The sequence below is a fragment of the Myotis nattereri genome (genome assembly GCF_964212035.1).
Source record: "Myotis nattereri genome assembly, chromosome: 8".
Classification (NCBI taxonomy): Eukaryota; Metazoa; Chordata; class Mammalia; order Chiroptera; family Vespertilionidae; genus Myotis; species Myotis nattereri.
Genome location: NC_138083.1, coordinates 43,092,577 through 43,164,665, shown reverse-complemented (window position 1 = coordinate 43,164,665; position 72,089 = coordinate 43,092,577). Strand labels below are relative to the sequence as shown.

At 44.4% G+C, this 72,089-nt stretch overlaps 1 protein-coding gene across 1 annotated transcript; it reads left to right on the top strand.

Moving 5' to 3' along the window:
• Positions 1 to 16,505: 16,505 nt before the first annotated feature.
• CCBE1 (collagen and calcium binding EGF domains 1) lies at positions 16,506 to 48,257 on the top strand (the record flags this gene model as incomplete). The annotated part of the gene is made up of 13 exons (XM_081096547.1): positions 16,506 to 16,512; positions 18,874 to 18,939; positions 22,625 to 22,677; positions 23,227 to 23,330; positions 25,519 to 25,652; positions 27,284 to 27,418; positions 29,883 to 30,035; positions 38,789 to 38,892; positions 39,782 to 39,902; positions 40,706 to 40,845; positions 40,945 to 40,980; positions 41,860 to 41,895; positions 45,704 to 48,257. The coding sequence occupies 13 exons, from the start codon at positions 16,506 to 16,508 to the stop codon at positions 45,941 to 45,943; spliced, it is 1,329 nt and encodes a 442-aa protein (XP_080952673.1). The 3' UTR covers positions 45,944 to 48,257.
• Between the last annotated feature and the right edge of the window lie 23,832 nt (positions 48,258 to 72,089).

The following is a 72,089-nucleotide window of genomic DNA, read 5'->3' as shown; positions in this document are numbered from 1 at the left end:
CTGGCATACAGTAGGCACTTTATAAGTAGTTGCTGTTTGAATTACTAAAATCTATTATATTGACTCCCGAGCAACTGATCTTTAACTAAAATATAGCTGCTGTTTACATAACTCCAGTGTCAGCTTAAAAACGTTAGAAGTGCGTGGTCCCCGTGGTCAGGGGTAGGTAGGTTGTGATGGCCATGCGTTTTCCCCTTTGAACCTCATTCTAGGCCTGCTTTCCCTCCCACCCGTCTTTCCTTTGCACCCCTGCTTTCCCCCCTTGTTCTCTTGATTTTCATGTGTCACTTTACACGACTGTCTATCTTCTTCGGAGAAAGCTATGACATGCACGCGTTTTCAAAGTCAAATAAATATCAGAACTTCCTGCTTCCCAGCTTTGCAAACTTGAAAGTAAAACCAGACGTATTTGAACCTGGACCCCTGGTTACTGCAATTCCAGGCGTCATCCATAAGTACAACTGAGGGTCAGGAGGGTCAGGAATTGGAGTTATAGTATAAAGATTTATCAGCAACCCCAGAGAAAGCTGAGGGACTGTGGCCAAAATGACTTCAAATATATCTGCTAAAACGGATGACTTTTCCCTCCTGTTTTAATGATTAAACCTAAAGGCATTCTGTGCCATGGCACGGGTGCTCGGGGTCAAGGAGTAAGTGTGTGTTCTTCAAAGTCAGCAGATGCCACTTAGATTAGGGTTGCAGGCTTATGGCTTTATTTTATTTTTTAAGAAAAGAAAAAAAGAAGAAAACATGCCTGAATCCCCCAAGGGAAGTCTGTATTCCATAGCAAACAAGGCCCCAGCCAGAAGTTACCCTTCCACGCACAGGGCTCTGAGCCAGCTGACCACGTCGCCCTCGCCTTTCCAATGCAGTCTAGCTGGTCAGGTCGCTGGTCTTGGCTGCCCCGAAGGCTGAGCTTGGGGAAAACAAAGTGACAGATCAAAGAGCCAGATGGCTCTCAAGTTCACTCACTTGGGAGGGCCACGTGCCGACTGAGGAGCCAAGTGAGGGGCCTCCCAGACATGGTAATCAGCACTTATTAAGTGCCACTGTGTACTGTACCACCTAGCAGCGTCCGCCATATGCTGCAGAAGACGCAGGAGTGGTCCATCCCTTGAAGAGCTTATTTAGGACAAGTGGTGTCCTGGGTGGGGAAAGCTCTTTGAAAATGATAATAAAGCGATGGCCCCTTGCCAGATGGTGGTGGTCATACTGCTGTTTTCGTGATGGTTACTCTTGTCCCCAACCTCCAAGCTGCAGCTGTCCAAGGGTCAGCAAGGTCATTCAAGTCCCTTGTGCCCACAGCAGCCATGGTGGCCTGAGCATGGGGTGCAGGCTGCCCCAAAGCAGGAGACATTGTGGACAACAGAAGGAGCAGGGGCCTGGGGCCATTCAGACATGCATCTGTATTCCTGCTGTGAGCCTCAGTTTCCTTATCTCCAATTCAGGGCTCATTGCTCAGTTTGAGATCAGGCTGTCTCACATAAGTGTTGCCCAGCCTCTCTTCCTGGTTTCTCTCAAAGTGTAGCCTTTGCCAATTTGCAGGGTAACCAGGGCTATCTTCTATGCCACCTCCTTCAATCTCTTGTCTCTCAGTTGAAACTCCTGAGCAAGCTTGATTGGCTCAGCCAGTTTATTGGGGGGACAGACCTTCAAGGCTGGTGTCCGCTGATGGTGGGACGGAGGGAGTTTAAGCAGAAGAGTAACTGACATTTTTAAAAGATCACCCACTCTATTTACTAGGAGAACAATGTCATATCGGTAGTAAGGAAAGAAGGCAGAGAGACCAGAGGTGGATAAGGGTTTGGGACTGACGACGTGGAAGGTTAGAGCAGAAATAAAGAAAATATAATGAAAGCCTAATAAAAATATTAGCATATGTTCTCCCTCAAAATTCACACAGCAAAATATGGCCAGTGGTCCCAGCATTCTCCACCATTCACCAGCAGCAAGAATGGATGGTCACGCAGGAGAACAGATGTTGTGACTTTGCCAAAACAGGAGGCATCGATCCCCAGGTATCTCTGCCTTTCATGGCCAAAGGGGAGGATGTGTCCTGGGCTGGACTTCCAGGGTGGGAAGCCTTCGGGCTCCATGGTGACGGTGGCTCACATATCACAACATGAACTCTCAGCATTGCTGTGGCCGGGCGTTCGGGTTCACGGATTTTTCCGCTGGCTTACCGCCTCTGGCAGCCCAGCATCCTTGTATAACATGATTTGCACAGTTACTCCCTTCCCCAGCCTGGCCCTCAAATATCACCATTCCATCGCTTGGAAAGCATGCTGGGTCACTTAAACAATTATTTCTTTTCTCACCCAGCTCATGAATAACGACATTCAATAAATCCGTCCTATCTACAAATACTTTCAGAGCAAAGGAGCCATCTGGCTTTCAGGGAGGTCATTAGACGCGCATACGAAATAACTGTTTCCTAATGCCCGCCGGTATGAAGCTGGCTGTTTTCCACTGGGCACCGAAGGCCCTCTTTTGTGTGGTGTGCTTCTGAAAACATCAGAAATGTGCTAGGTCCTCCATATGTCCAAAATCTCATCGTTTCAGTATGTGACTGTGAGGGGTTCTGGTTAAGGACCAAATTCTTTGTTTTTCCTTTTTTTGTTTTTCCTTGTTTTTCCTTGTGTTAATTATACTCAAAATAAAAATGTTACAATTTTCTTAGTATTTATCATATATCTGTAAATGCACAACAGTAAGAATAAAAATGGAATTTTCCTTTATGTATTAAGCCATTGCAAATAATTTATAGATATCATTAACATTTTTAAAAAATATATTTTATTGATTTTAGAGAGGAAGGGAGAGGGAGAGAGAGATAGAAACATCAATGATGAGAGAGAATCATTGATTGGCTGCCTCCTGTGTGCCCCCTACTGGGGATCAAGCCCACAACCCAGGCATGTGCTCTTGGCTGGAATCGAACCTGGGACCCTTCAGTCCACAGGCCGATGCTCTATCCATTGAGCCAAACCAGTTAGGGCTCATTAAAATTTTTAATCAGACTAGATTACTATCCAGTACAGCTACTACAATATATGCAGTAATTTTTCATTCATGTTTACATAGAGAACCTTTCATTTAGCCTTTGATTTTGACTGTTAATTAATGCCCTAGAGCAGTGGTCGGCAAACTCATTAGTCAACATCCCTTGAAGAGATGGGGTGGTGTGTCAGTGTCCCAGGGCTGCCACAGCAAATCACCACAAACTGAATGGCTTCCAACAGCAGACACTTATTCTCTTACAGTTTAGGAGGTCAGAAGCCTGAAATCAAGATGTTGTCAGGGTTTCTTCCTCTGGAGGTTCTTAGGATGATACTATCCCATGGTTCTCTCTTCTGGTGGTTGCCAACAGTCCTTGATGTTCCTTGGTTTGTAAACACCTCACTGCAATCTTTGCTTCCATCTTTAAGTGGTTGCCTTCTCTGTGTGTCTGTCTCTATGTGTCCTCTTCTGTCTCTTACAAGGATTGTCATTAGATTGAGGACCCATTAATCCAGTATAATCTCATCTTGATCCTTACCTTATATCTGTAAGACCCTGTTTCCAAATAAGGTCATGTTCTGAGGTTCCTGGGATGGACATGAATGGGGCTGGGGGGATGGGAGCACTATTCAACCTATTATAGGCGGTAACAGCTCCTCTGTGGTCAGCTCTATGTCCCTGCACGTGACCTTATGGTTCCCCTACACCAGTGATGGCGAACATTTTGAACTCAGCGTGTCAGCATTTTCAAAAACCCTAACTTAACTCTGGTGCTGTGTCACATATAGAAATTTTTTGATATTTGCATCCATAGTAAAACAAATATTTATATTTTTGATATTTATTTTATATATTTAAATGCCATTTAACAAAGAAAAATCAACCAAAAAAATGAGTTCACGTGTCACCTCTGACACGTGTGTCATAGGTTCGCCATCACTGCCCTACACCTTGCCCATGTATTTGTACTTTAGTGCTTTCATAAATGACCACTCCTTGACTTATCCTAATTTTACCATGCCTTCTATTTCCCGTTGAAGAGCTGACTGATGAACATCCGTTTGGTAAATGCCTTACGTTTTGTACAAACCTATATTAAAATGAACTCATCAAAGCTCCCTTTTGGGGATCAGCTGTCCGTAAAATTAGCCCTAAACATAGTGCTTAACTATAGAAGCTCTCTTTAAAGTCCTGCTCTATCGCTGTTTTCCTTTCAAATGACACTGTTATTTTGTTCTCATTTTAACATGTCTTTATGAATTATTTTAAAAGATATGAAATTGTGTAATTTAGTAAGAAAAACGCTGTTTCTCCAAGTCTTCCTCTCTCTTGCCAAATTGCTTACAGTTTAAAGCTTATCCTCAGAGGAATCATATTCAAGCAGCTATTTTTCACATTCTGGGGGAAGTACATTTGACTAATCTAAAGAATTACATCTTGAATTCCACAGTTGATCATGACTAAAAGGAATGTTTAAGTAGTTGTTTTGGGGGTGTTTTGTTTTTGGGGTTTTTTGGTGTGTAATGCTGAGTTTGTGAATAATTGTGATAACCCAGCTTTTTCATGATGCATATTTCTCAGCATAGTTCATATAACCCACAGCATCAGGCCCAGTAACTCTTCCCCCGCTGGGCCATCTCTTGGTTGCATGCTTAGTTTGAGAATGCCAATGTCCTTTGGAAAATGAAGAGGAACATAACATCCAAATCCCTTCAACTCAATAGTTTGAATGTGACCCAAAAGTTCTATACTTTTGCACTTCATCATCCATCCACTAGGGAGTTTTCAAATAGTATCAAGATATCTGGCATTTTTCATAGAATTTTAGAGCTGGAAGAAAGCTGAGCGGCCAGCTATTTTGTAATGAATAGATGAAGGCCCAGAGAGGTGAATCCACACCCGGTGTCCATGATGCATTCGTGTTACAGCAGGGACAGCGTTCTCATGGCAGGGTCCATTCCCCTCTGAGGTGCTGCATGCTACCTTGACAAATCTGAATGGTACAGCGAGTGAGTGCTAAGAAGTTCAAGGGGAGAGGAAGTCACTTCCTGCTTGGCTCCAAGAACCATGGATGGAGTCAGAAAGGAAGAAGAAATCGAGCAAACCTTGAAGTGTGGGCAGAGGTTAGCTAAGTTCCAGTTCGCTGTACAGAAGACAGGAAGACATCAAAGACTCCAAAGACTCCAGTTTCTTATGTGTATTCCAAAAATAAGTAAAATCTCTAAAACTGTAGCATAGGAATTGTTAAGATTACATATATAGACAGTTGTTAAAAATACAATGATCTTTGCTAATTATCCCGCATGAGATTCTGTTTATTTGGTCAGTGAGTGAGTCAGCAATATAAAATATATGAGCATGTATTTTCTGCCAAACCCTATGGAAATGACCAAGGTGAACAAGGCAAGTCTCTTGACTCCTTAGCTCACATTTTGGGTGGAAAGACAAACATGTACACAGCTGAGACTGAAGGAGGAAACAGGATGTTTTACTGAAGGGATCTCCCGAGCTGGGCATTTGATGGGACAGGATCATGGTGGGGAATGACAGAGAAAAGACTGGGAGGGTGGTGGGGTTGCTTGTGCTTTGCTAAGTGTTGGACTTGAGTTACAGGCAGTGGGAGCCAAGAGACATTATACAGAGTAATTAAGTAGATGTGCTTTAAAATATCTGATGTGATGAGGGGAAGATTGGAAGCAAGAAGATGAATGGAGAGGCTTTAAAAATGGCAAGGGGTAAGAGATTCTAAGGTCTGAACTAAGGTAGGTGGCAACAGGGATGGAGAAGCGAGGTGGGTTCCAGTAGTGAGGTTGTAGAACAGTGTGATTGGGAAGCCTAGAGCCAGAAGGTTTGGGTACAGGTTCCAGCCCTGTCACTTAGCAGTTGTGTGACCTGGGCAAGTTGCTTAACTTCCCTGGACCTCAGTTTCCTGATCTGTAAAGTAAGGATAATGTCTCTCCATGGTACTATAGTGCAGGGCACTCAGATGAAAGGCACATAGTATGTACTCATTAAGCACTAGCTGTTGTTACCACTGCTCCAGGTACTCTTACACCCAAGTATCCTGACTTCCAGCTGGGTTATTGTTCCCAAATCACTCTTTCACAGCAGCTGAAACTTCATGGCAGATAAAGGGGATGGGGGGAGGGCACTTATTTCCACTGGGGTAGTTCTCATTGCTCACCCCACGGCCACCAACTGTACGCACAGCACAGCAGGCTGTGTCATATGCCCATCACAGGCTGGTCCGTAGAGAGAATCGGCACAGACCCACCCCACTAACAGTTTACAGCACTTGTCTTGCTGACAGTGAGCCAGGAGCCTGTCTTTGCATGTGAGAGATGGTCTTTCCTCCACTTCCATTTGTAGGTCCCCCTAGGTTGGTCCCTGTTCCTTTTTTAAGAGGATCTATTGTTCGTTGGTGATATAGGAAGTTAAGCATCCTTTGATGGGAGGGAGGGATACCTAGGACCGCCTCCCTGCCAGGGAGTCAGGGCTGTTTGATTTAGGCAGCCTAGCAACGGAACCGCGCCAGCCACACTGCGCAGCGTCCTCGCCGCTCCGCTCCAGCCGGCTTGCATGCTTTCATTTCTGAAATGGAATTTATGGCCTTCTATCTAGTGTGCCTTGTTTTTCCTTTTTTTTTTTTTTTTTTTTTTTTTTTTTTAAGGAAATTGGATCCACAAAGCCAAGTCCTATAAGCTTGAGAATTCCAAGGGCTCAAAGTGGGCTCAGGTTCACCAGGCGAGTATTTGGCGCTGCCCTCTGGCTCACCTTTATTTAGATAAATAATTGAGAGTGTGCCATTTACAAAGCTCGGAGCACAAAGGAATCTGGCTGCAGGCTCTTTAATTGAAAGCAGGAGATAACCAACAACATACCCTGTTCCTCCCTCGGGATGTTAGCATGGGGAAATTTATTTTCCTCGGAATTCATGTTCTCGGGTTGCCCAACCCAGGAGATGACACACATATAGCTTTTACCTTATAAACAAAGCAAAGCATGCTCCCTCTCCCCTTGGGACACTGTTTGATTTTCAGGCAAGGATGCAGTTACTCAGCAAATGTATGAGGAGCATTGACTATGGGCAAGGCCTGGGGTCGGTGCTAAGGGCAGCATGACACCAGGCTGGGGCCTTTCTCGGAGGAGCACCCAGCTGGGTGGGGAAAAGGACATAGTGAAATCCCAAGGCATCCCAGCCTTGGTTCTCAGTCCTGACGCTTTTCTTTTCTTTTGAGATTGTTATTTATTTTTAAAACTAGAGGCCTGGTGCATGAAATTTGTGCACTTAGGTTGGGGCGGAGGGTGGGGGTCCCTCAGCCCAGCCTGCACCCTCTTGCAGTCCAGGAGCCCTTGGGATGTCCGACTACCAGCTTAGAAGAGGGCCTAAGTTGGCAGTCGGACATCCTTAGCACTGCCATGGAGGTGGGAGAGGCTCCCATTGCCACCGCCGCTGCACTCACCACAGCTTCTGGCTGAGCAGTGTTCCCCCTGTGGGAGTGCACTGACTACCAGGGGGAAGCCCCTGCATTGAGCATCTGCCCCCTCGTGGTCAGTGCTCATCATAGTGACCGGTTGTTCTGCTGTTTGTTCAATTTGCATATTAGCCTTTTATTATATAGGATAATTCTTTATTGTGGAAAGTATTACATATGTCCCCTTCCCCTCGCCACCGCCCCTTTGATCCCCTCCAGCCCACCCACCCCACCTAGGCCTTCAGTACCCCTGGCACTTTTCTTAAAATACCAATTCTCTGGTTCCAGCCCCAGAGATTCTGATTTTAATTACTTTAAGGCTGGACCTGGGCATAAAGATTTTTTCATCTTTTATTTTTAAACAGTCCTCTGGTAGGTGTCTAGCATGCAGCCAGATTAAGAACCACTATTTTCTTTGGCTTGTTTGTTTTTCTAGATATCCTGAGATGGGTGCAGATTGTGAGAATGTGGATGTTCAGAGAAAGTGGAAACCTGTTCCTGGGGTGGAATTCTGAGGAGGCTTCTAGGAGGAGGAGCCTCTGAAGAGTACATGAGATGTGTTTGGTGTCAGGCAGGGAAAACTATGCTTTAATCCAACAAGTCAAGACTGGGGGCGGCAGGGGGGGGAGGGGCGCGTTCCACACCTCAGCAGGTTTTCTAGCAATTCTGAAACCCTCTCAATTCAACCTGGCACTCAGAATGCTAGCTGCCCATCATCCTCACCTGTGTCCTAGGAAGGATGAACTGGTTTTACCCATCTTTGTGTCCTAACCCAGTAACCATGTATCCAGAGCTCCCCACCTAGAGCCAGGGGATGGAAAGATGGGCGCTGTGCCCAGGAGGAGAGAGCAGCCCAGCACACGGTGCCATCAGACTGATGGTCCAGCTGAGTGGCTCTGGCACTCCTGGCCTCAGAAGTGGGCTCTGCTCATGGTGGTGTGAGGACTTCCACATCTGCATTTTTTTTCATTCAGATGTTAATCAGTGACTGTTCGGAGCGAGACATTGTGCTTCCCTCTTTGGGGACTGAAATCTCAGCTGTCCCCCTTCTTCATAGTGTGACTTTGGGCAAGATTCTTTAGTTGTCTGGCCCTCAGTTTCCTCACCTGTAAAATGGGGACAGCCACAGACTGTCTTGCTGTTCTTGATGATTCACTGAAGCCATAGAGGGGCCAGTTTCTTACCTTGTAACTCACTGTGAGACCCCTTGGGAAGAAGCCCGACAGCAGCAGGAACACAGTCTTTAGGGAAAGGTGGGAAAGACCTGGGTATGTGATTTCTCCTTGGCTTGTTGGCTTCTGCTGGAGTGTATGATGGCACCAGGCTGTGCATAGGAAGCAGTAAATGTTACCACTATTCTGCTGATTCTACCACTACTACCTTTCAACAAAAGGCCTGCCTTCCAGGTTTTATCAGACAGTGGATCTAGACCAGTGGTTCTCAACCTTGGCTGCACATTAGACTCACCTGGGAATCTTTTTAAAATCCTGATTTCTGGGCCTCATCCTCCGGAAATTCTGTCTCTTTGTTATGGGGTGAGGCCACAACATTAGTAACAAAGAAACAGAATTTCCGGAGGATGAGGCCCAGAAATCAGGATTTTAAAAAGAATCCCAAGTGATTCTAATGTGCAGCCAAGGTTGAGAACCACTGTCCTAGAAAGATGCTCAGGATACCATGGCCAGGTAGAACTATGGTCTCTATCAGCAGAAAAAAGCCAACAAGCTACAGGAAAGTCACATACCTGGGACCTGCTGGACCTCCTGAAGGTCCCACTGCTGTCAGAGCTGCCTTTTCTGTGACAGTGGAAATACAGAAAGGGTGGGAAAGGCGTTGCTATCATTGTCTCCCAGAGCAAGTCACAGGTGAGAAAATGGCACTGCGGGGGTCTCCCAGGACCTGTGGGAAAGCATTGTGCTTAGGCCCAGCTGGTCAGCATATAGCCCTACAATTGTGAAGTAGGGTCTGGCTCAGGCTGCTGCTGATGGGGTGGCCTGGAGCTGAGGGTTGTCTGGGTGGTTGTCAGGGTGTTCTTGTTCTGCTCTGGAGGTTATCTTTTGATTCAGGGAAGCCCCTGCTGGGGCTAAACCCTACCTTGTAGAATTCGCCCATCTAGTAGACTGTGATTTGATAGCATATACCCTGTGTTAGCCTTCTTCACAGCTGTCCAAGGCCCCCAGAGCTCCTGTCCTTGGGAAGATACTGGCCCCAAAGGGAGTCACCTACAGCGACTGTGGTTCTTTGGGAAAGGGCCATGTCATCTACACCTGTGCCCAACCACCGCCCCCCCCCCTCCCCATCTTGCTACCACACACAAGCACACTTCAGTCCCAGAAGTTCTGCATGAAAAACCAGCTGCTGGTGTTTTTTATTAGACTTCAGAAAGCAATCCCCACTCCATCTTACCATAGAGGCATCACTCCCACCACAATACCTGGATTCTATCCTTTATTATGGTGCCTGGAATTCCATCAAAGAGTTACTCCTCTGAGTTGAACACCATCCTTTATACAGCTGATGCCCTGAGATAGTGTTCGTTTTTTTTTTTAGGATGCCCCGTTCTCCTGGTGGACTTTTGTTTGACCCCTAGAATTAAATAAAAGGACTCCTCTGTCACTAGACTAGATCTTCTAGCAATGCTTCGGGATGTATGAGTAAATGATACTGAAGCCACTATGGCAGGTTTTCAGAGTTATGTATTACACTTAATCGTATGGCACTATTTTCTCTTTATCTTAAATGCCATACTCGGGATGGGGGAAAAAAACTATTCTCTCCAACTTCTGAGAGCCCCATGGTCTTAGGCTACATCAGGAGAACAGATAAGAAAGCATTTCAAAGATCTGGAGGAGCGGAGTCAGTTAATAATTCCACAACAAGGAGTGGTCAAGTGCATGATACAGTGCATCTGCTTATCAGTCTGAACCCTTCTCTCTAATGGAACCCACAGAAGGATTTATTTCGGCTGCGAGTAAAGACCCAGACCCCAGGGAAAGCCAAACAGAAGACAGAGAGCACCCAGGTACCGCCAGTGAATTATGCGTTCATGTTGCCAGAGACACTAGAACTTCCGTGTTATTTAAAGCAAGCTCAGGCTTGTAAAGCACATTTGATTTTCTTTTTTTATTGGGTTTATTGGGATGACATTGATTAATAACATTATCTAAGTTTCAAATGTACCACTCTATAATACATCTGTATATTGCATTGTGAGCTCACTACCCTGGAGTGGTGGCCGAGCTGCTAAGCAGCCCCTGGATTCTGGCTCTAGCTGCTCTCTCTGTCTACAGTCTTGTCCTTTCTACCTCTCCTCTGAGCCTATATGTGGCTCTCTGGCTTACAGATTAAATGAAGTTTGGGCTTGGGAGGCACATCCTAAAGGTTGTCTGAGGACACCCTGAGCCAAGGACAGGGACATTTTCCCCAGAGGGAAGCTGAGATAGCAAACCAGAGCAACTGAATTTGGGACCAAGCTGGAAAGGCAAGACTGGTAGGTTGTGAGGGCGGGTGCCCCTTTATATGGGGCCTGATATGTTTTTCTCGGCCAGGACCAATTCCAATGGGCCAAAATGTTTGCAGCCGCTGAAACTGAGTTAATACTCTTCCCTCTTTTCTGAAAGAACACATTATACTTGTGTTAGGATGCTTTTAATGCTCTCTTGGGTTATTCGTAGCAATATATATATTTCTTCTACAGTGTCTTCAAGGGCTAAATGCAAATCTTAATCATTTCCATTTCTCCTGTAACACCCAGTTCAGGGAAGAGGTGGCCTCGGGAGTCCTGCAGCCTGGGATTAATTTATCCAGCTCAGCTACCAATTTGAACAAGTTACTTAAGTGCTCTGTGCTTCAGTTTTCCCATATGTAAGAAAGGGTGGTTATAAGAATTAAATTAATCTATGGAAAATACTTGGCTTGGTATATAAGTAAGCTCTCAATTAAGTGTGTGTTGAATTAAGTCAGACTCAGTGCTTCCAGTTCTTAACTAATCTGAATTGAAATTTTTGCTTGACATTGTCTAAAGCAAATAGAAGATTCCTTCTCTTATCTGTAAATGATTTCTAGGTAGAAATTCTATTTTCGGTGTTGTTTGAATTTTTACCCTCCAGTGACCTAGACCTGAATCAATGTCAGTTGTATTTTGTTTTCCATGAGGGTTTTATGCATGTGAGGAATGGGCTGTGTCACATTGTGATTAATTAACCTAAGAGAGAAAAATCTCAGATTGGGTCCCTTCTGTCTTTCCACGTCATTACAAGTAACACTCTCTACTTTAAGACTGCCTCATTTAATTCCCAGGTGACTGACCTGTGGGCAAAAATTTGAATCAGCAAATTGTATTTATATGTTCCCTGTGCTGAGATCTCTCTGGAAATGCCTCATTGACATGGGGAAGTGTAGGAAAGGGGGCTGAGCACCAACAAAAGTCTGTCCACTGTGTGGAGAGAACTCCTGTCAAAGCAGAGAGCTCTATAGCTTTGGATAATTTACAGAGAAGGTTCCAGACATTTATGTTCCAAGGGTCAGTATTTCTTAGGGCTCAAGGGTTCCATGCACAGTTATTACTGGAGCAAAATGAAAGGCCACATCTTCTCCGGGCCCCTTTTGACTTATGAACCTTGCATTTCAGTAGACACTTCCCCAAGGATTTATTTCCATCAGTTATTTTAGCTTAGGCTCCTGCAGCTGAGACGAAAAATAATAGCTTAAACAAGATGGAAGCTTGTTTCTCTTAAACAAAACTATTAGGAGTCCTTAGCGCGCGTGGTGGTGGACAACATCGTGGACTCAGCTCTTTGTGTGTCCATCCACTCATTGTTAAGGTGTCAATCTCATTGTCCAAGATGGCTCCCCACCACTTCTTTCAAGTTCCCACTCATGGGAAGGTGAAAAATGGAGGGCATGTGCCCTTCTACTTAGGGCGGCACCTGAAAGTTGCACACGTCACAGTCACTCACGTCCCATTGGTCAGGCTGATTCATAAGGCCATGCCTGGTAGAATAAGAGCCTGGGAAATATTTCCTTTATTCTAGGTGGTTATGTACTCAGATATAATTTGGGATTTTATTATTGAACAAAAAAGAGAAGATAGATTTAGGAAAACAGCTAGGTATCTCTGACCCAGTAGTGACCTTTTGAAAAGGCAGCTGTTGTGAGGCTTCTACTAGGGAAAAAAAAATTAGAGGACAATATTTATAAAACAGGATTGTGGATTATTTGCCTTTACACTCTGAGCCCATCAAGGATGCTATTCTATTCCACCTTGGCAGTGAGAAATTATTTTTTTCTCTTAGTTTTAAAATAGCACATTTTACATATGTGTCCTTATCAGACACATATGTAATAACTTAATCAATAAAAAATAATAATAAAAATTTAAAAAATAAAATAGCACATTTTCTCATTACAAAAGTAATATCTGATAATTATAGAAAACTTAGCAAATTCAGGCAAGCAAAATGAAGGCCATTAAGATCCCCGGAAGTTTGCAGTTTAGGAGTCATGAGTAGAAAGGTGAGAGTTTAAATCCTGAGGCTAGATCCACCCTTTGAAAAAGAGAGAGGAGTGAGGTAACAATGGTTCATCTGTAGAGAAAGCCCCAAATGGAAGGAAAAGGTGGAGGAGCAGTCAGGAAACTTCCAGAAATGCTTTGGTAACCACAGTAGATAACTCGTATGGCTCAATTTATCATGAATAACTCATGCTTGAAGATAGGATTTTCTTGATGAATGCCATTGCAGCATATTATTAACAACCATTCAGGTGATTCTAGAATGCTTAGAAAGTTAAGGTTAGAATAAAAATAAGTCAATAGCGAGGGCTTTGGGTCCCACAGTGTCATTGTACTGTCCAGGGACAATGACCCACAGAGTGAGACATGGTTCACAGCCATCAGTGCTTCTGAAAATTAGCAACTGTGGAAATAAATGTGAGCAGAGATTCCTTGGTTTAAACATGTCTCACAAATAGAGAAAATTGTTCCATTAAAATTCTCTCTATGAGAAATCTCTATTAAACCAGTTATTTGAGGTGAAAAAATAATGAATATCCTGCCAAATGGTGCACTAAATCCCTGAGGCCATCTATAATGTAATAAAAGCCTAATATGCTAAGTGTCTGACCGTTCATTCGACAGTTTGACCAGTTGCTATGACGTGCACTCACCACCAGGGGGCAGACACTTCAACTGGTAGGTTAGCTTGCTTCTGGGTTCCAGTCAATCACAACTGTGCAAGATGGGCCAGATATGCCCTGGAGCCAATCTCCCGCGGTCCTTCTCAGGCCTCTAAAATATTTCTTCTAATTAATTTTCATTCAATGTGCACGAATCCATGCACCGGACCTCTAGTTTCTTTCTTTCTTTCTTTTTTAAATATATTTTATTGATTTTTACAGAGAGGAAGGGAGAAGGATAGAGAGTTAGAAACACTGATGAGAGAGAAACATTGATCAGCTGCCTCCTGCACACTCCCCACTGGGGATGTGCCTGCAACCAAGGTACATGCCCTTGACCAGAATCAAACCTGGGACCCTTTAGTCCTCAGGCTGACACTATCCCCTGAACCAAACCGGTTAGGGCTAGTTTCTTAATAAATACCATATATTGGTTCCAGGTGACTTGGTCAAAAGCAATTTGGTTGAAACCTAGGTGGTCAAGTTGCTACAAAATGTCACTGCTCAGTCTCTGGGTTGGTTAAATAACCCTGTAGGCAGTGATGCTCAAACACATGCTCATGAGCATTATACCCTAACCAACTTTCAAATCAGAGTTTCTGAAACTGTTGCCAAGCCTGGCATTCGAAATGTGCCAAACACCCAAAAGTTCCTAAAGATCTCTCTATTTTATTATTCCCTCTATTTTCTCTTAGTACAAAATCAACACCTGCTCATTACAGGAAAACCAGAGAACACACAGAAAAAAACGTGAGAAAAACACCTCATCCACATAAGTCAACCTAATGACTACCCAACATGATCTTTGTATTTTAATGTAAAATTATCTCACAACCTATACATATATAAGTATGTGCATAGATAAAATTTTATATTTTTACAAAGATAATACCAAGCTACTTTTTCCAATTTGTTATAATTTTTTTCTTATATTTCAGAAATTGGGAAAAGGCAGACAGCCAACAAGACAATTGGGGCTCACAAGATAGAAACGCATTTGGGGACAAAGAAGTGGGGGGATGTGCGAGAAGAGGGTTGAGCACCTGACATTGGCATAGGTGCGAAGAGGAGTTGAATCAATCCCAGGTTCTTGTTCTCTCTGGACTCCGGCGGCCCACTGAGGAGGTCCTTGACCCTGTGAGTCTGAGGACACTATGCCAGGGAGGTGGGGCGGTGCTGGCAGAAACACCCTGCAAAGGTGACCACGCGTGGGCTCAGCCCACAGCCTGGGCTGTTGTCTGAATTGCCCATGTGCTCCTGGGCCAGCTTTGAGTAAACAGTCAGAGATCCAAACATGTGCATTTCAATGAGAACAGATACCGTGCTGATCAGAGAGAGGGAGGTGGAATGCTTTAGCGCTTCACTTCTCCTGCAAGATGATACAATAAAATCATCTGCACGCAGGCGTTGGCGTGGAAACAAATATGGCCAAGATACGGGCCCTTGTATTGCTCTGCCTCTCACTTAAAACAGGCCCATAGGAAGTCAGACTATGGTGGGCTGCAGATTTCCTGGCCCTCCCTCCTCTGCAACACTCCAGGGTCCTTGAAGGTGGGGGTAGACCAGTGACACAACAGGAAAACCAGTACATTTCTTCCTATATTTTCTGTTGGAATGATGTAGGCCAGCAGTGAAGTACTAAAGTCTATGCACCCAAACTCATTGAACCCTCACACCAAGCTGGTGAGGTGGGTTCCATTACCCTCCCATTTTACAGATGAGGAAATTAAGGTAGAGGAACTTAAAGTCGCTTGTCTAAGGTCCCACAGCTGAAGAGTAGCAGAGCCTGGATTCAAACCCAGAAGATACATCCCCAAGGCCCAGGGCCCTCACTATCAGCTATTCTGCCTTTGGGGTAGATGCAATATGAATATTTGTTAAATGAAGACATTATTGTCACCCACAGTCTTGTAGGGGTAAATACCTTCTGGTTGTTACCTTAGTTCTGTTTAAGAATAACCACACACACTTTTCCCCTGTAATTCACACAGCTAAAACCTAGATGATACCATGACCAGGGTATTAATGGTTAGAGGAGTAAGCACTTGATCACTTTGTGTTTGTGTAGTAAAAGATACACAACATAAAATTTACCACTTTAACCATTTTTAGGTATTTAGTAGAGTGACATTAAGTTTTTCCACATTGTCATGCAATTATCATCACCATTCATCTCCAGAACTTTTTCATCTTCCCAAATTAACACTCTAACCATAACTTCCCGTGCCCCCTCCCCCAGACGCTGGCAACCGCCATTCTTTCTGTCTCTGTGGATTTGACTATTCTAAGTACCTCATATAATTGGAATGATCCAATATTTGTCCTTCTGTGTTATTTCATTTAGCATAATGTTTTTAAGGTTTCCCCATATCGTAGCCTGTGTCAGGATTTCCTTCCTTTTTATGTATGCATACTATTCTGTTGTGCATATATAGCACAGTTTGCTTATCCAGTCATCTGATCATGGACATTTGGGTTGTTGCCACCTTTTAGCTATTGTGAAAGGTGCTGCCAAGAACCAACATCCATTTTCAATTCTTTTGGCTGTCTACCCAAAAGTGGAATTGTTGGATCACGTGGTAACTCTGTTTAATTCTTTTATGAACTACCATACTTTTTCCATCATTTGATTCACCATCAGTAATTGCATACACTACAGCAAGTTATACGTAATAGATTCCTTACAATTCTCTCTGTATTATCATTGATGTGGCAGTAACAAGCTTATACATAGATGAATAAATGGGTATGTTTGTTTGGTTTTTAATTTACTGATTGCTGTAGTAAACATATCATTCCATTTTGGGGTGGTGGGGTGCACATTCTGGCTTAAAGGCTGGAACCAAGCATGCCGAGATGGGAGGTGAGTCATTTTACTGGGTTCTGTTCTCTGGACTTCTAGCATGAAAGGAATCCTAGTAATTCACAGGAAGTCACGCAAAGCTCAAAAGTTTTGGAAAGCAAGAAGGTTAAAAGGGAAAGAGGAAGGCTTCCTCACTCTTAGGAGCTTTACAAGGAAATTCAGGACCACTTTTAGATCCTCGGGCCCTTAATTATAGCCTCGAGGATTTCATGTTCTGTGTTCTTCCTGACTAAAGTTTCTTATGGACCCCCTCCACAGGCATTCCACAGCGTCATTGGAATGGTGAACATGAATTAGGCAAGTTGGGCTCTACAGATTTTCATGCGTCTTCATTTGGGACTGACTAGTTGATGGGAGGAAGCCACCATCAGTTTGCCTTTAGAAGCCATCACCAGGAGAGCTTCATTGTTTTGGAATGAAATATGAAATATGAAATTGAAGGGGTTCTTTAAAAACATCGGGAACTCTGCATGTCAGGGTTCCACTCAATCCCCTGGCTTGGTGTCCCAGTCTTGAGTTTTTCCCGTACAGTTCTCACAAATATATACCTTCTGCCTTTTGCATGAGTGGGAAAGGGTATCAGGCTAACTGCTTGGAATTGGAGCGGGGCCTGGAAATCCAACTTCTCGCCCAACTTTCAGCTCATCTTGCTCTCTTTGGGCCTCCACTTTCTTCAATGCCTGGTGTCTGCAATTCCTAAGCCTTGCTTCATGATGAGCTCCTCTGGAGGCACTTAGGTTTGAGTTGCTCCACTCTGAAAAATCACTCCCATCCTTCCATCCACTGGCCACGTTCTGAGTTAGAGAGGATCCATGGCATATGAGCTTGCATTTTCATTTTGTGTTCATTTCGTTATTTGGGATTAACCTGTGGAAGAAGAAGACAACAATATGACTTTTCCATCATCTTGAAACCAGAGGTTCCCCGCCCCTGCTTTTTGGGAGAAGACAGGGCATCTACCACTGAATAAGAAGTGGAAGAAAGAGATGAGTCTTAAGATGAAGGCATCTGGGTGGCATGACTCTTGTAGTTTTCTTGCCGTGTTCATAAAGCTGCAGCTAGTATTCCGTTGTGAAAGTACCACAGCTTTTTTTATTCACTCATTATTGCTAGGGGCGATGGGTGCACGATGCAGTGTGCAGACGATCATTTATTGAGTTATACACTTGAAACCTGTTCCCCTATAAGTTCAATTTAAAAAAAGAGAGAAAAGAATAGGTAAATTACATATCTCTTTTAAAAAAGAAGAAAAAGCCCTGGTTGGGTGGCTCAGTTGGTTGGAGCATCGTCCCTTACACCCAAAGGTTTCAAGTTCAATTCCCTGCCAGGGCTCATACACAGGTTGTGGGTTTGATCCCGGATCAGGGTTGGGGCATGTACAGGAGGCAACTGATTGATGTTTCTCTTTTTCTCTCTCCCTTCCTCTCCCTCTCAAATGAATAAAAACATATCCTCGGGTGAGAATAAAAAACAAAAAAGAAAAGAAAAGAAAGCTGCAGCTAGCACACTGTTCTGACCCTGAACCAGGCCCTGTGCTAGGTACCTTTGTTATCTGTAATCAGTGTGATAATCCTGTAAAGCAAATGTTATTGTTCATGTTTTATCCATGAGGAATCTAAAGCTCAGCGAGCTTCAGGTATAAGCCCAAGGCCACATCCTGAGCTCTTCCAGTGGCAGAGCCAGACTGCAAACCTGGTCTGCTTGACCCTAAAGCCATTGCTTCACCCATTGCACATAGCTTGGCACCAGGAACTCACAAAAGTTCAGTTCTCTCATTTAAAAAAAAAAAAAAAAAAAGTCTGATCTATCTGGTGCATGTCTAGGCAGTTCTGGAAAGGAAACCCTAAGTAAATCATAGGAAAATTTACTGTTGCCTTGGAGCATGTGTTGACATATTTCTTGCCTACTAATTCACTTGACCTTTCGAAGTCCCTTGTAGTCCTCTAATTCTTAGGCAGTTATTTTTTCAAATTCTTTTCTAGAGTCTGATAACTAACAGCCGACAGTCGGATGACCGTACCTCTATTATCTTCATTGCCTTGATTTAGTTTTCCCTTCCAAAAGCTCTCACACATATCGGTTGATGGGATATATTTCAGGCTGCACTGTTTTTATTTATGATTTTTTTCATGTGTGTTACTTACTCGGAGGCACCCAGGGGAAACCTCCACAGACTTTCCTGATTACCAGATGTCGCCCTTTCTGTGTAACAACTGTCTAATCACCACGGCCTCTTGCCAAGAAACGAGAAAAGCATTTGCATTTGGAAAACCAAGCTGCGCCACGTGAAGCATATTAAGAAGGACGGCCTCCCCGGAATCCACATGAGCTTTCCCCCGTCTGCGTTTGTTTTGCTTACAGATAAAAACCACACGGCCGTGTTTGCAGTTAGGACTAACAAGTGCTTGCGTAACCAGGAGATTTCACGTGGGCTGGCTTAACTTCATTATGCGCAAATTATGTCCTAAGTAATCTTTGAACCAGTAGAACATGTGTAGCCAGTGTTTGTTTTTGGAATATTTCAATTGTTTATTTTAAATGGTGATTTATGATGGATGTGTGTTTAACATGCAAAATAATGCTACATCCCCAGGAATTCTGGGGGAGACAGGAGGTTGTGGAGGCGTCTCAAACCTCCTTTTGTTGAGCAGGGACATGGCATTAGTTATGCAATTAAGAAAAAGCAGCGGAGGGGAAGGTAAGTCGTAGCTGAGCAGGTATTTAAATGAAGCGTGCCCATCCTGAAGCTCAGATCTGCTCCTGCCAGGGCTCTGTAGCCTTTTGAAAACATATCAAATCACTGCTTTCTCTCTTAATTTTGTAACAAGGCCAAGGACAGGTTACTTTGGATTCCACTGTGTGGACAAGCCCAAGCCCTTGAAATGCTCAATGAGGTCAGAGTGTCCAAGTTTAATGTCTCAGATGTGGAAAGAGAGATTGTAAGGATTGCATTCATTTGCATGAATTTTAAAATGCCATCGAACACCTCTGAGGCTGTACCTTGGATGCACCATTTAAGTAGAAAGAGCCACACAGAACCATATGTTAAAATGTGGTGCTATCCTTGAGACATGAGTATCAAAAACACATGTTTCCCCCTCCATTCAACTCTCTCATGAATCACTTAATTTCAGACCATGGAGTGCACCGCTTTTCCTCTTACAGATTTCTGTCGGACAGCGTCATGTAACACAGTAACTAATAACCATAAAATTGTAATGAATGCTCAATTAAGCCAGTTTTCTTCTTGGTTGTTAGGAACTTGGTCTTTCTTAAACCATGGAAAACTAGGCAGAGTTTAAGTTTCATGGAATATAAACGTGGATCCTCTACCTCTGTTAGAAATAGTAATTATCATAAATTTATACCCCATGGGATTCTTTTGTCATGTAAAATTATAATTCAGCCGGAGATGGTGGGAAATTATATCTAATGGGAAAACTCTGGATGCTGTCACCTGCCATTTATATCAGTACATTTTCTTTATATATGAAGAAATATGTGCATATACATTAAAATATATACATAAAATATATATACACTCCCTTTTGACATAAATATGCTGAAGAAAGATTCAAAATAGCCTATGTTGAGTGGACACGTACAGGTAGGCAAATGTGTCATTTGCAGCACAGGGGGCCCTTAGCTAGTTCACTCAAGTCAGTTTTGAGAGCATCCCAGATGCCACTGTGTTTTATAATGAAAGCCCAGTGTTACGCCTTTGAAGTAAGATTATCTCTCGCAGCTGGGCTGCACATGAGACATATTGCAGAGAGAAAGGAGGCAGTGTAGCAGCACCCGATGGGGCCTCAGAAACTTCTCCTGCCAGATGCAATGTTTACAAGCTGTATACATTTTTCATAAATTTTATGTAAAATTTGTAAGTGATGGATTGAATATAATTTTTCTAAATTTTAGAAGTCTTAGGAAGAGATTGCTGGAGTTTCTCTTTCATTTGGCAGATGAAATCTACCTAGCAGACCAGCCCACAAGAGTGGATTTGACCAATAGTATAGAGTATGCTATTTGCAAAAGTAGAAAACAATGCTGTTAAATTATTTTTTACTACAATGTGATGGAAAAAAGACATCTAAGTGTATCAAATTATTCTTCAACAGCAGGCCTTGTCTAACGTGGTTGAAGGGCACTTGCTTTAGTTCCCACCTTTGATTATCTACACTAATAAAAGAGAAACATGCAAATTGGTGTCACTCCACTATACCTACCAGCCAATCAGGGCAAGTATGCAAATTAACCCAACAAAGATGGTGGTGGCCACAGAGCTGGAGGCTTGGGTTGCCCCGGGCGATGGAGGAAGCCAAGTTTCCAGCCCACCCTGGCCGCTGCTCAAGGGAGAGAACAACACGCAGGCGCGGCCAGGAGCCTGAGAGATCAAAACAGAGGGGTGCCTGCTCCACGCCTCCGCGGCATGGCTGGGGGCAGGCCCCCAGTGGACACACACACACACAGGGTGCCTGCTCCGAGCCTCTGACACGGCTGAGGGCAGGCCCCCAGTGGGGATGGACACACACACACACACACAGCGCCTGCTCCGAGCCTCTGTGGCACGGCTAGGGGCAGCCACCAGTGGACACACACACACACACACACACACACACACACACACATGGGACAACTGCTCCAAGCCTATGTGGTGTGGCTGGGGGCAGGCCCCAGTGGGGACACACACACACACACACACACACACACACACGGGGCACCTGCTCCAAGCCTCTGCTGCCAGACTGTGGCTAAGCCATCAGTAGGACATCCACTGAGGGCTCCTGGACTGTGAGAGGGGGCAGGCTGAGCTAAGGGATCCCCACCCCCCAGTGCATGAATTTCGTACACTGGGCCTCTAGTCCTATATAATAAAAGACTAATATGCTAAGTGTCCAGGTGTCTGATTGTCTGGTTGTCCATTCAACCAATCAAAGCATAATATGCTAATGATGTGCTAAGGCCGCTCAACTGCTCGCTATGATGTGCACTGACCACCAGGGGACAGACACTTCGACGGATAGGTTAGCTTGCGGCTGGGGTCCAGCTGATCTGGACAAAGTGAGACAGGCCGGACATGCCTTGGAGCCCTCCTGCATTCCCTCCCCAGCTGGCCAACCTCTTATATCCCTCGCTGGCCCTGATTGTGCATCGGTGGGGTCCCTCTGCCTGGCCTGTGCCCTCTTACAATTTGGAACCCCTTGGGGGATGTCAGAGAGCTGGTTTCAGCCTGATCCTGCAGGCCAGGCCAAGGGACCCCACTGGTGCACAAATTCGTGCATCGGGCCTCTAGTTTCTAATAAAAATAATTACCTTGTGTTGGTCCCCTGTTCAAAATTTCAACTCTCCTCCTAAGTCTGCCAGTTGGATTGACTCTCCGGAACTCTCACATAGTTGACGGATGCTGTTTTGTCCGGAGGATGCAGCTGCTATCTGCAGAGGGGTAGGCCTGTTAGGAGCCCGCACTCCTACCAGAGGTGGAATCTTCTTAGTGGAGATTCCCTTTGGAATGGATGTCACCATTTCTCTACCACAGGCAGAGATGTAAAACTTGTATGTGGGTTAGTAATTGCCTGTTTGCTTTTTTCATCCTTAGCTAATTTAGGTCCCTTTCAGTGCCTTCCATGGTACTCCAGTGGGAGTTAGAATGCTTGGGTTCCAGTCCCCGTCTTCTACTATAACTAGAATCAGTATGTTATAATTATCCAGTGGTGATTATACTTAGCTAATTGTTATTATCACTGGCAAGTCCTGTGAATCCTTGGTGTGTAGGATGAGGGGCAAGGTCAGCCTCGAAGGTTCTTTTCATACCTATTCCTGCAGACCTGGAATTATCTAATTTAAGTATCTTGAAATCTCTGAGTGAATTCACTTCATGGGATTCAAAGGAACATGTGATGAGAAGGACATTCTGCTATTAGAAGATGTGGTCATGTGATATGGACAATATTATTTCCTTTTTATCTCAGATTTCCTTTAAAATAACTCACCCTGTGTTGCCTTAGTGTTTCCTGGGCACAAGGTATTTCATTCAAGACCAGTAACTGGAAAGAATGATATTTTTATCTAACATGTCCCATTTAAAATGTGTTTTTGTTTGTTTGCCTCTTAGGAAAAAGTGCTGCAAAGGGTATAAATTTGTTCTCGGACAATGCATCCCAGAAGGTATGTCATAGGGAAGATTCTGCCTTCTCACCTTGTTCTTGACTAATCACCAGATGTCTGTAATGTTCAGATGTGCCTGGAATGTATGTGTGTTATCTGTGTCTGGTTATCTGTGCATGTGTGTGTGTAATTTCTATGTGAGGGCATTATATCCTTCCAATGCCGATTTGGTTATATGTAGCATGCATGCTCTGTCTAAATCATTACACAACATGTAATCATACATTGAGTAATTCTCTAATGAGCATATCACACACAGAACACAGCCTCCCTCCCCTACCTCTCTATCTGCTTTCCATGTGTTAAACTTGAAACCCCTTCACATGACCATCAGCAAGCCCTGTGTGCAGCCCAGTCCTGAAGAGACAGAGGCCCGGCCCTCAACCCCCTCACCCTCCAGCTGAGCAGACAGGGTCTGGACAGCGCAGAATCAGAGAGACCGGGATTTCCTCATGGTTCCATGTCGCCTGAGTCCATTCCGACTGCTATAACAAGAATACCATATATGGCAGCTTAAATAACCAGCATTTATGTCTCACAGTTCTAAAGGCTGGCAAGTCCAAGATCCAGGTGCTGCAAGATTCAGTATCTGGAGAGAACTTCCTGGTTAATACCGTCTTCTTGCTGTGTCTTCACATGGCAGAAAGGGCAAGGTAGCTCACGCGGGTCTCTTTTACAAGGTCATTAATCCCATTCATCAGGGCTCCACCCTCATGGCTGAATCACCGCCCAAAGCGCCCCACCCAGAACCATCACATTGAGGGTTAGGATTTCCAACTATGGATTTCAGGAGGATGCAGGCATTCAGTCCACAGCACACTTCAAAGTTACTTTCTAAATTTAGTTTTTGCAAGAAAGTCTTAGTACTTGACTCATATGGTTGTTTAAGACTATTACCGCATCTAAAGGACTTAGATCAGAAGCTTGGTTAGTGGCGGTTACTGTTATGGTTGCTGTTGTTGTTATTAATAATAACTGAAATATGTGCGCTAGAAGCCTGCAGTACAGCAAGTGTTCAGGGGCGTGGAGGGGAGGGGCACGTAGCACAGAGGACCAGCGTGGTCAGAGGTGGTGTCTAAGAGGGGGGAGACTCAAGCTAGGTTATCTGGGAAGGCTGCCAAGCACCTAGACAAGTAGGAGGAAGAAGACCGCAAAGGATTAAGCACTGACATAGGGAAGGCTAAGAACCATTTGAAGAGCGTGAGATTAGTTGGCCCAAAGCTGGGGACAGACAGGTGAGTGAGTGATGTGAAATGGGTTTCTTCACTGTTGCCCCAGAAGGCAGGTCCCTGAGCCCAGCCAAGCTACTGCATGTTGTGTTATCTCATGGAGAGCAATTGTTTTATTTGTTAGAAATAAATGAATCCCTCCTGTTGACTGCTCTCTTCGGTGGAAGGATGGCAGAGTTCATTAATCCATAGCTGGGACCTCTGAGGAAGTTGTGTTGAGGAAGGTTCTTAGGAAATCTCATCACCTACGATGGTTTATATGACCTCAGGTCTCTGCAAGACTGACTTTCTCATGCCAGCCAATTCCATTGCTGAGAGCTTGGTGGAAAAAACCCACAAAAATTAAAGTAATTGCCTTCTTTTATAAGCCAGCTTTTCTCAGTTACCAGCTGTGTCTTTTATATTTCAATGTGGCAGCTACCGAAAGAAAATTAAGTTTAGGCCAATCATTTTAAGATCCCAGCTAAAGACCTTACCCCAACTAATTAAAAACACATTATACGGATACCACATACTTACAGTTCCTTTAAATTTTAGGTATTGTGGTTTCAAACATCTGGGACAAAACTAATCTCCCTCACCCCAAGGTGGGGCCACAGCACCTATGATTAATGTAACCTAGAACTGAGTATTTCCGGGAAAAGTGGTCTCAGGAGCTGAAAGCTGCTCTGTCATAACTAATGCTCTGCTCTCTTGCTTTTGCTAGAACATTTTCAAAAGTTGTTTTAATTTGTGAGAATAAGTCAGTATTGGCTTGTTTATCTTTTACTAAAAATACTTTTAGTCATAAAGGTTTCTATTACCCAAAAATGCCAAGTATAAATGTAGGATCTCAGAAAAGATGGTGTATTAGTTAGGATTCTCGAGAGATTTTAATTTTTAAAGAATTGGCTGACAAGATGTGGAGGCTGGCAATTCCAAAGTCCTCAGAGTAGGCCAGCAGAGTGGGGACCCAGGAGAGAGTCAGAGTTTGAATCCAGAAACCATCTGCTGACAGAATTCCCTCTTTAGCAGGGGAGGTCCATGTTTTCTCTATTAAGGCCTTTAAGTGATTGGATGAGGCTCGCCATCATTGTGGAGAGCAATCTGTTTTACTCAAATCTACTGATTTAAATGTTAATCTCATCTGAAAAATATCTCCACAGAAACACCTAGAATGTTTAACCGAATACCTGGGTAGTGTGGCCTGGCCAAGTTGACACATAATTTAACTATCATAGATAGTAAACAGAGACTAGAATTTCTTATCTTTTTTTTTTTTAGGCTAAATAAAGAATAGAAGCTGTAATTAAAACAGTGTTATTGCCTCATAGTTGTTGGTCTGGAAGTTAAGAGTCAGCAAACTATGCTTGTGGGCCACATCTGACCCACTGCCTGTTTTTGCAAATAAAGTTTTATTGGGACACAGTCATACCCATTAATTTAAGTGCTGAATGCTTTTGCCCTACAACAGCAGAGTTGAATAGTTGCAACAAAGGCATGCAAAGCTAAAAATATTATCTGGCCAACCAGATATATTTTGCTTTCTGTGCTGTATTATCTTAATTGGCCAGGTGACGGGATGATCTGATTTGTTCTAGTTCAACAATTATTAATTGAGTATAAACTATAGGAGGAGAGTGGTGCTGTACTCCAGAGCAGTGATCACCAACCTTTCAGACCTCATGGACCACCAGTGGTCCTCGGACCACCGGTTAGCAACCACTGCACCAGAGAACTCAGTCCCTGCCAGGTACCCAAAGAAGTGTAAGAACTAGGAATTTAAGAAGCAGAAGAGCAGGTGAAGCTCTCACTGTGTGTCAGGCATTGTGCTTAACGCATCATCCTATGTAATCTCATAAAAGCACCATGAAGTCGGTACTGTTGTTACCCTATTTTATAGGTAAGGAAACAGAGGCTTAAAGAACCCAAGATCACAGAGATTGTGGCAGAGTTGGGAAGGTTGGCTCCAGAACCTGCATGCTTCACCTCGGTGCGGCACCCTCTAGGCCTGCACAGAGTAGGCATTTGATAACCATGTGGAAGCCCATGAGCATGAGCATCAGAACACTGATGCCTGGAGGTGATGCTTAGTTAAGGAAAGCGTGTTTGACCAGGGACACACATAGGCAGAGCAGCCTGGAATCTTCACCTTAGGGAGAAGCACTTATCCAGGGCAGCTTTCCAGGTCATCATGAAAATGGCATGAGCCTTGTCTCTCTCACATACACACACACACACACACACACACACACACACACACACACACACACACACACTGTAGCAGCCCAACATTCCACCTTTATATGTCCCAGAGTGAAGCCAGGCTCAAGCCCTGTCCAAGGGTAGCTCATCTGTCAGCACCTGGGGAAGATAGTGCAGTGATTAATGAGAGGCTGGATCTAGTCGGCAAGTAAATGTTCAGTCTGAGCACCTGACATAGCGCCAAGTCCCTTCAGAGGCTCATTAACTACCAGTTTGTAAGGATGGAGAGAAGGAGATGCTCTAACCACTGGTTCTCAACATTGGCTGCACATTAGAATCACCTGGGAACCTTTTTAAAATCCTGATTTCTGGGCCTCATCCTCCGGAAATTCTGTTTCTTTGTTATGAGGTGGGGCCACAACATTAGTAACAAAGAAACAGAATTTCTGGAGGATGAGGCCCAGAAATCAGGATTTTAAGAAGATTCCCAGGTGATTCTACTGTGCAGCCAAGGTTGAGAACCACTGCTCTAAGTCTTCACAAGTAATAGACCACCCACCCAATTCACACAGGCTAAGGGCCAGAATGAGATCTCTAGCTATTCAACCTTATTCAGCCCCTTCTCAGCATGCAGAATCAACCCCTGGCATGCAGACCTACAACCCCCACACACTCTAACTCACACACATCTCCATTCCAAAGCCTCCCTCACAATCCTAGAAGCCAGCCTGACTTCTGGTCCTGCTCCCCACAGTATAGGGACAACGCCCATCACCAGGCTGGCTGTTCTTGAGTGTTCCACCAGAAAGAACTTCCTGTCTCTACAGCAGTTGGTTAAAAACAACAACAAAACAGGCCCTGGTAATGCTGCAGAGCAGAGCCTGACCAGCTAGAGCTCCCTTGCTCTTGGGATGAGGGACAAAGGCCAAAGGATGAGGTGGTGAACGCCCCCCTCCCCAGGGGGAAATCACAAGTGATGTTTGCTTCTGACCACTGAGGAGCTGGACACCACGTTTCTCAGAGGCTCCCATGGCTGGAAGAGTGCATGCCCCTCCAAACATAGGTGGTCACATGTCACAGTTGCTCTAGAGCAGAGAGCAGCCCAGAAAGTCTGTTCCAGACCAGAGCCGGGTGACCCCCCTCCACCTCTAGAGTGACTGCAGTTGACATGAGCTCACACTTTCCTCTTTCAGATTATGATGTGTGTGCCGAGGCCCCCTGTGAGCAGCAGTGCACAGATAACTTCGGCCGCGTGCTGTGTACTTGTTACCCAGGATACCGCTATGACCGTGACAGACACCGGAAACGGGAGAAGCCCTACTGCCTGGGTGTGTTGGCAATGCACGTATTTTTCAGCTGACACTGTGCCTCTTTCAGATGAGTCTATGCTTGTTTGGACGCTCTTCATCAGTGGGACCAGCTCCCAGGGGCCGCTTTGATCTTTGATTCCTGCCCTTCCCTCCTGATATTTGTTGGATGCAGTGTGTTGGCATTATCCTAGGGCAGCGGTTCTCAACCTGTGGGTCGCGACCCCTTTGGGGGGTCAAACGACCCTTTCACAGAGGTTGCCTAAGACCATCAGAAATCACATATATAATTACATATTGTTTTTGTGATTAATTACTATGCTTTCATTATGTTCAATTTGTAACAATGAAATTGGGGGTCACCACAATGTGAGGAACTGTATTAAAGGGTCGCAGCATTAGGAAGGTTGAGAACCACTGTCCTAGGGGATCACTGCCCTTCACCTCGATTATTGAGATGAACGATGGCCATGGAATTCTTCAGGGAGTTGGTGCCAGTCAGGTCTTCATGGGCAGTGAGATATATGAGCAAGAAAAGGGGAACATTAGCAAATGTAAATTAGGAGAATATAAAACAGAACATTAAGTGGGAAGAAATGTAAAAACAGAAATGAGAGTAAGCATTCTCTCAGGTGAGAAGTAGGAGGAGAGGCTGGGAAAGAGGGCGTCCATGTGGCAGACAGGTTGGGAGTCAGAGAGATCTGAAGCCAGCCACAGGGGCTGCAGCTGAGCAAAATCAGCGCTGCCATTGCCACAGGCGTGGTCCCATCCCCAGCCTGCACTCTGAATTTCTGAGGCAGGTTTATTGTCCCCTGAAGCCATGTTTCAAAGGGTGGTGAGTCCTGGCTAACCTCTCAGAAACATCTAAGGTCCTCTCTTTAAAAAAATAAAAAAAAAAAAATGGCCTCCCCTCCAGACTCTGAGGGTGGGACTGGAAATCTGCATATATGCAAATGCCTCTAGTAAATCCCATGCACAGTCAAGTTTGAGCATCAGCTTGAGTATGAACCTAGGAGACTGGCACATGACCCAAGTGGAAAATAAAGGAGCTGCAGTGAGCAGGGGCTCTAGAGAGAACCATTCAAAAGAAGTTCTAGATATTAGGTCTCCTGTCTTCTCCCCAGGGCACCTTGGAAGTGCCCCGTGCTGACAAGGAATGGGATTGAGGCCACCAAGTGAATGGAGTGGGGACCCAAGGCCCCTCCTACAGAAAGCATGGGATGCCACTCTGGACCCCTAAGGTCCCAGGCACAAGGGCTCATATTTGTGGTATGGTACCCTGTTCTTTTCATTTAGGGGTCAGCAAAGCCAGCTTGCTGCTGAGTTCCATCCATTTCTATCTCTCAACCTCCTCTGGACATAGAGGCAGCTCCACGCTTAGGTGTAGGGCAGGGGCACGCAGAGGGCGTGGTCAGCCTGAGGAACTGCAGGGGAGGATCCAGCTATGTGACATCATCTACAGAGGACATAGCATGTACCACCAAGGGAAAAGATGACCACACTCCCCTCGGCACACACAGGGCCTGCCAGAGGCGGGTCCATGGCAGCTTGCCTGGGGAGTAGTTGTTGGAATCCGGAAGCGAGGACTGGGCTGAGACAGCTGCCACATGTGCACAGTCTCCCACTCACTGCCACCCAGGTCTTCAGTGAATGAGAGAAAACAGCCTTGGGCTCCCTCTCTTCTTCCTGGTGGGAAACGGTTTTGTTTCTACCCCACTCAGGGGAGCAAGTCTGTGATGTGCTCAGTTCATGGGGACTCTTACTGGTTACTTGTTTGAGGGTCTCACGGCTCATTTCCACAGCTCACGAGGAGTCTGTTTGGGTCATTGACGAGGCTGAAATTTCCTGGGGAGAACTCTCTCTGTTAGGCCCATTATGCCTGTTTTCTTTGATCAGAAGTGGCTTTTCCCAGGTACCATCACATCTCTTAACTGGGAAGGAGTCCTTCCTAAGTGACCTTGGGTCACTACATGCTACTTGGAATGATAGCCAGACATAAAAAAAAAAACAAAAAACCCGTGGCACACTGGGTCCTGGCAGAAAACCATTTCTATAATGCTCGCTTTTGCAGAAAACTGTTTCTATAATGCTCACTTTTGCAGAAAACTGTTTCTATAATGCTCACTTTTCAAAGTGTGTTGCCATTGGGGAGCTTGTTTTCTCACCTAAGGAGCCTTATGAAGTGTGTAGGGCAGTCTTCATTATCATGGGTTACAGGTGACAACTGTGAAGGCTGGCGATGCCTGCACCAACCACCTGACTTGGTAATGGCAGAGCCACAACCAGGAACCCCATCAGTGATCTGTTGTAACCATGGTGACACGGCCTGATGTCTTCCTGTCACTCAGGTTTCTAGCTTCCTGCTCTATTTCAGGCTTCTCTGTTAGAGCCTGACAAAGTGTGCTTTGCAGACATAAACATGTCACTTGTGTTGGAAATCAATTCTTGGAAACTAAGTGTCGTCTGCATTTTGGTCCAAACCTAGATATCGACGAGTGTGCCACCAGCAACGAGACACTGTGTGCACACATCTGTGTCAACACCTTGGGCAGCTACCGCTGTGAATGTCGGGAGGGCTACATCCAGGAGGACGATGGGAGGACATGCATCAAGGGAGACAAATACCCCAATGACACTGGTGAGTGGGGCAATTATGGTGGGTGGGTGGGTAGGTGGGTGGGTGGCTGGCTGGCTGGCTGGCTGGATGGATGGATGGACAGGCACTAGGAAGGGGCATTTATATAAATGGCAGGTGTGACTGGGTAAGAGGAGGGTAGGACATCAGGTCAAGTCTCTTCCAACGAGACCTGGTGAGAGCGATGCCCGTGAGCAGCGAGGTTGTGAACTGGTGTGTGTTTGAGGAAGCTCTCCACCAAGCAGAGGTGGTGTGCTTGTGGATAAATCAGTAGAGCTTAGTTACATGCTTAGACCAAACTAGGATGAGCAAAGAAGAGACCAGAAACACTACGTTCTCTCAAAAGAGAATGGGCTGAATATAAATATGAGACATTTCCATGGAAGTAAGCTATCTACATCAGTGCAGCTCAAAGTACATAGTCCACGGCCCTGTGCCTGCCGACAAGCTGTTTGTGATTTGGTTCAGGACTGGGCAGAAACAGAAGTTGAGAATGTTTAGAAGTTTTTATTCTGATTTGACAGAGAAATTTTGTTTAGATCGAAAGATTTCTGCTGGTATTTTATGCTTTATTTTTCTAGCAATTGGTTTTAATTGTATTTTGCAAATACAATCACAGTGGAGTGGCAATTTTTAAAAGCTGGCCCTTCTTCGCAGCGTTTGAGAAGCTGCTTGAACTGAGATGTCTGATCCCTAAGGATATGATTAGCTCGCATATTGAGTTACTTCCTTAGTCAAGTTTGGAGGGGAAGGGAGGGAGGGGGCAGGGGAGGCAGGAAGGAAAGAAAGGGGTTAGGGGGAAGGGAAGGAAAAGAAGAAGGCTTTGTGCTCCTTATCCAAGGCTCACAAGGCCAGGAAGTTGTCATCTTCCAGAACCCAGGACTCGGATCCTCTCTGTTATCCTGGGGAGGGAAAGGGGCCTGGATGCTGGAGGTGGCATGGTGAGGCTGCCTAGGTCTGGACCACCTGTGGGTGGGGAGGGAGCGAGTCCCAGGTACCAAGAAATGCAGGGAAATGAAAGGCCAGAACTGTCTGGGTACTCAGGAGCTAGTTAGCGATTTTGGGGGTGTAGTCTGAGGTTCACAAAGGGGCGGAAGGCAGTTGCCATTGGCTCATCACAGCAAACAGCTGGGGACCAGCTGCCTCCCACGGGAAAAACTACAAAGCACAATTATGCGGTTGAGTCATGAGGAAGCCACCATATATTAGAAGTAGAGGCAAAATATCTGTTTGGAGCCAGCTCAGAATTGGGCAATTTGGGATAATGTGAATGAATCAGAGGCCCTGTGAAATCTACTGAAAGCCGGAAGCTCGAGGGACCAGCGTGCCCAGAGGTGCTTAAAGCAGGGGTTAGTTGGGGGAAAAAACGTGTGCAGGTGGCTTTTCTTAGAATTCAAATCTAAAATCCCTTCATTTTTGTTTCATGGTGGAGAGGGTGGGGGAGGGGTGGGACGTGTCACTTACCTCTTAGATTATGTCCTATATTGAAAGGAAGAATCTCACTGAAAAAATGAGGGGCAGCCTCTTAGTCACCGATACATTGATGTGTGGGTCGACTTAAGAATTAGCAGCAGGAGAGCAGCGTTCCCATTTTTCATTCTGGAATTGGATTCCAGCTGCGCTCTGAGCCAGGCAGCCCGAGGCTGTGGGCCACTCAGCCTGCCAACTCCATTGTCTCTTTGCCTCACGTGTCTATTCAGGTGAAATCCCATTTACGTGGGCATGAGGGGCAGTGTTGAGCAACCCAGTCTAGAGCACAACCATCAGAAACAGCAACCAATGCTTACTGCCGAGTGTCAGGGTGGCCTCTGATGGTAGGGATCTGGTAAGACCTGGCCCCGCCCCACCAGCAGTTCCCACCTGGTGGGACAAAGTGACCTGCCCAGAGACTTGGCCTTAACCAGCAGAGACCAGAGAAGCAGAGACTAGTGTGAGATGTCAGTCACTGGATTTACTGGTTCTTTGATCTCAGTGGCCTCCACCTCTTGCAATGATTCTTAGGTTCTGCAACCACATCCCTCTTCAGTCTCATACATTGCACTGCTGTGTGGTTCCCTAGGGATGGCTCTGAGCAGGGCAAGGTGGCCTTGGTGGCACTTAGCACCCACCTTGTACTTTGCAGCGTGCACCCAGGAGGGGCCCAGCCACAGGGCAGGGGTACAGGAAGGTCTCACTGCATCTTTGAAATTAGCAGCGCACCAGACCGGCGCGTGGCTCTGTGGAGCATTGACCTATGAACCAGGAGGTCATGGTTCAGTTCCCAGTCAGGGTATAAGCCTGGGTTGCGGGCTCGATCTCCAGTTGGGGGTGTGCAAGAGGCAGCTGATCAATGATTCTTTCTCATCATTGATGTTTCTCTCTCTCTCTCCCTCTCCCTTCTTCTCTGAAATCAATACAAAAATATTTTTTTTAAAGATGAAATTAGCAGCTGGTGGTGCCCAGTCAGACCTGAGACCCCGCTCTTGTTTCTGTCCCTGAGAAACAATTTCTCAAACACACAAAAAGTTTCAGTGCAAGAGATCAAGAATTTTATTTAAGAGATGATCGTTTGACTTTTGCAGCTGAGAATTCAGTAAAAACCTAAGCAATCATAATTAAAAGGAATATGTATTTGCAGCTTTTGGGGTACTTTCTCTAGTATTACTTTCATGTAAAGGTATATGTGACCTCAACCATTTATTAGAGCATTTCCTCACGTTATGTTCTATACAACTTTGGGGTCATATGGGTATTGCTGAGCCTTTCTTCCTTAAGAAGCTTCTGTGTTCAGAGATTTGGGGAAGAATGTGTTACTGCACCCACTTCTTAAGGATTCATGATGCAAGTGTATTCACAGCTCTGAGAGATGGCCATTTTCTACCCCCCAAAAAAATATGTTAATTTTAATTAAACCTGATTTTCTCAAAATTAGTTTCTTAAGAAATACCTTCTAACATCTCCCAGATGGTGGTGTCCTGGAAATTGGAGTTTGGAAAATTCTAGCTTACTAGCATCAAAACTCTGAGCTCTGGGGCTCAACTTGGTAGGTCATCTGGTCGACTTTCAGGGAAGGATGTTTTTGGATGCAGCCACGAAGTCCAGAGGGAAACCATTCGCTGCAGACAGCAGAGCATCTGATGAGCAAAACAGGGCGATACTCCTCCATTCTGCCATTCCGAGAGACAGGATGTTCCTGTTTACAGGGGCTGGGAGGGGGCGCCCTTCTGTTTAATCAGAAAGAACTGTCTGGTGGCTCTACCGCTGCGCTTCATTGTAATGAGCTCCTCACTGCCGATTCTCTCCCTCCTCCTCCTCTACACATAGTAGCCTCAAATGACTTTTTAAAAACCCGGAAGGTCACCACTGCCAGTTGTATCATATTCCCCCCGCCGCCAGCAGCAGCATTATAAAAGAATTTCTCAGTATTTCATGTTCAGTAACTGGTCTCTATTGAATTCACCACACACGCGCAGAGGGCTTAGCATTTGGTTTTAGTGTTTTACTAAGAAAAACATTCCAACACCCGTAACCAAGGAAATCAGGGAGTCACAGCCTGAGAGGAGTAATTCATACACAAAATTATGAGAAAGGACAGGCACATTGCTTGCCCTGAATGTTAAAGTCATAACTCACGTGATGGGCCACCGAGAAAGTGAGGGGCTGGCTTTGGTGGTTCTGGCAGCAAAAGGCAAGTGCCCTGGATGCATTTCTTTGACAGTGGTGACGCCCGAAAGTTCCTTGGTGTAGAAGTTGGGAGAGCTGGTGGCTGGAGCTGCGTTAGGATTAACCAGCTGTCATGGGACGGTCGCCAGGCCTCAGCTTCCTCCTCTGTAGACGACAGGGTTGGATAAGGAGAGCTCTGAAGACCCTTTTGCCCTTTGCAAATATTTTTTTCCAATGTGGTGTGAAGAGCTTCAGTAAAAGTAATACAAGCCCTCCCAGTCCTGGGAGTCCCTGTGCGGTCACATCTTTGTCCTTCATCTAAGCGAGTGCCAAGACTCTAAGACATGCCCAGCTTCACTACCAAAACAGAGAACTTACTATATCTCAACAGATGAAGTATCAACATCCAGCTATTCAGCTCAGTACTAAGAAAAGTTAGAGGCCAGACAAACCTTGTATCTCAAACATCAGAGGCAGTTAAGTGGTTTCATCTGTTTTGGACTAATTAATAAGTCCAATATTTCATCACAGTCAATTTTTCTTGGATGAGGAGGTAATGATTATTAAGTATAAACACATGATGTAAAACCTCCTTTCCTCCTCCTGTGTTTTTTTTTAAATTTTGCATTGTCCAATGACTGTAATATTACAGTCAGAGGAATTTAAAATCAAGGACGGCCTCAGCTCTTTATCCAGAGAGCGAGCGGAGAGCAGAAGGGGCTGGCCCTGGAACTGTGTCTCATAATCCAAAGGTCGCTGTGCACACACAGGCACGGTATCTCGGCTGGCTAATAGGGAAGAATGGCTCGCTCAGTCACTTTGATTCTCTTTGAAAATATGTAGCTGGAGCCAGCTTAGTCACTCCAGGGAGTCTGTGTAGCCCCCTGAGGAGAAGAATTAAGGGCAAGTAGGCTCCATAGTAATTAGCTATTTATCAACTTTTGTTTACTTTCTGATAAAGTGACCGTGACCCCCAGTGCCACTTAGTACAGCTCAAAGTGTCAGGAATGGCCAGGTGTTTCATATAACTTTCAAGCTCCACTAATCCACAGATCAGTGGTTCTCCACCTGAGGGGCTTGAAAAAATGCTGATACTGTCCCGTGCTGTGACTCCCAGATGGGAGGGGTACAACTTAGTGGAATTTTAAAAGCCCCCCAAGCAGTTGCAGTGTGTCACCAGGGTTGAGAACTGCTGCCGGGGCACAAATCTGCACCATCAACTTTTAAAAACAAACATGCTTCGTTCGTTTGTGACACTGCTGATATGAAATGTGTTGGGAACATTCTTTAGTTCTTCTAAGTTTATTAAATATTACTAATATGGTATGTAAGGAATTCTATTTCTAGTGCTTAGGATGTAAGTATACCCTGCTCAGTTATCAGTAAAAATTAGAGCTATCTGCCCTCATGTGGCTAATTGATAATATTGCACCTTTATCTGAGCAGGTTGGAGCAATATGTTGTGACTAGGGGCCCAGTGCATGAATTCGTGCGCCTTGACCCATCCTCTGTGCCCCTGCCCACTGCAGCCCTGGTCCCCTGTCTGCAGGCAGCCCCACTCCTGCCGCCACCACTCCCACTCGCTGACAGTGCCAGCCCCGCTCACACCCGCTGATGGCGCGGAGCAATTGGGGCTGGCTCCAGCAGCAGGTGCAAGTGGGGCTGGCACTGTCAGTGGGTTCAAGCAGCGGCTGCTGCCCTGATCACCCTCAGAAGCAGAAGGAGGTGGAGAAGCCCTCAGGGGCAATCAGGGCCAGCAGCTACTTCTCACACCCCCTGGTGGCACCGAATGATCGGGACCAGCACTGGGCATTGGCAGCAGGTGTGAGCAGTGGCTCTGGCACCGGCTGCGGTGCAAGCGCCAGGCAGGACCACAGCGTGTGGGGAGCAAAGAATTTTCAGTAACCACCAGAGGTTTGCCCCAGTGACAGCGACTGGCACCCCACCTTGGTCTGGCGCCCCTGCTCCACCATCCTGCTGTGGCCAATGCCCACCATGTACCGCACACACCCCTGCTGGTCAGCGCATGTCATAGTGATCGGTTGTTCAGTTGTTCCGGTTGTTCCACTATTTGGTCTATTTGCATATTAGCCTTTTATTATATAGGATACTTCACTGAACATGGTCATAGTCACAGTCAGAGACACTCAGTGGCTACATTGAGAGGATTAAAAACAAAGTCCCAGATTCCTACCCAGATTTCTATATGAATTATTAATGTAGCACACACAGGATTATTCTAACACACTTGACAGTACTGTAGACAAATTGCAGGAGAGATGAGCCCCAATTCAGAAGAGATGGTGTGCTCTGATCTACACACAGTTATTTATCTTCAAACCCTCTGAGAGCTCTTTCCAAAGGAAAGACATCTGTAATTTTGTAGGTAACATAATTTTTAAAAAGATACCAGCATTAACAATCATATCAGCATTTATGGAGCATTTGTCATGTACTAGGCACTGTTCTGGGAACTTACAGGTATTGTGGATGCCTCACAGCAATCCCAGGTGTTAAGTGTCATTGTCACTTATCACGTTTCAAAGAATGGATGCTCACAGAGGCTGTGACTTCCCACCGAAAAGGTATGAAGCGGCAACATCAGGATTCAGTCCTGATCATCAGACTCCACCAGAGCCTACACCCCTGGCCACTACTAGTATGTTTCTCTTTTGGTGGAAGTTTCATAAGACTTTGGAGCAAAGTTTCTCTTTTGTGTGTGTGTGTGTGACAAAGTTTCATTATAAGGCGGTCATATACATAATTTAGAATACATAAATTTTTTAATGATTATTTTAAAGAAACATAAAATGAAAAATCTCTATAGGGAACCTCCAGAGCTCTGAGATTATGTCCATGAATCCTGAGGAATCCATTTAAAAAGAGTTTGTAATCAATATTTTCCTAATGCATTTGACTTTAAAAACCTCGGAGCAAAGTTCATCTTGATCTCTATTCTGATCATTTCACAAAGGGACAGCAAACAGGCTGAGCACTTCTAGGTCAAAGGTCACTCAGCAGGGCTGTTCTCTGGGGCAGTGAATGTGGGTCATTTGGAGGGCTTTGATAGACGTGCTCTAGGCCCACTCCCAGGATTTCGGATTTCAGAGAACAGGTCCCTGCATGATTGTGGTGCTGGTGCTGCTGCTGGTCTGTTGATCACATGTGGGAACTACTGCCGTGGAGCCAGCCTGGCAGTTGGCTCTCAGGTGTTCCGAACAGAACCCCCTGTAGCAGGCTCTCTGCACCCCCACGGTGCTCAGTCGCTGCCCACGGCGCTCTGGGAGACCTTATTTGTAAAGGAGACTGAACTAAAGATACATTAGTCCTAACACCCCATGATATAAATGAAATAGTCTAGAACCCGGTAAAGAGGTTTACTCTTATGAAAATATCAAATTACCTTAATTATTACTACCCCTTGGTGAGTTCAACTTTCTATAAAAGTAGAAATAACAAGACGGGCTTTTAACCCTTGTTCGTGATGGCCTGAGCGTTAGGGTTTCAACATATGAATCTGGGAGGCGGGGACAATTCAACATCTAACATCCTATTTCACAGACATTTTTCGAGCATCCACTATGTGGCTACCAAGAAGCGACTCCGGTTCTTAGGTGGCTCCCACTCTGCACCAGTATCCCCTCTGCCGGGAAGCCTGGAGCACCCGCCACCTGAGTGGGACAGGTGGTCAACACCGCTGACCTCGGTGGCCTGAAGGGTCTCTGTAGACAGAGGTGGGCTTCATGGACACTTGAGCTGGGTCTTGCTAGTTGGTAGAATTCACTAGTGGAGGCAGCCAAGAGGCCTTCCCAGAAGAGAATAGTAAGAAGAAAAGCACGTGGGCCAAGAGGCACAGGAAATGACTTGGGGGAGATGTTTCTCTCTGTCCCTGAGTTACATTCCAGGTAGCTGTATTATCCATCACAAACAGCACACCTGGCCCCACACCAAAGGCCTCCTAAGCTAGGAGGAGGGTTTCCACTTACCTGGAGTCACACTGCCCTATCTGCCCCAAGAAAACATTCGTACACCCCACTCTTTTTAAAAAAAATATATTTTATTGATTTTTTACAGAGAGGAAGGGAGAGAGATAGAGAGTTAGAAACATCAATGAGAGAGAAACATTGATCAGCTGCCTCCTGCACACCTCCTACTGGGGATGTGCCTGCAACCAAGGTACATGCCCTTGACCGGAATCGAACCTGGGACTCCTCAGTCCGCAGGCCGACGCTCTATCCACTGAGCCAAACCGGTTACGGCGATGCACCCCACTCTTGTTCCACACCGCTGCTGCCTCAGGACAGCCCTTGGTGGTGTTCACCTCCTCATCAGTAGCAAGGTTGCCTCCAGTGTCTAGTCTCCAGCACACAGGTGTCTGTAGGCATTTCAGTGCCGGTAGGATAAGAGCTGTGTAAATTCTTGGCCATGGCACCATTTGACCCACTCTTTCTTTAGTGAAATATGGTTTTACAAAAAGCCCTTGGAGCTCCCAGTGCTCTACAAGATGTCACTGGGATCCTTCCCAGTGGATGGCGGGGTGCCTTCTCGGGGCCTGTTCCATTTGCCCCCAGGTGGGCATGTCCAGAGTGTCTGGCACGTTTTCCATCCCAGCTTCACATCTCCATGGAGCTCAGTGCCCAGCCCTGATCTGTGACCCCAGCCTGGTCTGGCTGTGCTGCCTTTGATCGGCTGGATGATAGAGGTGATAAGGACCAGCTTTGTGAGCCCTGCACGCGCCCGAGGCCCACTGCCTGAGCTTGGGGATAATTTACAGCGTGTGAACATTGGCCTTTGGAAGGGAGTATAAATCATGTCGCATTGATGCAGCCTGCCTTCCGGAAAGTCCTGATAAAAGGGTGAGGGTTCACATTTCCCCACATGAAAGAGAAAGAGGCTGGGATTCCTAAATGGGAACAGCTGAGCCCAAAACATAGAAGGGTCCCTCTTGCTCCCTCCACCACCTGGGCGTACTGTCAGTGCTCCCCTAAAAACCATAAAATCCTCGCACGTTCCATTGTCAGCCAGTCTGCCCAGGTCTGCCTTCCGTGATGCTGTCTGTGGGGCTGGATGTCCTCCGGCCTCGCAGATGGACCAGAGCCCATGTCCTCTCTCAGGGCACGATGAGAAGGCTGAGAACGCGGTGAGAGCCGGAACCTGCTGTGCTTCGTGCAAGGAGTTTCACCAGATGAAGCAGACGGTGCTGCAGCTGAAGCAAAAGGTACATGCCCCGCGTGTTAGACACAATCATAAAACCGGAGCACTCGGCAGAGATAAGGTGGATGAATGCTTAGAAACAGGAAGGAAATAAATCCACAAACTCGTTGAGCGTTCCCTGGGGTTGGTGCCAACTAGGGTTAGGCTTGAAACGTTTGCCCACCACCCTCAGAGCTGACCGTCTAAAGGGCAGCAGAACACAACGAAGGCAGGACATGGACTAAGTGACTAATAGGCCCCCAGGTTAGGGGCACGTGGTGGAGCTGTGGAGGATGAACTATGACAGTTGGGACTTTTTTATGAAATGATCATCCATACACATGGCCCTGGGGCCAACATAGGCGATTCCATTTTTATCTAATATTTTGCCTATATTCTATCAATAGGGAACATCCTCTCTGTACACTTCCATAAGCTGGTGATGATTTTCTGTGGCAGCTTTATTTTTCACATTTAAAAATTATAGCCTGTGCTTTGTCTGGGTTCCATGCACCTTGGAAAGCAGCTGTTTGGGTACCCTTGTCACCAAGGGTGAGGACTGACTCTCCCTAAAAGTCTCCCACGCATGCCTGGCAGAACATCCGGGTTCTAATAATGGCGGTGTGCTGTGGGTAATGCCCTGGGATGGACCTGGTGACCTGGTTTCTTGAACAAGCATCCTCCCCCACATCAATGGTATTTATTACACCTATCGTCAGTCACTTCACCTGTTTGTCAGCAGCTCAGAAATTGCGCTTATGCTGATAAAACACGAACTCCGGGTTTAGAAGGAGGATCTCTATATCCCCTCTGAGCTCTAACTGGCTCAGATAAAGGGAAATTATCAATAGTGCAAAGAATCTCCTGGCAGTAGAGCCATCGCTTCCTGACTGAGGTTTCTCCTCTCTCTGCAGATCGCCCTGCTCCCCAACAGTGCCGCTGACCTGGGCAAGTACAACACTGGTGACAAGGTGCTGGCCTCGAATGCCTACCTTCCAGGGCCTCCTGGCCTGCCTGGGGGTCAGGGCCCTCCTGGTGAGTGTGGACAAGAGCATCGAAGGGCAAGAGTCACCAGCCAAGGGCTCACGTTTAGTGGGGGCTGGATGGAGTTCTCTAGCTTCCATGGATGAGAGCAGAAGCAGGAGTCCAGGGAGCACCCACACCTGTGTGACCAGAGGGCCTTGGGAAGTTGGTCCTCAAGCCCGAGAAACCCTCATAACCAACAGTATTTGGGGAGAAAAAGGTCATTGTCTTTTTCTTAAATGTCTTAGAGATCATTTTAAATTACAGAGAAACAAAATGAAAACTATTTTTTGACATTGATCTATATAAGAATAGATTGGTGTAGTGAACTCCTACGGGCTCATTGCCCAGCTCTGTGGACTCAGGGCCAGCCTGGTGTCCACTATTCCCTAGGTCTCTCAGATGCTGAACCCTGTACTCTTGACCACTCTCCAGGTGTGGTAACTGCCACCCTGCTATGATTGATGGGAGTCAGAGGAACCAGCAGTTCTAAGAGATGTGAAAGAGGTAAAATGTAGAAGAACTGGTCACAGATTGGATGAGGGGGTTGTGGAAACAAGGAAATCTATAGGAAGACTCTCAAGATTCTGGCTTTAGTGGACAGGTGACTGGTGGTTCATGACAAGAGAGGGAGAGGCGGAAGTCCATTTAGACTGGGTTAAATTTAAAATGCCAGTGGGACATCCCAGAGGAGGTGTCAAAAGGCAAAGGACAGAGTGCTCAGAGAAATGGCTACAAGGGCTCACAGACTTGTGAGCCAGCACCCTGGCCTTCCTCGCAGGATGCGAAGCTAATGAGCTGTTCTTTGATTGCAGGCTCACCAGGACCAAAGGGCAGCCCAGGCTTCCCGGGTATGCCGGGCCCTCCTGGACAGCCGGGCCCACGGGGCTCAATGGGACCCATGGGACCATCTCCTGATCTGTCCCACATTAAGCAAGGCCGCAGGGGCCCTGTGGTCAGTATTTTCTCAGAGATCCACTTACTTTTGTTGAGGAAATCGTGTTCTTGTTCCTTGCTTTTTCCTTCTGTTAAACGAGATCCCTTTGTCTTGTAGGGCCCACCAGGTGCACCAGGAAGAGATGGCTCTAAGGTAAGTCTCATGAATGGTCCTTAACAGCCAAAGGTTCCCCAAGTTCAATAAGGCTCAAGCACTGTTTACTGTCCCTATTTTGCATGACAAAATTGAGACACAGATACACTTCCCCCCCCCAAAGCTGGGAAGAAAATCCTAAAAGCAATTTCCTTAAAATAGGAAATAACCATAATAACAAAACAACCACCAAAACCACTCCTAAGAGAGATTACTCCTATGAATTTTTAAAATATTTATTAAATGGATTGGGGTGACATTGGTCAACCTGAACCTATAGGTTTTATGGTGTGGGTTTCTATGTTACAAGATTTGTATGTTGCACTGTGTGCCCACCACCCAAAGTCAAATCTTCTCCTATCACCTTATATTAGGGCCGCTTCCCCCAACCCTCTCCTATGAATTTTAAACAAGCCCGTGTTGTCAGAGTAACACATGCTTTTCTCTTTAGCCAGTGTTCTTCTCTAGGGCTATTTTGTGTGTGATGTGTGTAAGTCAACAGCACAAGGTCCCTTCTGTGCAAGTGGGGGTGGTTTCACTTTGAGAACTGCCTGCTACTTGCCTCATAAAGTCAGTGTGAGTTCCTTCAGAAAGCTCCAAACTTATCCCACACCCTGCCTGGGAATGCAAGCATTCCTCTTGTCAGATCTGGTTTTAAAATATATGACCTCGGGGAAAATATGAATGAGAGACACTTGACCCAAGCAGTCTGTTCAAATAAGTGGTCCCATGAGTCCAGCTTAAGCTTACATTTGTTTCCGATGGAAAATTGTTGTTGTTTTGGGCAGGGAGATGGTCATGGCGGGTGTCTACATAGAGACTTTAGTGGTAGCCTCCACATGGTCCAAGAAGCTAACCCTGACCTTTCTCTGCTTTTAGGGGGAGAGAGGAGCTCCTGGACCCAGAGGGTCTCCGGTAAGTAGCACCATCTGCCTCGCTTCCCCAAATGTTCTCGGGAATGCCCCTCTGAGAAGTCTGTAAGTTGGTCTTAATAGCAAAAGCTGGCTTCCTCTAGCGGTCACTCTGTCCGCCCAAACAGAACGAGGTGGTTAGGAGGGAAATCATGGAGGCCTTTAGCAGCTGCTTGGAATTCATTTTGAAATTTTGTTTTCTATTTCTTTTTCTTTTTATCATGGCTAATCTTTATTTGGAATATCTTAAGATTTAAAACCTCAGTATGCCCTGAGTCTGTTTTCAAGTATGTCATAAAACATCTGAAGGAGACTAGAAGAGAAATCAAAGGGCTAAGTCCTAACTCTGAACACTTCAGAATTTAGCCACCACTACAGCCTTAGCAGGTCAGGTGACCATCCCCTCAAGAGAGTACAGAGGCATGCAGGGGGGTTGGGACCACTGAGAAGAAACTAGCTGGATAAATGCATAGTATCTGGGAGATTAAAAATAAAAATCAGGGAGAAACTAAGATGGTGGCATAGGTAAACACCGGGAAATTGCTGCCTCCCACAACAACTTCAAAAATACAACGAAAAGACAAAATGGACATCATCCAGAACTACAGGAAGGCTGGCTGAGTGGAAATTCTACAACTAGAAGGAAAGAAAAGCATACTGAGAGCCAGAGGAGCTCCGGAAGTAAAGTGCAGAGGTACGGAGGCTCATGCGCACACAGAAAGGGGCTGGCACCTGAGGACGCAGCTGTCTTTTTGAATTAGGAGGGAGTCACAAGCTCCCGACTGCTCTGAACTCCAGTTCCGGGAGGTCTCTGGGGACCCAGGACTCATACAGGGAGAAACTGGATTGTCTGGCAGCAGGCAGAACTCTGAACTTGAGGGCGGCTTTCCCTCAGAGGTGCTTGCAGCAATTATTGGGGACACTGAGACACGCGGCCCCTTAGGGCAGGGCTGAGGACCAGCCATAGCTGCTTGCTCCGCCCTTTGATTCCCTGAGACCCCACCCCACCCAGGCTGCAGCAGAGGCTTTTGCATATGAATGCCCTGGCCCTTTGCAACCTGAAAATTACCTAACAAATTGCAGCTGTGCCAGACAGACCCAGAACTTCCAAGAGAAGGCCCAAGGCCCCACAGCAGCTTGCATTGCTTCACAGCTGGGCCTCATCAGGGCACCTCCAAACTCCAAAAAAGGAAGGGGAATCTGCAGTTCTCTTCGTAGCTCCTGCTGGGTAACCTCAGGCAGAGGCTAAATTAGCACCTCCTTAGATCCAAGAGCCAGTGTACCCAGTTGTCAGAGGGGGACCATCCAGATTACAACTCCTCAGATCCATAAGGGACACACTCAGAGCTCAGACTCAGTGAGCACCAAAGCCCCACTGAAGCAAGTCTTGCCCCAGAAGGGTGTCTTCAGCACAGAAGTTCTCCCACTGCAGACACAGCTGATTCTCACTGCCAATTGGCCTGGAGGTCAATTCCTCCCAGTGATACCTACAACAATCAAGGCTTAACTACAACAAGACTGTGCACAAAGCCCACAAGGGGGTGCACCAAGAGTGTCCACCTCAGGTAACTGGGGAGGCTGAGCCACTGGGCCCTACAGGACACCTAGCACACAAAACCACTCTACCAACACAGGGAAGCATAAAAAATGCAGAGACAAAGAAACAGGTCACAAATGACAGAAATGGAGGAAAGCAAATGACTGGATATAGAGTTCAAGGCCACATTTATAAGGTTTTTCAAGAATTTTATGGAAACCGCCGATAATTTTAGTGAGACCCTGGAGGATATGAAAAAAGACCAACTAGAAATTAAGCATTCACTGACTGAAATAAAGAATAATATACAGAGATCCAACAGCAGACAAGAGGATCCCAAGAATCAAGTCAAAGATTTGAAATGCAAAGAAACAAAAAATACCCAACCGAAAAAGAAAAAAGAAAAGAGATTCCAAAAATATGAAGATAGTGTAAGGAGCCTCTGGGACAACTTCAAGCGTACCAACATCAGAATTATAGGGGTACCAGAAGAAGAGAGAGGGCAAGATATTGAAAACCTATTTGAAGAAATAATGACAGAAAACTTCCCCTACCTGGTGAAAGAAATAGACGTACAAGTCCAGGAAGCGCAGAGAACCCCAAACAAAAGGAATCCAAAGAGGACCACACCAAGACACATCATAATTAAAATGCCAAGAGCAAAAGACAAAGAGAGAATATTAAAAGCAGCAAGAGAAAGACAGTCAGTTACCTACAAGGGAGTACCCATACGACTGTCAGCTGATTTCTCAACAGAAACCATGCAGGCCAGAAGAGAGTGGCAAGAAATATTCAAAGTGATGAATAGCAAGAACCTGCAACCAAGATTACTTTATCCAGCAAAGCTATCATTCAGAATTGAAGGTCAGATAAAGAGCTTCACGGATAAGAAAAAGCTAAAGGAGTTCATCACCATCAAACCAGCATTATATGAAATGCTGAAAGGTATTCTTTAAGAAGAGGAAGAAGAAAAAGGAACTCTTACCATTTGCCACAGCATGGATGGAACTGGAGAGCGGATAAATACCACATGATCTCACTCATTTGTGGAATATAATGAACAACATAAACTGATGAACAAGGACTGATCCAGAGACGGAGAGGCATTGATTGGACTGTCGGGCCTTGGAGGGAAGGTAGGGGAGGGTGGGGGTAAGGGGGAAAGATCAACCAAAGGACTTATATGCAAGCATATAGGCCTAACCAATTGACACGGACAACGGGGGGGTGAGGGCATGAGCGGGGCGGGGGGTGGGGGGTAGGGGGTAACGTGGGGATAAGGACACATATGTAATATCTTAATCAATAAAAAATATATTTAAAAAAATGACAATCAGTAGTATTCAATCTCTTATCCAAAGCACAGAAAATTCAAGTAACTCCATTGCTTTTGAAGAGGTCAGTGTCATTTCTGAAAAAAGTCAAAGACCTTTAGCGTTAGAGGTAGGAGGTCTGGATTCCTTCTCAGCTCTTCCATCTAGTAGCTCTCTGATCATGGTCATGTCATTTAGCATCCCTGGGCATCCATTCCCTCACCTGTGCAATGCCAAGTGGAATCTGATCTGGCACCCGTCTGCCAGCATCCAATGATGTCAAAATACTACACATCTTAAGTATTTGCAAGTGTGAGCTGCTGTTTCTAGCACAGCACGGAGGTTCTCTCCGCTTCCTTTAGGTTGTTGTTACAGTCAGGCATCCTTATAAACACTAATAATTTTGTTTTAAAAGATAACATTTTTTTTAGCATTTACTATGGTCTCAGCCCTTTACATTTATTAACTCATTTATAGACGCACTTGGAAGCCTATGAAACCCAATGAAGTTGAGTCTATTATCTCCTTTTTATGGATGGGGAGATGGAAACCCAAAGAAATTAAGTAACTGCCCGAGACCAGCTAGTAAGTGGCAGAGCTGAGATCCAAACCCAACAGAGCCCCAATCTCTTAACCCCTACTCTGCCTCTATAGTATCATCCAAGTTTCTTTGGAAAATCACATGGGACAGGTTATTCTCCTATTCTTTCATTCTGCCAGATTTGATATGGTCTAGAATTGGGAGAGCATAGGTTATACAAGTGGTAAGGGAATCAGAAGGCAATTTGAAGAATCCCGCAGGCTATGCTAATAGTCCGCATGTCTTCTCCATTTGGGACACAGAATTATTAACCCAGTAGTTGCCAGCACACAGCAGGAATAGCAAACTATGGACCCCTGCAAACCTTCATTTTGCAAGGGGCTGAGTCTGTGGTTCTGGCTTTGATTCCTCTCTTGCACAGGGGCCGCCTGGTTCTTTCGACTTCCTGCTGCTGATCCTGGCTGACATCCGCAACGACATCGCCGAACTGCAGGAGAAGGTATTCCGGCACCAGATTCACTCTTCCCACTCTTCGGCAGAGGAGTTTTTACCTCAGGAATTTGCCAGCCATCCGGAGACCATGGACTTGGGCTCTGGAGACGACTACTCGAAGGGGACTGAGACAAGAGACGTGGGGACCCCCAGGGACTTTTATCCTTAACACATGCCAGCATCTTCATGCCAGAGGAAGAGAAGTTTTCACACCTGCAGTTAAATCATCTGAAGAGAAGACAAGAAAACAGAACCCACCACGGGAGACCTAGACAAGATACATTGTAATGATCTTTGCTCTTTTCCTGCCTTCTCCCTACTTTTTTCCTCCCAAATACTATTTTCACAGGCCCCTACTAGAGGTACTGGTTATATGAGGGAGTAAATGATTGGTTTATATACCTCCCTCTGAGAGCAGTTGACATTGGAACTGCTCTTTTATTTATTTATATTTTTTGGAACTTCTGGGTTTCTAAGTTAAATATTCTCACAGTATCTTAAATTTGACGGAATAAAAGGGAAAAGTGGCAAGGTGAGCTCCAAGAAATGTTAGGTTACTTATTTAAAAAATTAGGCATGTGTCCAAAGGAGATTATTACTCCTCAGTATCAAATAAGGCTCTTCAATGAAAAGGGCATATAATATAATAGATATTCAATATTCTAGCCTCTTGTCCAACCTCACTTCCCAAATTCAATTAAAGATAGGAGAGAGTGAAGAAAGAACAGTTAGGGAAGATGGAGAAAATTAATCATAATATTTACTGCTATATAGGTTGCTACATTCTAAATTCAAATACAACTATTAAATGTTCATGCCATGCTTGTCTATAAGTATCCTCCTCAGAAAAGGAAGTTACCTAGACGTAGGACTAAGTCCTCTTTTCAAAAAAGAGAAGTAAATAAAGCACCCTGATTCACATTAGGATAATGGGTCCCTGTTTTGCCAGGACATTTTAGAGCTGTTTGATCAAATGAGTGGGCCTGTTCAGTAAATCACAGATTATTGGTTGAACAAAGGTGGATGACCCTTAGAGAGAGTTGCAGAAATTCCCAGGCTCTGACTGGGTGCCCATTAAAAGAAACAGAGGTGCCATTAGGCTATGATTCAGGTTGGGTTGATGCACAATGGGACTCAGGGCTAGAAGGAGGTAGCTGGCTCAGGTTGTTGGCTAGGGGGAAGGGGAATCTTGGGCAGGGACCCCACTAACCACAGACAAGTAATTAGCTTTCCTCGGGGACTAGAAGTCTTCATCTGGGGCCAGCCAAGCTTGCCAGCATAGAGAATTATACACTATTGAAAGTTCTAGATGTGGAAGGGGGCGGGGGGGGGGGGGGAAACAGTGTGGCAGAAATTTCCTTCCCACTAGTCCCTTTTTTTCTTAATTGTCCATAATTTAGTTCAAGTTCCAGATGTTGCAGGCCTTCTCATTCCCAGCCAATGCGGAAGGCCTTGGGAAAGGGGTATATTCCCACCTCCCATTCCGCCAGTGTTTGCTTGTGTACCTCTGGGCCCCAGAGGAAGCAGGCTCTGGAGCAGGCTTTCTCTGGATCCACAGAGGCAGGCGCGAGAGGACGTGCTCCCAAGGACCAGCAGGAGTGGCTTCTCCCTTGTATCGTTGGGGAACCGCTTAGCTTTGAGGGCAGCGTGCAGGTTCCTTGAAGTACAAGTTCTCATTTGACACACAGACTGGCTTTTCCTCCACCTGGTCAGGAGCCCTTCACCCTTACAGTGAACCTCACCAGTTATCCTGCCACAGCTCCTGTTTGCTTGTGTTGGGGTTTCCATTTCCCATCCTATATGATTTCCCCCCATATTTCTGGGAGATTCATGTTCAGTTTTCTTTTCCCATCATTTCACTCTCTTCCTGGGAAACTTGTTTCAAGAGAATCGCTGTTGGTGCTTGCACGCCACCGTTCCAGCATGCTTCGGGTTGATGGGCAGGGCTTCTGTTTGCGAATCTCCAGGGACAGCAGCCTTCCCTCCCATCATTAGAAACTCGGGACTCCAGTCAGTCAGCCAACAGCCGAGTTTTTCACAAACACGTCCGTGCTTCTTCCTTGCGCAAAATTCCCGAGGACTGTCCACCAGAATGTCACAGCTGAAAGCCACACATTCCCAGCGCTCCTCTCCTAGCACTTCCCTTCCCTCTCGAGCCTCGCCAGCACGGGTTTACGGGGCAATGAACTGAGCAGCCGTTGCTTCGCATCTGGAATATATGTAATGTTCGCCTGCTTGTGGAGTACAGTATGTAAAGGGTGTGGGTGGATGAATGCTAAAGAAATTTGTGCACAAGCTCTACGAGAAATTATTAGGTCTGTCTTTGATTTGTTTTTAATGAGGAATTTTATTACCTTTTCTTTTAACAGTGAACTGTGTTTAGAACTATAGTCTTCTTTATTGTTAAATGCTCATAAAATGCAAGCAAACTGCATGTTGGACATGCAGAAGCTAGGATAAATATATTAAAAGCATGAACTGATGATAGTAATATCTTGGATTCATGAGACTATTCTAGATAATATTCTCCAGCAAAACACACAATAACCTCTATTTTATCATCTCAGTCTGCTGGATCAGGTCAATTTATAAAATAATTATTCATCCTCGGATTTTCAAAAGTTGGACTAGGACCACAGGACTAAATATGCACTCTGGATACCCAAATTGTATTTTTCAAAGATAAGATATAATGAGGCACTGTTATTTCTAATGTATCTTTCAGTTATGGATAGAAAACCAAAGCTTCGCTAATCTAAATAGGCCAGCTGCGCAAAACCACGTGGAAAAGCCGCTTTGGGGATAAAATTTGCTACAGTTTTGCTAAACCACCTCATGGTTCAAGGGGAAAAGGGTCTTTGTAACCTCTTCAACCCGCCAGCAGAAATGTCGACTTCCATGTTTTGCACCCTGATAACTAAATAGGACCTAAATAGATTGCTTCTGTTTTGGGACAGCAATGGGAATAAAAATCTGCTATTGGAAATAGTGCAGGAAAGGCGAACATTTTAGTTTGGGAATATCTCCCTCCCTTCCCAGTTCCAGAGAAAGAAATGATAAGCTTCACTATGCCAAAGGGCATGGGGGTACAGAGGGAATGCTGTCTTCTCTCTTCTTCCCTGTTAATTCCAACACCTGCCACAAAATGAATTGACCAACTGAAGTCATTTCTATTGTATAAAGGCAGACATGTGTGTCCACAGTTAAACAGGTAAATGATAAATGCACGTGGGCATCGGTGGGAGTATCACCCCACCACATACTAGGTGGAGGGCACCCTGGTTCTGGTCGTGCTCCCTCTCCAGGGTTCGTACCTGCTTTGGCCTCATGAGCCCCATTTCCAGACATGCCGGGGAAGATAGTCTCTGTGCCAGATGTGTCCTTGGGGTGACAGCAAACCCCTCATTGTACTTTGGGTGTTACTCCCCCTCCCTCTGTCCGCCCACTCCAGCCTGTCACAGAGAGAAGCAGCCTCATTGTGCAAACTTAACATCTCTCAGATAGCCTTCCTGAAAAAGATGTATATTTGCAGGAATCTGGGCCAAACAACTAGTAGAATAGAGCCATCTAAAGTTATTAATGATGAATTCAGGGAAGTTGATGGATTTTCCTTGGCACTGTCAGCATGTATGTCTCATAACAAATAAAAAAAAATGATTTTCCATTTGAGAAAAAAACACATGCAACCATGACATAATTGTTAAAAATCTTGGGCTTCACATGCTCCTTCAATAAATACCATTAGTGCTTTAGGGAAACCATAGGAAGAAGAGCCTTCCACATCCCCCAGGAACCTTGGTGTTCTTTGTTATTTCCCCAAAGCAAGTGCCGTGTGTGTGGGGGGGGGGGGGGGGTGTCATCCATGTGGGGACTTTCTTTACTGCCCAGGGACTAGTCCTATTCTTCAGCAGCTATTTTGTTCATTATTTATAAGAGGTTCACACAACAGCTGAGCTAGTATGCAAATAGTTATGGATGTGATACTATGAAGTACTTTGATAAGATTGTATATGCTTAATAACAAAGTTATTTTTCTTATGTGGTTGTACTGTGTTTTGTCCTGATACAGCCCTGTGCAATGTGTTCTCTCTCTACAAGATGAATACAAGGGATGGAGAGAGGGAGTTCTCTCCAGAGCTGGAACCTGCATTCTGGATAGGCTACCTCCTGGGGTACCAGTGTGATCCCAACATTTGAGCCTGAGTCCAGGTCTGAAGGCCTAGGTTCCACTAAATTCTGAGTCTCAGAGGCCCATATCCCCCAGCTGGGATCGTCTGGTCCTGCAGGAGGGATCTTCAAACCAGGGACCCTCAAGGGATCACTGGAGGTGCCTAAGGTGCTTATGTATGGAGGGCCTGTGAGGGTTCTACCTCTCCCTACACCCACTGTACCCCAAGCAACTCCATTTTTAGTTGGTTTTGGATTAGAATTTCTCATTAGGTTTCCTTTGGAGGAGAATAAATGACTGCCTAAAAAAAGGTTAAAATAGAGTTGAGGGGAGGAAGCCCCATGAGTTGGTAAGTGAAGTGCCCGATGTGAGGATCAGAGGAAGGGAATTTTCACCAGCGGGGCCATACAGGAGGCAGTTATAAAGCCATAAAAGGGGAGATTACTTCTAAGGGATTTTTCCCACTCTAGAGGGTGTCTTTAGCATCCTGAAGTCATCCATCTTTACACATCTCCCTTTCCTTTCGCAAATATTTATCAAATGCTTGCTGAAAGCTGCGCGCTGTGCTATGCACTACAGACACCATGGGGAGCGAAAAGGCCATAATCCCCACCCTCCTGGGGATTTTTGGCAAAACGGACAAGGATCCTTCCAGGCAAAATAAATCACATAAACATGCAATTACAAACTGATAAGTGCTATGAAGAGCTGTAAGTGTGGCAAGAGCCAATAGCAGCTCGTGCCAGTAGGACCCGCCCTTCGCTCCCCAGTCACACATGGAGCACCCCACAGCACCCAACAGCGTCCACACCAAGCCACAGGAGACCTCGGCCCTCGCAGAGAAAAGCTGCCCCAGTCCTCGGGGCGAAGCTGCAGTTGATGGAAATCTGGGATGCCCCTTTATGTTTAATGTTTCCTGTTCTTCCTTTAAAAAGCAGCTCAACGAACCCATACTGGCTGAAACACCCTCACTGCTTCTGGACACCCCGCATGGGAACCTCGTGCTCTGGTGTGGATCCCAGCGGAACCTGAGGCCAGCTTCTCCCCACCTGGTAGACCACAGTTTTGAAAAAGCATCTGCGCTTTAGAAACACCCCCAGCTCCTGGAGAAAATCTGCACTTGGAGATTTAAATACCGTCTCAGGTCCAGATTCCAGGTTCCAGGGTGGCCACGTGCAAATCTGCACTTAGCTACTGGGGGTTGGGGTCACAAGGAATCCTTGAAGGTTATGTGGGGGCAACTGCAGTTGAATCGCAAGGTTCTGGGGACCTGGCAGATGTGAGGATGAGGGTGTGTTTGTTTCCTCGGGCTGCAGCAGCAAAGCACCACATCCAGGTGCTTAAACAACAGAAAAGTATTTTCCTACAGTCCTGGAAGCTGCAAGTCCAAGAGGTGTCCCTATCTCCTAGAGGCTCTCTGTCCAGGTTCTGGTGGTCAGCAGCCGTCCTGGTGTTACTTGCCTGTGATGTCACATGCTGTTCCTCCTTCCTGTCCCTTTGTCTCTCTGTCTTCACGTGGTGTTCATGCTGTGGGTTCCATTTCTCTGTTTTCTTATAAAGACTTACTGGATTAGGCTCACCCTAATCCAGTATGACCTCATCTCAATTTAACTGGTTCTATCTGCAGAGATCCTATTTCCAAAAAAGGGTACATCCTCAGGTTCCAGGTAGCCATGAATTGGGGGGAGGGGACACTTCAACCCAGTGCAAAAGGAAATTTTCTCTCTATCCATTGGCTTGTATCACCCTGCTTATTTCCTTTAATAGGATTTTTCCAATCTATTCTTTTTTTTACCCGAGGATATGTTTTCCATTGATTTCTACAGACAGTGGAAGGAAGGAAGGAGGGGAAGAGAGAAAAACATCGATGTGAGAAAGACACATTGATTGGTTGTTGGGGCTGGGAACCTGCAACGGAGGTACGTGCTCTTGACTGGGAATCAAACCCGCGACCCTTCGGTCTGCAGGCTGACGCTCTAATCACTGAGCCAAATTGGCCAGGGCCAATCTGAAATTTTTACTTGCCCACTTCACACAATAAAAATGTATTGAGGGCCAAGGGTGTAAAGTAGTGACAATACAAAGTCCCTGCTCTCATGGACTATGCATTCTGGTCCAGGAAGACAGACAAATGTATGTATTAGGGTTCTACAGGTTGGGGCAAAAGTAGGTTTACAGCTGTTCATATGGAAAATAATACAATAATTAATAAATAATAGTACAAGAAGAAAATGTGTTTGTGTACTCACAACTGTGAGTGTGTGATATGTGGATAGATAGATGGATATATATGTGTGTGGGTTTATTATTACAGAGAGAGATTTATTTTAAGGACTTGGTTCATGAGACTGTAGAGACTGGTTCCAGAGACAGGAGGGCAGAAAATGAAGTCCACACAATCCATTAACTCAGCAGAACTAGACTTGTCCCCTGTTCCCACATGGTGTGCTGTCTTCACCAGCATCCACAGGAGGTTGAGGGACTCTTGACTATCACCCATTTCTGACAAGGTGACAACTTACATTCTGGATTCTCACTTCTCCTCCAGTCCATTTTCTGTGGCTGTGTATCCTCTTCCGTCTCTAACATCACTGAGGGCCACACTGGACTGGGAGCTGTGGGGAAATGACTAAACCAGAAGGAAAGTCGTATCTATGGAGTCATGTTTTGCTTTATAAATAGTTTTGGTGATATATGAGGATGGAACTGTTTCCACAGTCATATTCTTTTGTTTTTGTGTTTTTTCACTGTGATCCATGGGTGTTCTTGGCTCTTTCTGCCTTGCCTGTCTCCCTCACTGAAACCCAGTAACGTGCTGGATCTGCCCTGAGTTGGTTTGGGGACGGCTGTCAACCGTGTTACCCCCAGCATCCTGCAGATAATACACAGCATCTCGCTAGGCTGCCATCGCGCCCTGTAATTGAGAGATCATGTGATGTGGAATACTTTCCCCTGTACCCATGGGGCCACTGATTTACGATTCAGTGAAAGTCTCAGCCAAAACCCGGGAACATAGAGATGACTGCAAGAGCCGTATGCCGGTAACTGGCCTCTGAAAAAGTCTGGAAGAGAGACGGTAACACGAGTTGAATTAGGCTCAGATCATTCAGAAAGGAAATAACAGCTGCAAAACATTCCAAACAGAGATCCCTTCAAAACAGGCTTCCCAGGACAGCAGCCAAGTATAGTTTCTTTCTGGGCTTATTTGACGGTGTTGTTGGCGGCTGAGGTTCAACACCACTGACCAGATTGACACACTTTATGTTTAAATATTCACACGAGGTGGGATGAAAGCCTCTGGGTTAATATGATTTAGTTTGGGTGTTCCAAAAAAATGAAAAAGGATAGACTTTCCCAGCTACACCGGCATCCTTCTATCATGGTTAAAACCCGGGATCATGGAGGGGTCACTTTCTCTTAGCAAGTCTTAGTTGAGTCATCAACACCCGCTTGGTTGCCTCTGGGTCTTCCTCTGGTCAGTTCTTTGATTACTGGACTTGAAGTTCCACTCAGTGGCCTGTCCATGGTCAGGTAGGACTGGAGGACTGCAGCCACGCTGTCCCACTAAACCCATTGTCTGGAGAGGTATATGGGCAGCTCACAGGCATTGCTTCCTCAGGCAGATCAGTCTCTTTTTTGCCTTTATCTTGATTCCAAGGTCCCAGGTGAGACCAAGATATCTGGTGACTGTTCTCAGGGGAGTGTTGCCCCCACCCCCAGAATCACTCAGGACTATGAAGAGGGTCCTATCCTGTCTGCACAGAAGGGGCCTTAGAGAAGTGAAGGGCCACCCTCTGAGGGAATAGGGAATCTGCACCTGACAACCCAAAATACCAAGCGCCCCCTTCTGAATCTGCCTCAAGTCTGCAATTCTCACCACTAACTTCCCTTCTTAGGGAACATTCACGCACCACGGCTTTTGGTTATGGATACTGGTTTATCCAATAACCAGCAGGTACATGCAGAAGTTAATCACCTGACTCCATGTTAAGATCCAACAGGAAGCAATTTGGAGACAATTAGTGAGATAAAGTGAAGAGAAAGGAACAGATCTAATCTGAGAGCTAAACTCAGGCATTGCTAGTTCCCAGGGAAGGCGGGTGGGTTCTAAAATAAGCCAAGACAGCAACCCATGAGCTATATTATCTCCAATGCACTTTCTCTTCCAATACAATGAATGTTCTATCCACTAACCATCATTTTAAACTTGGGAGTTTCTGGGTCACTTTCATTATTAGCTGGGTGACCCCCGTATCATACTGGGGGAACATGAAGGAAAGATCCAGCCTCACAACAATGTGCACCAGGTAGGAGCTGTGCCAGGGGATTCTCCATCTCCCACTCCTTGCTGGCTTCAAAGACCAGGTCTTATTTTCTCCCTAATGGAATCTGGACACTTTATTGGGAGGTAGTTGTGCCAATTTGTCTCCTATCCTTACTCATAAACTTCCTGAGGATAGGAATGTTAACCACCTTCATAGCTTCTGAGGGACCTAGGAATAAGAGTTCAGGAAATGTTCTCAGGAAGCAACTGATTTCTAATAACACAACCACTAATGGCCCCCCAATTACTTCTGTTCATTCAATTATTCAACAAATAAGTACTGACTGCCTCAATGTGACTTACACACTGGAAATATAGTGGATGTGAAGACCAGCCCCAGTCCCTGTGTGTGTGGAATTATGGTCTAGTGAATGAAGTCACAAAGCTGTGTCAACACACACTGAAGCCCCATCAGCTTTTTAATATTCCTCTGTACAGAATTTCCTGGAGAATATTTATTTTACAACTCAAAACGATTCTGCATCCTAGATAACACCACCTGTTCTGACTTTCACCCCTTTAAAGGAAAAGGATCCACCTTTACATACTGACCAGTAAGATGAGGCTTCTTTTCCTGCTGCCTCTTCCCACACTAATGTATTATAGGTGGATTTAGCAAGCTGTAAGGTCTGTTCAGTTACTTTTATTTATGCCTGGAGATGATCTTGTTTTATCTTTGAAGTCGGCAAGGGTCCAATCACAATCTAATACAAGTACCCAATAAGCTGGGGACCTGAACATTTAGACATGTTCTTTCATCTTTGTGAGATACAGCACCCTTTGGCCTTTGGCACTCTGCACTGTTTTCAGAGGAAGAGGGACATCTCTGCTGTAACCATTCTATCATTTCATAACTAATGTTGCCTAGGGGGATGCATGGAAGGAAATCCAGACATAGGCAAAAACTTCCTTCCAATGCCAGGGGCAGTGAGAAATGAAGGACATGGATGGTAAACCAAATGTTGAGGTCATTGGATTTCTAAATGGGAGGGAGAGACACATGCTTGTGCAGATTTGCCTGCAAAGATCCACAATTCTTAGAACTCGGGCCCATAATTTGGAAAGTGCTGTTGACACTGGGGATGTCCAAATGTCTTCATAATTATTCTTGATTGAGATGACTCACTTTAGGGGAAGGTACATGGAGGATAAAAGCAGATTTGTTTCTTTGGCCAGTTTTATCTAATTCTGATTTGTGAGTTTTGGGAACTTAGTCTATGACACCATTAAAACATATGTGAATATTATTATTTTTAAACTCTTAAAAACAATCATTTAAGATGTCATGATGTCTGTTACATGATATCTTTAGTCCCATGGGATAGAGGGAATGGGTGTGAATATAGATAAAATCAGATTGTCCATGTGTTGATAATCGTGAAAGCTGGGTGGTAGTACATGGATGCTCATAACAATATTCCCTCTATTACTATATATGTTTGAAAATGAAAATGTCTATAATAAAAGGCCTTTCAAAATTGCATGAAAACTCGGTAGCTTTAGAAAATCACTTACTGATTAACAAAGGGAAGCATTATTTGTCCTAAGGTAGAGATCACGGTTTAGCTGCCCTTGGCGGGCAGCTCCGAGCCCTCTCCCTCTCTAGAGCAGTCCCCACTTGACAGGCTGGCTCTGCCCCAGAGAAATCAGAACCACATACTTTGGATGAAATGAAATCCCATCCCTCTGGTTTTACTCTGTGTTTCCCTTCCTTACATAATGGGTCCAATATTTGTGGAAAAAGCTGAGTTGTGTACACCCTTCACTGCCATTTCTGGGCAAGGTTTGTTCTCTAAAAAGTTCTAGTGGGCTAATCTATTTACTTGGGGATTTGTCACAGTCATTTCCTGACCATCCCCAAGACCATAGGCAAAAGCACTAGGATTAGGTTTGATTCCTAGTGAAAAGAAATTCTCAACTCCCAACAAGTAAAAAAAAATCTTTACATGGAATTTGCTGTGGGCCTTTTTCCACACATCAGGCTCCACAGATTAGTATCAGCTTCTCTCTACTCCTGTTGAACAGACAAAGGAAATATGGTAGAGTTAGACTCTGGATCTCATGGGAAAAGATTCCAGATTTTCAATTTTTTTTTTCTCTTTAGTCAATTCAGTATGTTCTAATTCTAAGTGAATTAGAAAGTTTGGTTTTCTGTAAACAAACACAGCATCTACAGTGCTGATAGGGTATCTCTGTTGTTGATTACCCAGCAATTCTATCTCTTTCTGGTAACAAAATCTGCTTCCCTTTGGAGAACACATTTGATATGGTTGGAGTATGGCTGACCCCTCTTCCACCACAAAGCAGGACACATATTTGACCCAGGCTTATCTACATGGTATCTCTGCTGCCAAGCAGTGCCTAGAACACATAGGTGAAAGTTATAATCAAATGAATAAATGGATGAAAGAAATCTTGGCTCCAGTGATCGATTCATTAGTAAGTATGTATATCCCAGCAGTTATCAAACTTTTTCTCCTCAACACCCTGTCATGTTTTTAACTATTATTGAAGACCCCAAAGAGCAACCATTTAAGGCAACAAGTCATATTTTCTGCCACATGGAGAAAGCCTGTCTGAGAATAAAGTCAACATAGGAGAAAGCAGAGCCAAGAGATAGAAAAAAAGAATCTGAACAATGAGATGAACACCTGGAACAGACCCAGAGTAAGACCTACCCCAGCGTTTTTCAGGTATGTAAGCCAGTTATTTCCCTTGTTACTTAAAATAGTTGAATTGGATTTCTGTTGGATTTGTTGATTACTACAGAATAACTTAGGCTGTATAGTCATGATTCCTTACTGAGCTCATTCTCATGGGTCTGATCGATCATTATGAATGGGTCCATATGGCTGTGGAACTTACAGTGAAGAGTCCCTAGGACCTCTAATAGCTAATGGCCTTCAGAAATTTGGGAAATTTGTGAGATGTAATATTTGTGAGACATGTGAACCAGAACAAAGGCTTTGAGTAGTGGTTAGAATATACCCCAGAGGCATTTTAAAAATGGACAGGCTCAGGACAGAGTGGTAATGCTAAGCTACGTGAATGTTTACAAAGCCTCAACATTAAGAGTTGTTTTTGGAGTTAAAGCCCAAAGGTTGAAGCTTTTGAGCTGAACTGTCTCAATTGCCTAGAACACACTTGACGATGGGTGGAAACCATGCCAAATTCATGATCATATCTAGGCCCAGCAAAGACTGCTTTGCTTTCATTTTCTTACAGGAAGAACTATGACAATCTGCTTTTTTCCAGAGAATCACAGAATAATTCTTGCAGCCTCAGAAGTCTCCAAAGTGAGCTGCATGGAATAATGTAAAGAATTAATAAGCAATTTTGAACTTCCTCACTACCCAACAGACCCAGGTAATCTCTTGCAGCTGGTGAATCTAATTAGCAGTGAGAAAAACAGAGAGGTAAGTCTATCAACAGAACTGGCCCCCCAAAAAACTCAAGCAAAGGACTCTGGGTGGACATAGAGAGCCAGAGTGATGTAGGTGTGACTGGCAGCCCTTACAATTAGACCTCTGTAGAGACTCTTCATTGTCCTTAACCTTCTATGTTAGTATGAAAACTCCTGGTTTGTAGCTGGGCTTGTGTCTCATTGACCAGTAGAAATATAACCAGACAGAAATAATTAACAAGTGTCAATGTACTCTACCCAAAAAGTACTGTATCCTAAATAAAGACTACATTTTCCAGACTCCATTGCAGCTAGAGATGTCATATGACTAAGTACCAGTAAGCAAAATTTTATGTTTAACTTCCAGACTTGTCCTTAAAGGGAGGGACATGCTCTTTTCCTCCTTCCTGCTGGCTGGAATTCAGATGTACTGTTGAGAACGTAAGCAGCTATTTTATACATAAATTGGACATTCAGATGGTAAAGCAGAAAGAAAATGGAGCCAGGACCCCTGATATCTTGGAGCCATTCCACTAATCCTTGGCCGCTTAACTCTGGCCTTGTATGTGAGATGAAAATGAACTATCTCTTTTAACCACTTGAATTACTGGTATTTTGTTTTGTTTTGTTTTCTGTAATGTGCAGTTAAACTTTATCTGATCTGCTAAAACCCTCAGTAGACAAATTCTTTGCAAATGAAAATTAGCAAATCCTCAGAGCCAGCTGGGAGACCCTCCGAAACTCTGCCCCAGGTCTGGGACGGACAACATTTCCTGGCATATCTCAGTGGTGAGGAGATAGTCATTCAGCACCTGGCCTTTTGCCCCAGGATTAGTAAAATAGATTCTGAAAAGATGGGGACTGGAGATATCTTACTTTCTTTGGCTGTGGCATTGAATAGCTTTGAGTGGCTGTTTGCTCTCAGACTTGCTTTTCTTCCCATCCAAAGACTAACCTCAGAGGGATTGGGGATGGGTGGTGCAACTACTAGTGGATGCTACAACTTACATGTTTGCCTGCTGCTCTTTGGGAATTCAATTTCCCCAGACCCAATGCCTGTCAGCACCTCCAGGGGCTGCATACACACCTAGTAAGAGAAGGAAAGTAGAAAGGGGAGACATTAGCCCAGCCGTGGGCAAACTATGGCCCGCGGGCCGGATCCGGCCCGTTTGAAATGAATAAAACTAAAAAAGAAAAAGACCGTACCCTTTTATGTAATGATGTTTACTTTGAATTTATATTAGTTCACACAAACACTCCATCCATGCTTTTGTTCCGGCCCTCCGGTCCAGTTTAAGAACCCATTGTGGCCCTCGAGTCAAAAAGTTTGCCCACCCCTGCATTATCCCTATGCTTCTCAGACTTGAGTGAGCATCCTAATCACCCAAAGAGCTTCTTTAAAACAGACTGCTGGGCCCCACATCCAGAGCTTGCGATCCAGTGGTTCTGGGCTAGGGCCAGAACACTTGTGTCTCTAACAAGTTCTATGAGCCATCCTTCCAGAACCCCTGCCTTTGACTCTGAATAGAAATAACATATAGGTGGCTCCTTTCAATATTGGTTTCCTCATTGACCAGTGGAAGTATAACCAGACAGAAATAATTAGCAAGTGTCAAGGTACTCTACCCAGAAGCAGAATTGAAGATGAGAGGGGTGAATGAAAAGAGAATCTTTCCCAGAATGCATCTCTTTTCAAAGGCACTGAGAGTGGGAGGAAAGGGTCCTTTGGAGGAGGCTCTGCAGAGGCTTGACACAAGGCAGTCCTGGTGACCGAGGCAGTGGGTAGCGGGTAGGGAAGAGATAATTGGGGAAAAGAAGCTAAGAATTAACTTCACTATTTGTGAAAGAGGTAGGTGGGAAAGAAGCAAATCAATTTTTTAAAAGAACAGAGTTACTGTGAAACTGTAACTGGCAGATGCAAACACAAACCCTGTCTGCAATACACACCACTCAGAGAACTAGCAAGTGCATCAAGATTTCGTAAGCATCAAACTATTTAAGCAGCATTCATTATCATAGTCGGATCTGTTGTGTGGACAGGTAGTCTTCATTCTGGAGCCCTATAGTGTGCCCATAAGATAGTTATTGGAGGATTGCTTAAAAAATGTCTCATGTATCAGAGCAGAGAAACCTAACTTGAGTAGTTGCAAATTTATATTAGCATCCCACCAGTTCAGGCAGGATGCTCAGGATTGCTAAATATTTTCCTTTTCTAAACATAGAATTCCTGCCAGGATTATATTTTGTTTAATTTTCATGTCTTGTGCTATTTTAAGATGAAGAATATTTGGGAGATTTGTTAAAAAAATGTTGGTCACATTGAACCAATTCTTTTCAAGGAGAAGTCATGTAGGACTTTTGCATTCATCTTGAACCACAAGGAGTTCCTGTTTCCAGGAATATTTTGGAGCAGATATTCAGGAAAACCATTCCTTTTGTGAAGTTTGAGATGATGGATACAATTTTGTCAACATTTTTTTAAATGCCCGGTTGACCTAGTGGGAAACTAGGAATTATTTGGCGGTTGAAAGTGACAAATCCAAACAGACAAGTAAGAATTTGAGTTGGCATTTACCCCTGGGTATCCACTAGTCCCTGGTCACCTTGAAATTCCATTTTAATGGACCATGTACATGTGGACTAGAAGCAAAGTCTGGGACAAAGCGGGGAGTTATGGGTTTAATTGTGCCCCCCTCCCAAATTAATATATTGAGGTCTTAACCCCTAGTAGACCAGAATGTGACCTTATTTGGAAATAAGGTCATTGTAGATGCAATTAGTTAAGTTCATTAGGGTAGACCCTACTCCAATATGACTGGTGTTCTTATAAAAAGGAGAATTTGGACACACATGCATGCAAGCGAGAAAGCCATATAAGATGAGGGCAGAGATCAGGATGATGCTTCTACCAGCCAAGGAATACTGAAGATGGCCAGGGGGCAGCATGGAGCAGATTCACAGCCCTCAGAAGGAGACAACCCTGTGATGCCTGGATTTCGGACTTCCAGCCTCCAGACTGTGAGAGAACAAATTTCTGCTGTTAAAGCCACTCAGTCTGTGGTGTTGGTTATGACAGCTGAGGAAACTAACATGGGGGTGGGAGAGTTGGGGAGCGGGAGGCAACTGGATTGGATGCTTGCATCCCACCCAAAGCCTGGACACACCCAGTACGACCAGCTCAGCAGGCGAAGGAGAAGGAGAAAGCACCCACAGAGGAATCACAAGATGTACCCATCACAAGCTGAGCTTTAAACTACTCCTGGGAGGGGAAGTACTCAGGGCTGAAAATTTTGTTTAAAATAACCCCAGGCTGATAATGTTCCCAGGCACCTGGCAGAAGCCATCGCAAATCCCTCCAGATCTTAAAGAAAAATCCCACAGATAACTTTCCAAGAAACATGAACCCCTGGTCAAAAATCATTAAACACAAGGAAACAAGAGTGAGGGTTTATGGAAACAATGAGAACTGCAAAGACCGCAGATATGGAAACTTTAGATGCAAAATATAAAATAAGTATGTTCAACATAATTTAAGAAGAAAGGCATAGAAAATAGGAGGAGGAACACGGGACTTAACTTTAATCAGGGATATTTGGAAAGGAAATCAACAAAACTTCTATAAATTAAGAGTATAATCACTATTTGAAAAATAAAACGGATGGTTTAAACTACAGGTAAGTGATAGTGGAATTGATGGACTGGAAGAGAGAGCTAAAGATGTTATGCAGAATGTAGACAAAGAAAAAATATGGAAAATATGAAGAAAGAGACATATGGGACAATATGACAAGTACTAAAATACAACTAATTGGAATTCTAGAAGGAAGTATTAGAAAGTGATAGGGCCCTGGACAGGTGGTTCAGTCAAGTGGGATGTTGTCCAATGTACCAGGGTTGCAGGTTCAATCCCCAGTCAGGGCACATACAAGAATCAACCAATGAATGCATAAATAAGTGGAACAACAAATATCTCTTTCTCTCTCTCTCTCCCTTCCTCTCTCTCACTAAAAACTCAACAAATTTAATTTTAAAAATAGAAAGTGTTAAGTTGAAGAGAAAGAGAAAATGGCTGAGAAATTTCTCAGACTCAGCAAGCCAAACAAAAATACAATTAAATGGAAAACGCACCTATACATAGTAAAATTGAAGAGCTCCAGGAAATTAAAAAAAAAAAACACAAATATAGGAAAGACTAGCCCAAGCTACCCTTATTTGCCAGGTGCCAGCCATGAGCAATAGAAAGATCGTTTTTAAAAGATTCTGTTCACCATAGCAACAAACACTATAAAGGACCAGGAGTAAACCTAACAAGAAAGTTATGTGGCCTTTATGTAGAAACTATAAACTTTCCTAACAAACATTTAAAAACATACTGGGCAAATGGTGATTTTAAAAAAAATGTGTTCTTAGATAGAAAGTTTCAATATTGTAAGGTTTTTACATTTCCCAACTTTAATATATAAGTTCAAAACAACCTCAAACAACATTTCCACATGATTTTCTTCTAACTTGACAAGCTCATCCTAAAATCCCTAAAGGGAAGTGAAAGCACAAGAACAAAACAAGAAAAGACTTGCCTAATCAAATATTAAAACACATTATAAAGCCACCATGATTAAAAAGGCATAGTATTTTTATACCAGAAGGTGAATAAATAGAAAAATCAATCAAGGATACAATAGGTATCAGAAATGGCCTTAGGTATATATTTAAATGTAGGCCATAATGAAATTTGCACTTTAAATCATTGGATAGATCATTAATAAATGTTGTTTGAATATAGGCTTTCCATTTGGAAAAATTATTTGGTCCTTAAGTTCATACCACTAATATAAGTTAAATCCAATTAGTTTAAATATAAACATAAAAGTATTAAAAGAAAATGCTATATAGGAACCTATAGGTAATGGCATTACTGTATGTGAAACCTTTTAATCAACCCATAAAAAACTAAGAGTCATAAAGGAAAAAGTTTAATTTGACTATATTCAAAGGTAATACATTTATTTAAATGAAAAAACTAAAGCAATGAAAAATAAACAATTTTATAGAAAGAAAGGCATAATGGACAATTCAGGATAGGATTGGTTGATAAACATGAGATGCTTAGACCCACTAAGAATGAGAGAAATACAATTTTTAAAAAAATGAGATAATCTCACCCAAAATAATGCCAAAGTTTTAAAGTGACAATAACAAGAGTTGCTTAAATTAATGAGAAAGGCAGATGTTGCTAGTAAGTGTAAACATTTTAGAAGGGCAATTTGCTCTATCCATCAATATTTTTAAAGCACATACCCTTTTGCCTGGCAGTTTCTTATCTCAAGAAACTAGCACGTGTGCACTAAGAGGTGTGTACAATGATTTTCAATGCAACAACATTTATAATAGGAAAGAAACTAAATGCCCATTATTAGGGAAACAATTGTGTAACCCATGATATACCATTCCATAGAGTACTTCGAATGAATAATGTGGCTGATCTTTATTCTCTCTCTGACATGGAAAAGGATCTAATCATATGAAGTTGGGGTAGAGGGGGAGAAAGCAGTGTGAAGACGTTGCATTGCATATGTTCAATTTAGGAAAGCAAATAGGTCTTAGATGCACCCCATTTCCTTCCGGGGAGTGTACTTGGATTTGTATAAAGAAAATATACAAATGAATTCATGTGAAATGTATCTCTTTTTTAATATATTTTTATTGATCTCAGAGAGGAAGGGAAAGGGAGAGTTAAAAACATCACCAATGAAAGAATCTTTGATTGGCTACCTCCTGCACACTCACACTGGGGATCGAGCCCATAACTTGGACATGTGCCCTGACCCAGTATTGAACCTCCTGGTTCATAGGTTGATGCTCAACCCCCACTGAGCTGCGCTGGTCAGGCTATCACAACTTTTTTTCTTTGCTAATCTGCTTACTTTATTAATTTTTTTTGTATGAATCATGTCTGTTTTTTTAATTTAAATTCTTTGTTGTTTAAAGTATTATATAAGTCTCCTTTTTCCCCCATTGAACTCTCCCCAGCCGCCCCCACTCTCCAGCACATTCCCTCACCTCCCCCCACCACCCCCACTGTCTGTGTCCATTAATTATGCTCATATACATGCATACAAATCCTTTGATTGATCTCTTACCCCCTCACCCCTTACCTTCTCTCATAGGTTAGATAGTCTGTTTGATGCTTCTATGACTCTGGTTCTATTTTTGTTCATCAGTTTATGTTGTTCATTATGTTCCACAAATGAGTGAGATCATGTAATATTTATCTTCCTCTGACTGGCTTATTTCGCTTAGCATGATGCTCTCCAGGTCCATCCATGCTGTTGCAAATGGTAAGAATTCTTTTTTTTTTTTTTTTTTTTACAGCAACATGGTATTCCATTGTGTAGATGTACCGCAGTTTTTTAATAACTCATCTGCTGATGGGCACTTAGGTTGTTTCCAAATCTTAGCTATTGTAAATTGTGCTGCCATGAACATAGGGGTACATATATCCTTTCTGATTGGTCTTTCTGATTTCTTGGGATATATTCCTAGAAGTGGGATTACTGGGTCAAATGGGAGTTCCTTTTTTAATTTTCTGAGGAAACGCCATACTGTTCTCCACAGTGATTGCACCAGTCTGCATTCCCACCAGCAGTGCAGAAGGGCTCCTTTTTCTCTGCATCCTTGCCAGCACTTGTCGTTTGTCGATTTGTTGATGACAGCCATTCTAACAGGTATGAGATGGTACCCATTGTTGTTTTGATTTGCATCTCTCAGATGATTAGTGACTTTGAACATGTTTTCATGTCTCTCGGCCTTCTGTATGTCCTCTTTAGAAAGTGTCCATTTAGGTCCTTTGCCCATTTTTAATTGGATTGTTTATCTTCCTTTTGTTAAGTTGTAAGAGTTCCCTATAAATGTTGGAGATTAAACCCTTATCAGTGATAACATTGGCAAATATGTTCTCTCATGCAGTGGGCTTTCTTGTTGTTTTGTTGATGGTTTCTTTTGCTGTGCAGAAGCTTTTTATTTTGATGTAGTCCCATTTATTTTTCTCCTTAGTTTCCATTGCCCTAGGAGCTGCATCAGTAAAGATATTGCTATGACAATGTCTGCTATTTTGCTGCCTATGGCTTCTTCTAAGATTTTTATGGTTTCCCATCTTACATTTAAGTCCTTTATCCATTTTGAATTTATTTTTGTGTATGGAGTAAGTTGGTGTTCTAGTTTCTTCCTTTCTTTTCTTTTTCTTTTTCTTTTCTTTTTTTTTTTTTTTTTGCATATATCTGTCCAATTTTCCCAACACCATTGACTGAAGAGACTGTCTTGACTCTATTGTATGCTCTTGCTTCCTTTGTCAAATATCAATTGAGCATAATGGCTTGGGTTGATTTCTGGGTTCTCTGTTCTGTTCCATTGGTCTATAGTGAGATGTATCTTTTTAATGAACGCAAATGCGATCTTTGTACAAAAAGCTAAATTACAGTTCTATTATTCTCTGCAACAATCCTGTTTGCAATGGAATCTATTTCAGTCATGAACTGTCTTTCCAAAGTGTTCAGTTAACCAAGATTCTATTTACACACATCTTCTCCCATCTGTGCTGTGCAGAGTATATCTGCTCACTGGAAATAGTGAGAATGTCAGTAAATCCGGAATTAGTATCCTGGTGGGGTCCTTATTTACAGGCATGATATTATTCTATCTCTATTTGTTCACCTTCCACTCTCCATGTATGAGAGCTTCGCTTTGGAATCAGGCAGAACTCTGCTGTTTAGTGGTTTTGGGGCCGCGGATAAGTTACCTAATGTCTCTAAATTTCAGATTCCACCTTTCTACAAATCAGGAAAACACCTACCTCAAAGGTTTGCTGTACTAAGTAAGGCATTAAAAGTGAAATTATTTAACCTAGTGCCTGATCCTACTATGCCACATAAACAGGGGTATGAACTCGAACAAAGTAACCCAGTCTCTCTGAGTCTCACTTTCCCTGCCTCTGAAATGGGTATAACAATAATTTCCTTATACATATGGGTTTCTCTGTATCATAAATGTAATGAACAACTCAATATGGGGACCAGAGAGTTATCATGTCAGTGTTCCCACTCCTTCCTATATCCCTCCTCCTTTCTCCAGCAGCTTCTGCATTTCCTAGGTGACCCAGCAGATGGAGCAATTGAACTGCACGATGAGCCTTGGCGGAGCTGGCCTGAGACACGTCCCCACAAGCCACTGCCCTGTGCTGCTGCTCTCATTGGGGACAAACCTACATTCATATTCTCTCTCTCTCTCTCTCTCTCTCTCTCTCTCTCTCTCTCTCTCTCTTAGGGTAGGTATGTCAGAGTCACTCATAAAGTTTAATGCATTTCTTTTTTCAATTACAGTTTACATTTCTTTTTTCAATTACAGTTTACATTTCTTTTTTCAATTACAGTTTACATTCAGGATTCCTTGTATTAGTTTCAGGAGTACAGCATAGTGAATTATCTAACCACTTTGTTCCCTGACATTTCTAGTACCCACCTGGAACCATACATCGTTATTACAATGTTATTGGCTGTATTTTGCAATCCCTTCTCCTTTTTCACCTCGACCTTCCCCCTTCCCCACACTGTCCTCCCCTCTGGCAACCTTCAGTCTGATCTCTGTAACTATGAGTCTGTTCCTATTTTGTTTGTCCATTTATATTCTTTCCTCAATGTCCATCAGATGAGGCCACCATCCTAGTAGGGGCAGTAACAGCAGTGCTGAAATACAGTCTGAGGTTTCCCATGAACCCTGAGCCACCTGGGAGCTCTCATAGATGCAACGTCAGTCACTGTTATGCCTGGGGCAGGGAAGCCAACTCTCTGTTGCTTTTCTGCAGGCTCTCGGACAAGCTTCAGAGGCGCTTCTTTAGGAGCCAACTTCTTATCAGTTCATATTCTGTCTGTTAGGAAGACTGTTACATACCTGGGTTTCATGAAGATGGTTTTGGCTTTTGGAATCAAGGGGAATATGTTGACTCCCGCTTTTCAGTCTACTTGGGTGAAGGGAAGTTGATGCTCAAGGATGGATACAGATTAGAATAGGACATCCAGAGGCAGCTCCTTATATCGGGCCATCTTTCCCACGCCAGTCCTCAGAAGTTTATGAGCTTGAATGCAGCACCTAACTTTCCAGGATCCAAAAAACATCTCCTGGTCTGCCCGGCTCCAAGAAGGTGGGTAAGCGCTGGACCCACATAAGGAGTGGAGGGTTGAGGTCAGGGCACCTGTGGTACAATTGCAGAATGTCCAGCAAGTGAGCGCAGAGCCCCTAGCAGCCACATCCCAGAGCACAACAAAATGCCAGATTATTCCAGCACAGCAGCCTTGCTGGGGACTGTAAGTTCAATTGAATAGTGCTTCTCAACCCTATCAGACCCAATGCCCCCCTTTCATAACAAATATGGTATAAGTCTTCCCTATAGTATCCTAAAATGAGATGCACAGATCCAACTTATCTATACAGGTAATATTTTACTCACTCTAATGTCCTAACAGTAATATAAAGGAGAAATAAAAACAAAGTTGTCATAATACATTAATATGTGTTTCCACATGTAAATGCTGAGCCACAGTTATAGGTAGAAGACATAAGGGAGTAGTCTGATGTCTGTGCCTGTACTTCCTCAGTGGTCTGTGACAGCCACAACACAGAATAGGTGGTGGTGACTCGACTACCATGAGCTGCATTGTATTAGTGAATAACTCAGTAAAGTTCCAACCAAATATAAGTATAATCTTTCCTTAATTTACATGGAGTTATTGTAGATTAAAGACATCTATACTAATAAAAGGCTAATATGCTAATTAGACCAGATAAGACCAGATATCTTCTGGACATCCTTGTGGACAAAGCCACAGTGGTGAAGGCTAAGGCAGAGGCAGTTAGGGGTGATCAGGCTGGCAGGGGAGAGCGGTTGAGGGTGATCAGGCCATCAGGGGAGAGCAATTGGGGGTGATCAGGCCAGCAGGGGAGAGTGGTTGGGGGCAATCAGGCTGGCAGGCAAGTGAGCGGTTAGGAGCCAGTGGTCCCAGATTGCGAGAGGGATGTCCAACTGTCCAACTGCCGGGATCGGGCCTAATCGGCAGTTGGACATCCCCTGAGAGGTCCTGGATTGGAAAGGGTGCAGGCCGAGTGAAGGGACCCCATCACTCTGTGCATGAATTTCATGCACTGGGCCTCTAGTAAAATATAAATTGTGTTTATATGTAAAACGGAGTTCATTTTTCATTACTTGAGGCAGTCCCTCCTTTACCTCTTACACACACACACACACACACACACACACACACACCATTCATAATTTCCTAAAAATCACTAGGAAGCAGTATTGCCACTGTTAAGAACCACTGGTATGGAAGGTCAGGGAGTGCCCCAAAGCATGGGGAGTGCTTTTAGCTGCCTTCCATAACTCCAAGAAAGCATCAGGTTTTGCAGGTAATTACCTAGCACTTCTCTCAACTGCAAAATCCAAGACTTTGGCACACCTGGTGCTGGATTTGATTACAACACAGAGTGGAGACCTGTCACAGGGGGCTGTGCCCTTGATTCCTGTATGATGATGCAGCTGCGATCTCAGACCTCAGATAGAACAACACTGCAGTCCACCACAGTCAGCCTGGGAAAAGGGACACCTGGTTTATCCCCTGAGCCACCTTCCACTCCAGTTCAACTTGTCAGGCCACCAAGGAAAGGCCTAGAAAGCTAGGCCCATAACAGATTCCCACAGACCAGGGCTGGCCTGCAATTATTTGGGCATCAGGGATGTTGAGGGGTTTCTGGATGTTCTGGTTACTTGACAGTTAATTCACAATCCTGTTTGCTTCAATCTTTGTAAAACTTTCCTAAAATTCATGAATTTACCCTTCACCAAAATAACAATAGTTTAGTTAGGAGGCAAGATTCCTTTTTCTCTCTTCTCTTCCAGTCTCTCATGATGGAGTTATGATATTTCTATAGTAGTTGACATACATTTAGTAAACACACAGTCCAGTTTCCTGACTTAATGTATAGTCCAAACCAGAGCACTGAGCTTTTGTTTAAGTTTAAGAATACTGAAATTCAGGCTCCTCTTTCTGAGCAGTCCTCACCAGGTGCCTATGGAGACATCAGAGATTGGGTTTAGTGTGGATTCTGGTCTCAGGAAGTCTCCTGAAAGTTTAGTCAAGTTTTAGTGTGTTTTTCTGCCACACTAATTTTTTTCTACAATAAGTGTAGTGTGTGCTGTGTCAGTTGGAGGTCTTCTAAGAAGCAGATGCAAAGATGGAATTTGATGTACATGGATGCTATTAGAGGAAAGGCCTTTTCTTTTTTTTTTTCTTTTTTTAATATTTTTTTATTGATTAAGATATTACATATGTGTACCCTCTACCCCCCCCCCCCCCGCTCATCCCCTCACCCCCCCCCCCGTTGTCCGTGTCCATTGGTTAGGCCTATATGCTTGCATATAAGTCCTTTGGTTGATCCTTCCCCCTTGCCCCCACCCTCCCCTACCTTCCCTCCAAGGCCCGACAGTCCAATCAAAGCCTCTCCGTCTCTGGATCAGTCCTTGTTCATCAGTTTATGTTGTTCATTATATTCCACAAATAAGTGAGATCTTGTGGTATTTATCCGCTCTCCAGTTCCATCGTTGCTGTGGCAAATGGTAAGAGTTCCTTTTTCTTCTTCCTCTTCTTAAAGAATACCTTTCAGCATTTCATATAATGCTGGTTTGGTGGTGATGAACTCCTTTAGCTTTTTCTTATCCGTGAAGCTCTTTATCTGACCTTCCATTCTGAATGATAGCTTTGCTGGATAAAGTAATCTTGGTTGCAGGCTCTTGCTATTCATCTCTTTGAATATTTCTTGCCACTCTCTTCTGGCCTGCATGGTTTCTGTTGAGAAATCAGCTGACAGTCGGATGGGTACTCCCTTGTAGGTAACTGTCTTTGCTGCTTTTAAGATTCTCTCTTTATCTTTTGCTCTTGGCATTTTAATTATGATGTGTCTTGGTGTGGTCCTCTTTGGATTCCTTTTGTTTGGGGTTCTCTGCGCTTCCTGGACTTGTAAGTCCATTTCTTTTACCAGGTGGGGGAAGTTTTCTGTCATTATTTCTTCAAAAAGGTTTTCAATATCTTGCCCTCTCTCTCCTTCTGGTACCCCTATAATTCTGATGTTGGTACGCTTGAAGTTGTCCCAGAGGTTCCTTACACTATCTTCATATTTTTTGAATCTCTTTTCTTTTTTCTTTTTCGGTTGGGTATTTTTTGTTTCTTTGTATTTCAAATCTTTGACTTGATTGTTGGGATCCTCTTGTCTGCTGTTGGGTCTCTGTAAATTATTCTTTATTTCAGTCAGTGTATACTTAATTTCTAGTTGGTCCTTTTTCATGTCCTCCATGGTCTCACTATACTCCTTGAGGGATTCATTAAATTTATCAGCGGTTTCCATAAAATTCTTGACAAACCTTATAAACGTGGCCTTGAACTCTATATCCAGTCGTCTGCCCTCTTCCGTTTCTGCCAATTGTGACCTGTTTCTTTGTCTCCGCATTTTGGCTGCTTCCCTGTGTTGATAGAGTGGCCCTGCGCGCCAGGTGTCCTGTAGGGCCCAGTGGCTCAGCCTCCCCAGTTACCTGGAGTGGACACTCTTGGTGCACTCTTGGTGCCTTGGTTGTTGTAGGATCACTGGGAGGAATTGACCTCCAGGCCAATTGGCTGTGGGAAGCAGCTGTGTCTGAAGTGGGAGAATGGTCCCCCTCTGACCACTGGATACAATGGCTCCTGGATCTAAGGAGGTGCTAATTCAGCCCCTGCCTGAGGCCACACAGCCGGAGCCACGAAGAGGCTCAGCTGTGAAGCAATGCAAGCCGCTGCGGGGCCTTGGGCCTTCTCTTGGAAGTTCCGGGTCTGCTTGGCTGGGCTGTAGTTAGGTACATTCACATGCAAAAGCCTCTGCTGCAGCCTGGGTGGGGCGGGGTCTCAGGGAGTCAAAGGGCGGAGAAAACCGCTATGGTGATTCTCCGCGCCTGGAGTCGCGCGCGTCTCAGTGTCCCGGTAACGGCTGCAAGCACCTCTGAGGGAAAGCCGCCCTCAAGTTCGCCCACTGCCGCCTGACAGAGCAGCCTCTCCCCATATGAGTCCTGGGTCCCCAGAGACTTCCCAGAACCGGAGTTCAGAGCAATCGGGAGCTTGTGATTCAAAAAGACAGCCGCGTCCTCAGGTGCCACCCCCTTTCCGCGCGCGCGAGCCGCCGCCGTACCTCTGCACTCAGCCTCCGCAGCTCCTCTGGCTCTCAGCGTGCTTTTCTTTTCTTCTAGTTGTAGAAATTACACTCAGCCAGCCTTCCTGTTGTTCTGGACGATGTTTGCTCCGTCCTTTGGGATATTTATCAATTGTTGTGGGAGGCAACTATTTCCCGGTGTTTATCTATGCCGCCATCTTAGTTTCTCTCCGAGGAAAGGCCTTTTCAAGAACGTGAGGAAGGAACCAGGCCTGGTTGAGAGTGGTCAGGTTATCATGCAAGTATAAACCCATGTAGTTATTGGCATAATTATGTAGCTAATTAAATATTGACTAAATATATAAACACATGAGTACATATAAAAAGAAAACAAAATTGAACACTTTGAAGACACTGGGTAAAAACAAATATGTAGTCACTAAAACATTTTTTGTCACGTATGGGTAAGATCGCTATAAAAGTTTAGGGGAAATGCACTAATATTTAATAGAATTCTACACTGTTATTGTGTTGCATTATCTCTGGACATCATTGTCAATATGTTAAAGATGTGATTTGTGCAAACCAAATGATAACGAGCTCAAATCAGTGGGTCCTGCACAAGGAAAAGATGATAAGTTTATATCACAAGATTGGTGTGAGTATACATGTCTATGCTTTAAGCCAAATGAAATTTTTTTTTTAGAAGTCTGTGGTTTGATGGACTTTCTCAATTAACCAACCAACTACTCCTGACCATGGGAGGCTTTATATGTGTTAAACACAGTACAACTGCACTTATCACTATTTTTGTTTAATGTGTGACATAGTAGCAAAAACAAGATGTTCCTCAGATGGAAATAGTACATGAAGGTCAACTTAGGGTCATGGTTAGATCCTTTCATTCCATAAATATTTGTTAAGAAGGGTTTTAGAACCTCATCTAAATCACAGATGGCCTCCTTTGATTTCACATCTATATTTTGCAAAGATAGATAGATAGATAGATAGATAGATGATAGATGGATAGATATGCATAAATTTCAAGACCCCAACAGATAGAGATAAGCATAATGGCTTCTCTACTGCCCCATATATTCTCCACCCAAGACCTGCTAGGGAATATTCAGCTATCACCTACGTTACTCTCTGCTGAAGGAAATATTCTTTTTAAAATTTGATTTATCAAAGGTCCATCTCCA